The 72,089-nt window shown below is 44.2% G+C and overlaps 1 protein-coding gene across 1 annotated transcript; it reads right to left on the bottom strand.

Moving 5' to 3' along the window:
- Positions 1 to 27,227: 27,227 nt before the first annotated feature.
- On the bottom strand, positions 27,228 to 62,730 carry LOC140070481 (uncharacterized). Its single transcript, XM_072117047.1, has 11 exons — positions 62,442 to 62,730; positions 49,571 to 49,705; positions 46,129 to 46,253; positions 45,779 to 45,847; positions 45,566 to 45,679; positions 45,324 to 45,436; positions 45,193 to 45,248; positions 44,986 to 45,038; positions 35,261 to 35,388; positions 33,615 to 33,790; positions 27,228 to 30,160 (listed from the first exon to the last, which is right to left on the bottom strand). Exons 1-11 carry the CDS (start codon positions 62,715 to 62,717, stop codon positions 30,155 to 30,157), a joined length of 1,251 nt encoding a protein of 416 aa, XP_071973148.1. The 5' UTR covers positions 62,718 to 62,730; the 3' UTR covers positions 27,228 to 30,154.
- Between the last annotated feature and the right edge of the window lie 9,359 nt (positions 62,731 to 72,089).

Raw genomic sequence — 72,089 nt, 5'->3', positions numbered from 1 at the left:
AGTCCAGCAGGCGGTAACAGCTCCATACGCGCAGGCGGTTCAAAGACTATGACGTCAACTGCTTGCCAACGTCATAGTCTGTGCAATGCCGGTGGCGCTCGGACCTGTCACCGCCAGCCGGACTACATCAGCAGAGATTTGGGGGTGCGTCGGAAGGGTGAGTACATGTTTTTATTTTTTGTGCTGGGCAGGGGACTGGCTGACTATATACAGGTGGGCAGGCTGGCTGTATACAGAGGGGGGAAAGCTGGCTGTATACAGGGGGAGCAGGCTGTTTACAGGGGGATGGGCTGTATACAGGCGGGCAGGCTGGCTATATAGAGGGGGCAAGCAGACTGTATACAGGGGGAGCAGGCGGTATACAGGGGGCAGGCTGGCTGTATACAGAAGGGGGAAGGCTGGCTGTATACAGAGGGGAGCAGGCTGGCTGTATACAGGGGGGCAGGCTGTATACAGGGGGAAGCTGGCTGTATACAGAGGGGAGAAGGCTGGCTGTATACAGAGTGAGGCAGGCTGGGTCTATACAGAGATGGCAGGCTGGCTGTATACAGAGTGGGGCAGGCTTGCTGTATACAGAGGGGGCAGACTGGCTGTATACTGGTAGGGAACGGCTGTCAATATACAAGTGGGCTGGATGTATACTGGGGGGATTGGCTGGCTATGTACTTGGGGGCAGGGCCGGTTCTAGACAAAGTGGGGCCCTGGGCAAAACTAAAAGTGGGGCCCCAAAATATAACTATTTTATGACTAGTCACAGTCAATAAGAGGCTCCCTTTAGTATGGTAAAACAAACTGTAATTTTGAAGAATTTTATAGGAGATAGATCATATTTAGATTGATGGGCAGCGCAGTGGTTAGCACTACAGCCTTGCAGCGCTGGTCAACATCTGCAAAGAGTTTGTATGTTCTCTCTGTGTCTGCGTGGGTTTCCTCTGGGTCCTCCAGGTTTTCTCCCACACTCCAAAAAATTACTGGTAGATTGATTAGACTGTGAGGCCCAATGGGGACAGGGACCGATATTTTCTGAAAGCAGACACTTGCCCCATTTGCAAAATTGCATCAAAGAGTTTATAGACATAGGCGCCTTCATGCAATTTTGAATCAAACTGAAACATTTTATAAAAAATATTTAAAAATTGACTTTGATGGCAAGAAATTTGTTCCAAACAGAAAATATTTACCTTCACATCTCCTAAATGTAATAGATGGACATGTGTAGAGTTCACAAATGTCCCATATTGATATGTTCACATAAATGAAATCCACATAAAATAACTAAAACTTTAATAACTAAATATCTGCTTTTCAGCTACAAATTTTAACCGGTTAAGGACCAGGCCCTTTCCCGTTTTTTCATTTCCATTCTTCACTCCCCACCTTCAAAAATCTATAACTTTTTTATTTTTACACGTAAAAAGCTATGTGATGGCTCGTTTTTTGCGTAACAAATTGCACTTCATATTGAACGCATTGAATATTCCATGCCATGTACTGGGAAGCAGGAAAAAAATTCCAAATGCAGTGAAAATGGTGAAAAAACGCATTTGTGTCGTATTCTTGTGGGCTTGGATATTACGGCTTTCACTTCACGCCACAAATGACGCATCTAATGTATTCTTTGGGTCAGTACGATTACAGGGATACCAAATTTGTACAGGTTTTATAATGTTTTCATACATTTACAAAATTTAAAACCTCATGAACAAAAATATTTTTTTATTTTGCCGTCTTCTTGTGCTTATAACTTTTCCATACTTCGTTGTATGGAGTTGAGGGTGGTGTCATCTTTTGCAAATTTTGATGATGTTTTCAATGATATTATTTTTAGGACTGTACGACCTTTTGATCACTTTTTATAGAATTTTTAATTTTTTTTTAAATGACAAAAAAGTGCCAGTTTTGACTTTGGACGCGATTTTCCGTTACGGGGTTAAACACAGTGAAAAAACGTTATTATTATTTTGATAGATCAGGCATTTTCGGATGCGGCGATACCTAATGTGTTTATGATTTTTACTGTTTATTTATATTTATATCAGTTCTAGGGAAAGGGGGGTGATTTGAATTTTTAGGTTTTTTTATTATAATTTTTTTTTTTTAACTTTTTTTAATTTTTATTTTTACTATTTTTCAGACTCCCTAGGGTACTTTAACCCTAGGTTGTCTGATCGATCCTACCATATACTGCCATACTACAGTATGAATACACGGCGGGCAGTCGCGAACCGGTTAAGACAGTCACAACCTGCAAAATATAGCAATAAAACAGAATAAAAAGTAAAAGCGCCATAAAATCTATAGAATTATAAACCTATATAATTATATAAACCTATAAAGCAGACAACCAGACGATGCATTTGGCAATTAACATTCAAAATTTCCTCTCAAATATATAAAATCCAGAATAGTTATATAAAGAAAATATAATTTCCTAAAACAGTAAGGCTACATTCACACTGCTGTTGCCCGCCCGTACCGTAGCGGGCAACGGCAGTGCACGGGGAGAGGAGGAGGTGAGCGCAGCTCCAAAGGAAGTTATGGCGCACGGCGCCGTACTATGGACAAAAATAGGACAGGTCCTATCTTTTTCTGGGGTACGGAGCAGTACGGTGCCACACGTGTGCTGCACCATACCGCTCCCGTAGGGCGCCGTGCGCCCATTGCCGTCTATGGGGGACGTATATCGGCCGTATATACGTCGGCCGTATATATATGTCCCCATACGTCAGTGTGAATGTAGCCTAAGACGTGAGGAAATCATATAGGCCCCACATGTGTATATTCACCAAAATATGCAGCAAAGGGAACTGCAGAAAATTGCACTGAGCGTCACACAGATCTATCATTGTATGTTCCCCTACATAATGGTAACACAAATAAATAACTATATATCCATAAACCAAGCTAATGAGATAATAAAAGTCACTATTAGATGTGCACCATTGTATTATCCACACAATAACAGAACCCTCCGTGATGCATAAGAATGAGAGTGAGAACGTCATAACATAGATGTAAGTAATGGAGGATGGAGTGAAATAAAAACTTTATTCCAGAACATGTGGGTGTATTTGGTGTTACATATAGCTTTATTAACACGTTCTGGCCGCGGTGTAGTCACATTAGGAGAAGAGGATCAAATGTTCATCGTTTCAGTCAATTTTCCCAACAAAAAAAACTATCACAAAATAAAAAGAATAAGAGAGAGGGTGTTCTTAGATATTTCTGCATAGAGAAGGGTTAAAAACTTGAATATTAGTTGATATTATCCCTTCTCAAAATGTAGTAACATATAAAGTGAATATTTCCATTATATGTGAGGTGCAGCAGCTCCTGTGTGCAGCAAATTCTCCCTGTACCCTGATGGCTAAGAATCTGGAGGGGCTACACTTCAGGGGGCTGTATCTCTGGCTCTGTGACACATAGAACATCACTTCTTTATTGCTATGAAAGAAGAGTCTCCTCTTTTATATGAATCTAAATTTGTGTTTCTAAGTGTTAGGAAAACGGAGATAATAACTGTTAAACTGCCATTGGGAGTGATTTTTATATATGAAAATGGCACCTCACTTTAAACCTGAATATCTATGGATCCAGGGCACCTAGAAACACAATTCAAGATTCATTTGAAAGAAGAGATTCTCCCCTTTCCCCTTTCAGGGGGCCCTGGGCAATTGCCCCATTTGCCTATCCATAGCACCGGCCCTGCTGGGGGGCTGGGTGGCTTTATACTGAGGAGGCTGGCTGGCTGTATACTGGGGGGACTGGCTGGCTATACACTGAGGGTCTGGCTGGCTATATACTGGGGGACTGGCTGGCTATATACAGGGGACTGACTGGTGGCAGCAGTAGTAATAGTAGTTATATTCTCGTACATAGGGAGCAGTATTATAGTAACTATATTCCCGTACCTAGGAGGAAGTATTATAATAGTTATATTCTTGTACATAGGGGGCAGAATTATAGTAATGATATTCTTGTATATAGGGGGCAGTATTATAGTAGTTATATTCTTGTACATAGGGGGCAGTATTATAGTAGTTATATTCTTGTACATAGGGGGCAGAATTATAGTAATTATATTCTTGTACATAGGGAGCAGTATTATAGTAGTTATATTCTTGTACATAGGGGGCAGTATTATAGTAGTTATATTCTTGTACATAGGGGGCAGAATTATAGTAATTATATTCTTGTACATAGGGAGCAGTATTATAGTAGTAATATTCTTGTACATAGGGGCAGTATGATAGTAGTTATATTCTTGTACATAGGGGGCAGTATTATAGTAGTTATATTCTTGTACGTAGGGAAGAGTATTATAGTGATATATTCTTGTACATAGAGGGCAGTATTATAGTAGTTATATTCTTGTACATAGGGGGAAGTATTATAGTAGTTATATTCTTGTACATAGGGGGCAGTATTATAGTAGTTATATTCTTGTACATAGGGAGTAGTATTATAGTAGTTATATTTTTGTACATAGGGAGCAGTATTATAGAAGTTATATTCTTGTGCATAGGGGGCAGTATTAGAGTAGTTATATTCTTGTACATAGGGAGCAGTATTATAGTAGTTATATTCTTGTACATAGGGGGCATTATTATAGTAGTTATATTCTTGTACATAGGGAGTAGTATTATAGTAGTTATATTCTTGTACATAGGGAGCAGTATTATAGTAGTTATATTCTTGTACATAGGGGGCAGTATTATAGTAGTTATATTCTTGTACATAGGGAGCAGTATTATAGTAGTTATATTCTTGTACATAGGGGGCATTATTATAGTACCGTATATGCCGGCGTATAAGACGACTGGGCGTATAAGACGACCCCCAACTTCTGCCCTAAAAATATAGAATTTGGTATATACTCACTGTATAAGACTACCCCTCTCCCAAATGAAAAAAAGTCTGCTTAAAACTTTGCAAAACAAACAAGAGAGCAAGTGCCTGGTGATCATAACTGTAAGCTGCGATATTAATGAAGATCCGACATGCTTCTGTAAGTGCCGCCTGTGACCCCCAGCTCTGTGACGCCGACCGCTGTGACAGGGCGGCTGCATTAGCATACAGCGCGCCCCCCCGTCAGCGCGTACTAAGCCTCTTCTAATGACTGTGAGAGGCGGACTGCCGCGCTTGCGCGGCAGTCCCAGGAAGCGGCTCTCTGCGCGCTGACGGGGGAAAAAAACACCTCACACAGTGCGGCCCCCGTATATCCGGCGTATAAGACGACCCCCCACTGTAGCCATTATTTTAAGGGGTTAAAAAGTAGTCTTATACGCCAGTATATACAGTAGTTATATTCTTGTACATAGGGAGTAGTATTATAGTAGTTATATTCTTGTACATAGGGAGCAGTATTGTAGTAGCTATATTCTTGTACATAGGGGGCAGTATTATTGTAGTTATATTCTTGTACATAGGGGCTGTATTATAGTAGTTATTTGCAGGGGATCCAGCATCCAGTAAAGTGGAAACGAAGTCTGTCACATTCCTAGTCCTTAGTCATACCTATACTGCAAAACCTCCTTTGAGGAAATATATGGGGAATTGACAGCGTACATGGACATGTATCGTGCAGCTACCCGCTATTCAGACCACAGGTGATGGTATTATAAGAAAAAAAAACTGTTGTAATATACAAATGCAGTAAAAATATAATAAATCCTGTTTGAAATTAAGTCCTTTGGGATATCGAGTATCCAGATTAAGAATCCAAAAGGCTTCTCTCGCAAGGAGAGCCTTCTTCCAATCTCTGCCTCTGATGGGGCGGGCCACTGATTCAATGCCTACAACTGTCATGCCGCTATTAGTGCCTGCATGTACATCTTTAAAATGTTTAGATATGCCAGATGGATTTCGTGTGCTGGAGATAGTCCTAGGTTTAGCGCCCGTAATGTGTTCACTAATCCTATCCTTTAGCTTGCGTACAGTTCACCCTACATATTGCAGGGAGCATTTTGTGCATTGAACTAAGTACACTACTGTCAGGATCAGTGGATCCTCTGGACCACCGCGGGAGATGGAACTAGCCGACACCTGGGACCGGAGCCCAAGCGGCACCTGGTTTTCACCAGAGCCCGCCGCAAAGCGGGTTGGACTTGCTGCGGCAGGATACCACTAGGTCGTTCCACAGGTGCGACCAGCCCGCGGTGGCAGCCGAGGTCGAGGTACCTTAGCGGATGACAGTCTCGTAGTCAGGTCCAGGCACAGGGTCAGGGCAGGCGGCAGAGATGCAAGGTCAAGTCCAAGGTCAGCAACGGGAGGTCCAGGCAGGTGGGAACGGGAACAGAGGCACACGGAACACAGCAACACGGAGGAACTCGGGTAACACAGGACACAGGAGCGGGAACACACAGGAATACACGGGAACGCAGGAATACACAGGAACGCAGGAATAATCGCTTGGAAGCTTTCTCTAAGGCTATGAGGCACAAAGATCCGGCAAGGGTAACAGGAAGAGGCAGGCTTATGAAGAATTGGGCAATATGGCCAGCACCAATTAATGGCGCGCTGGCCCTTTAAATTTGGAGAAGGTGCCGCGCGCGCGCCCTAGCAGTCGGGGACGCGGGCGCACAGCGGAGGGGAGCGAGCCAGGAGCCGGGACGGGTGATATGCGCTGGCGGCGCGCTGGCGGGGGCAGGGCAGCACGGGTGAGCCCGCGACATCCCACATCGCGGGACCACCCGTGACAACTACGTGAGTTGATTCACAGTTAATATAAATTTTATTGTAAAAAACCCTACTCGGACGTTTTTTTGCCCATAAATTTACAAATATTGCAGCGGGCCCCACTGCAACAATAACTACCTTTATTCTGGAGCCATAAATTTTTGGGTTTCGTGTCTGTATATACATTTGGGGATAGCATATCACCCAGTGTTCTGGCTTTAGTTAACACACATCCTACACCTTTCTGTTAAGATTTGTTTCAGAATAGGCTCATGGTATAGAATTGGTAGATGTTTTTTTATAATTGAAATGATAGTATTAAATTGGGCACTGTATTAGGTACTAAAAATAACTCCCATTTTTTCATGTTTATTTGCCAACTTGGGCTGAATGTAGGCTGAGCGGGGTTTCTTATGATGGCTCTTTTAGAAGAAGTCTTAGTATAACCTATGGACAATAACCTTTGGGTAATAACATGGCACTCCTGTTTGTAACTATTGTCAGTAGTACATGACCTTTTAGCTCCGATAAATTCTCAGATGGGAAGATTTTTTATTGTATGTGAGGCATAGCAGCTAGAAGCATGGAACAAAGTATTGTCCGAAGTCTTTTTACTAAAAACAGAAGTACAGACTCTTTTATTAGTGGTGTCACCCATTAGTAGAATATCTAAAAAAGAAATTTGTCTTGGCTGATATTCGTATGTAAAGTTCAAATTGTAAGGGTTGACATTTATATACTCCACAAACTGACTGACTGTCTCCTGGTCCGAATTCCAGACCAGGAGACAGTCTTCTATATATCTGCCATACCAAAATATATTTTCCATAAACGGATTTTGTGGATTAAACAAATAATGTTCCTCCCAAAGGGCCATATATAGGGTAGCTAGAGATGGTGAAAAACCCAGCTTTTGAAAGTAAAAGTTGGAATTGAAAGTGGAAAAATCATTAGATAGCAAAAATTATAACACAGTTAGTATATAATTCTGTAAAGAAACGTCATAATTGCTATATTTGTATAAATGGTATTGTAATGCAGTACTAGCCAAACTGTGAGGTATCTATGTATAAAGTGCGGTTTCATCGCACTTTAACCAACCTGATGAGTTGGTCCACTCCAGATCGTGCATGTCATTCAACACCGACTTAGAATCCTGCAAAAACCCTTGTAAGTGGAAGACTAGTGGTTGTAACAATTTGTCCAGCCATATACCGTATATACTCGTGTATAAGCCGAGTTTTTCAGCACAAAAAATGTGCTGAAAAACGTCCCCTCGGCTTATACACGAGTCATACAGTCATAAAAAAATCTTTAAAAAATAATAAACTTATATACTCACCCTCCGGTGGCCCCGACCTGCAGCGCTGCTCCCCCGATGTCATCGCGGGTCCTCTTCTGGCTTCGGCGCCCGTCTTCTGTCTTCACTAAGTTCGTGCCGGGTGCCGCCATGTTTTTCCTCCAGGCGGCGCCTAGTATGAAGTCAGTAGCGCCGTCCAGGGGAGAACAATGGCGGCGCCCGGCACGAAGTTAGTGAAGACTGAAGACGGGCGCCGAAGCCAGAAGAGGACCCGCGATGACATCGGGGGAGCAGCGCTGCAGGTATATAAGTTTATTATTTTCTTTTAATGCTGGGCTGGCTGTATACTACTGGGGGCAGTGCTGTATACTACTGGGGACTGGCTGTATACTACTGGGGGCAAGCTGTATACTACTGGGGGCAGGCTGTATACTACTGGGGACTGGCTGTATACTACTGGGGGCAGTGCTGTATACTACTGGGGGCAGTGCTGTATACTACTGGGGACTGGCTGTATACTACTGGGGCAGTGCTGTATACTACTGGGGGCTGCTGTATACTACTGGGGGCAGGCTGTATACTACTGGGGGCAGGCTGTATACATACTGGGGGGTCTGTGACTAATGCATTTCCCACCCTCGGCTTATACTCGAGTCAATAGGTTTTCCCAGTTTTTGATGGTAAAATTAGGGGTCTCGGCTTATACTTGGGTCGGCTTATACTCGAGTATTTACGGTACCTAGTCTTTCGTTTAGGGAACCTATACTGGACACAATGGGGCTTATTTACTAAGGGGCCGAATCACCGTTTTTCCCTGAATTGCCCCGGGTTTTTGGTGCACGAAATCGGATTGTGTCACATTGGCGCCGGCTTGCACGTGACGGAATTCGGGGGGCGTGGCCATCGGAAAACCCAACGGATTTGGAAAAACGCGGTATTTAAAAAAGAATTTGTGTCACTTGACACGCACTTAAATGCACTGAAGAAAAGAAGGTGAACTCCGGCCGACCTCGGCGCAGCAGCTACACCTGGTGGACATTGGGCGCACGGACCTTAGTGAATCCCAGCAAACCCGAATCCTCGTCGGAGAACGCGCCGCTGGATCGCGACTGGACCGGGTAAGTAAATGACCCCCAATTGTGTTTCATCATGAGTTGCAGTTATATCATGGGACCAGAGATACAGTGTAATTTCTAAGCAAAGTCATCATGTTGTGTTACGGCTGCTGTGTACTTGTCGTGTCCACTCAGGTTAATTTCATCCCTTGTGTCAGCATTGTCCAGTCTCTATAGATGTTGACACTTTTCTGTCCTTTGGGGATCATTGGCAGATGATTTATTGCTTGCTGCCGCGTTATCTGTGATTCTGACCCTCATAACAGGAAGTGTCCAGCTGAGCTCATTATAAAGGTATAAAGATACAGCGATGCCAATAATGCAACCTACAGCACAAACAGGGCCATCTGTAAGCGCTGATAACAGGATGTGCACTGTCCTGGTGGGCACAGCACATGATAGTTACCATGGCAACTGCTATTATTTGGGGGGAAATTTTGTCTCACTTTAGTAAGAAATGAAGACATAAAATGTGATTAAACCAGTAGTTCTGCAATGTTCTGCAGGTCCCAAACTGTACATGAACGGCCAATACTGTACCGCCTACAGTCATGAACTTTTTACCTCATTTTCCACATATCCTGGATAAAAACACATTAATTCTGCAGTATAATATGCAATTAAATCTTAACCCTTTATTGGCCTTTTTTGTGTTTCCATTTATCACTCCCCATCTTCAAAACCATAAGTTTTTTTATTTTTCTGTGTACAGAGCTGTATGAGAGCTTGTTATCTGGGTAACATTGTACTTTTACTGTGTGTGACAAATGACACCCCCTTTATTATGATGTGGGTCAGTTATTCCTTCCTTCTAAAATAAACCTTAAAAATCATGTTCAATGAATCTGAAGGGCCTTTGGGGTTAATGCCAGAGCTCCTCTATGCTGGAGCCATACAGAGCTATTCTGACTCACTAGCATAATTTCAAAGGTTGATTTCAGAATGAAGGAACCATGGATAACAAATATAATATAAGAAGATTACCACAGTTACCCATCCTTCAGTACCAGAAGACATGTGGACAGATTATCTTCCACCATGTGAGCCACAGTCTGCCTCCTGGTACTATGTGCCTTATCTGTCACGGGCACCCCCGCGATCCGTGGTATAGTGGTATGGTTCACCCATGCCTCTCTCCGCTGCCCCGGTCCCGCTCCAGTGCACTCACCTGTCCTGGCTCCAGCTCCCGTCCGGACTAGGTCGCACGCGCGGCCCCGCTCCCAAGGGCGCGCACGCGGCAGTGTCTCCAGATTTAAAGGGCCAGCGCGCAGGTGATTGGCGCTGATCACTTCCTGTTCTGTATTTAACCCTATGACTCCCATAATTCCCTGCCAAATCTTTTTGTGTATTCCATGGTGAAAGCTCCCCTGCGATATTCCTGCGTTCCTGTCTGTTCCTGCGTTCCTGTGTTTCCTGCGTTACCTGAGTCCCTCCGTGTTGCCGTGTTACCTGAGTTTCTCCGTGTTGCTGTGTTCCTGTGTCCCGTGTGCCTGTCCTCCCGTTCCCTCCTGCCTGGACCTCCCGTTGCTGATCCCGGATTCGGACTTGACCTTGCATCTCTGCCGCCTGCCCTGACCTTCTGCTTGGACCTGACCACGAGACTGTCTTCCGCTAAGGTACCTTGACCTTGGCTGCCACCGCGGGCTAATCGCACCTGTGGAACGACCTGGTGGTACCCTGCCACAGCAAGTCCATCCCGCTTTGCGGCGTGCTCTGGTGAAAACCAGGTGCCACTTAGACTCCGGTCCCAGTTGTCGGCTAGTACCATCTCCCACAGTGGTCCAGAGGATCCACTGATCCTGACATTATCCATTGGTAGTGGAGGTTGAGGGGAATTGAACATGGCATTCCACATTGCGCCATGCTAACTTTCCCTCCAGAGGTGGTGCTGGTGCTGCTGCTGCTTTGTAAACTTCCTCCTACTGCTGCCACTGAGCTCTCAATTTCAGATGGGAACTCCGCCAGTTGTGCCTGCACCAAAGTGCTCCTGTAATCCCTCATTTTAGTCTCATGCTATATGTCATAGACTGAAGAGCTTTTTCTCCCTGGCAAAAGATGGGGATGGTAAAGATGGTAGAACTGAAAATGGCAAAGCTTCTAAAATCATCTGGCCATTGTCGCACACCACCTTGCCAGGCTTAAAGGGATATTCCAAGACTCAACATAATTGATATACAAATGGGTCCTCAAAATATAAGCTATAAGCTTATAAGCCTAGCAGAAAAATGCTCCTGGCATACACTATAATGAAGAATTAAAATGCTACTGGCCCTTTAATCAGTCCGTTAATTTCCACCACGCAGAAAAGATGGATAGGACAGAAGATGGCCGCTGGTTACATGTCCACATCACATGTCGTGCACCTGCCTGGGCAACAGAGCAAGAAACAGAGCAAGAAAAACTGTTAGATCATCACTGGGAGCAGAGCGTAAGAGGGAGGAGGAGTTACTGAGAACTAAAGGATCTTGGTGGATCTGGGATCCAGTGGCAGCCATCTTGGTGATAACTTTAGAGAGGCCATAAAATTTTGTGAATCATAAAATCAAACCAATAAAGTTTAGTTACATTCATTTATATCATCATGGGTTTTTGTATCAGACATTCATATTCCCGGATTACCCCTTTAACTGGTTCGCGAACCTCCCGCCGTGTATTCACGGCAGCGGTCGGGTCCCACTGCATGGAGAGGGCTCACTGGCTGAGCCCTCTCCATAGCCGGTAAGTATTTGCTGCATATTGCAGCAAAGACTTACTGGTAACACAGTACTGGTAACACTGTAAGTTGCACCGATCGCAGGTGTTATCACAGCTATGGCTGCCGACAAAGCATGGGCACCGTCATCTTGCCTAGGATCGTCGCTCCCCGTGACGTCATCGGGGAGTGGCGATCCGTCTCCATGGTAGCCTCGGGTCTTCCAAAGACCCGAGGCTATTTCGCTTTAACCCCTTCATTACAATGTGCTGATAGCACATTGTAATGAATGAGGAGGAAAATCCCCATATACTGCCATACTGTAATATGGCAGTATATGATAGGATCGATCAGACAGCCTAGGGTTAAAGTAACCTAGGGAGTCTGAAAAATAGTAAAAAGAAAAAGAAAAAAAAGTTTAAAAAAAAAATTATAATAAGAAAACCTAAAAATCCAAATCACCCCCCTTTAGCTAGAACTGACATAAATATAAATAAAGAGTAAAAATCATAAACACATTAGAATTAGACACGTCTGAAAATGCCCGATCTATCAAAATATAATAACGGTTTTTCAGTGCGTTTAACCGCGTAACGGAAAATAGCGCCCAAGGTCGAAAATGGCACTTTTTTGCCATTTTGAAAAATATTAAAAAATCGATAAAAAGTGATCAAAAGGTCGTACTGTCATAAAAATGATATAATTGAAAATATTATCAAATGTCGCAAAAAATGACACCGCCCACAGCTCCGTACAACAAAGTATAAAAAAGTTATTAGCGCCAGAAGATGGCAAAATCAAAAAAATAATTTTTGTACAGGTTTTAATTTTTGTAAATGTATGAAAACATTATAAAACCTATACAAATTTGGTATCCCCTTAATCGTACAACCCAAAGAATAAAGTAGACATGTCATTTGGGGCGCTCAGTGAAAGACGTAATATCTAAGCCCACAAGAAAATGGCGCAAATGCGTTTTTTTCACCATTTTCATTGCATTTGGAATTTTTTTCCCGCTTCCGAGTACATGGCATGCAATATTTAATACCATCACTATGAAGTGCAATTTGTTACGCAGAAAACAAGCCGTCACACAGCTCTTTACTTGCAAAAATAAAAAAGTTATAGATTTTTGAAGGTGGGGAGTGAAAAATGGACATGAAAAAACAGGAAAGGGCCAGGTCCTTAAATGGTTAAGGTTCAGTGGCAGCAACCACTCATTTCACTGCTTCTGCATCCAATTCCACAGCTCTCGTGCGATGTGTGGTCTTTCCCCAAGACAATTAAGTTTTAGCATGGCCTGATGCCATTTCCCCATGGCTTTTCTTAAAGTGGTACTGTGGGTGCTGTGCTGACTGGATGAGGAAGCAGAAGAGAAGTAAGCGGAGGAGGAGGCAACTGGAGGTAAGGAGTGATGCCAGGCAATCCTAAGTGGGGGCACAATGTGAGTCAGAGTGCCCCCTGCTTTGGGATCAGCCACCACTATATTAACCCAGTGGGCAGTTATGGAGATGTAACATTCCACTTTTATGAACCATGTATTAGTGGGCACTATTCTCACTGACCACACTTTTCAGATTCATGTATTGTGTGCTATTGTCACTGACCCCTCTTTTCTGATCCACATATCAGAGTGCTATTCTCCCTGACCACACTATCTGAACCACAAATTAGTGTGTGCTTTTCTCACTGACCACACTTTTCTTAACCACATATTAGTGTGCTATTCTCAGTGACCACACTTTTCTGATCCACGTATCAGTGTGCCTTAATCTCACTGGACTTTTCTGAACTATGTATAAAAGCACAATATTTTCTGACAACAGGACTTTTCAGAACCACATATTAAAGTGCAATATTCTATGACAGGAGCAACTTTGCAAACAATGTATGATTGATGATTTATAGAGAAAAGGGGATTTATAGAGACTATACAGAGAACGGATTTTCAAGATCTTGCTGGATGATGTAGTAAATGCCAATAATCAGGTCTGGTCTTTGCAAGTATTGTTGTATAATCCTGTATAATCAGTATGAATATCCTTGCATTGAGGCAATTCTTCACAGTGCCCTTATCAGGGTAATTATTTTAGATTTCTTCCCCTTCCTTAATAATAGGAACTTATATATGCAACATCCCCCACCGGGGCCTAGCCTTTTTCTCGGGGCCTGGAGTCAGCCGGGGCCCGCAGTACCTGAGTGGCTGGCGGTTGCGGCCTAGGCACGCTAGTGTCACGGTGCTTGGTATGGGGAACCGGAGGGCTGTCCTACAGCCTGGCAGGTCTCCAGTAGGGTGGTGTTGGCAAGAAATGATGAGGGAGAGGCGGCTATAGCGGATCTCCCTGGGGCAACCCTTTGGTGTCTAGAGTATGAGTCTCTGTGTAGTGGACAGGGTGCCTGTGATGGTGACAGCCGTAGTAGCAGGGACCAGACGGAGGCAGAGGTTGAACAAAAACAACTTACAGTTCTTTATTGGAACCGACAGGAACCGCAGCAACGGTAATAGGATGCTTCAGCTTTATCCTGGATTGCTTCAGGTATCACCCTTAAAGGTAGGATGATACCCCTTTTCCTCACTAACTAGCTATTAGCTTCACTCTTCAGGCAGGGGCTAGGCTCACCTGCTCTTGGCCTGGTGTGCTGACTGCACAGACTCCTCTGAGTCTCTAATCTGAGAGAGTGAACTCTCTCCTCACACTGCCCTCTCTTCTGAGAGAGAACTAACTTCTCTTCTTCTGCTTCTAGAAGTTTCCTGACAGGGTCTTGTAACTCCCCTGGTCAGGTGGTGGCTACTCCTCCAATTACATCTCAGCTCACATCTCAGCTCACAGAGACAAAGTATAACACCTGTGATAGGCTGACACATATGACATCACATAAAATAATTAACTCCTGCCTTGCCAGACAGGATCTACTACTGCAGTGTTCCCCTGTGTCCTATAAGGACTATGTAGTGTGATGTAGTGACATGCTGTGGGGCTGTGTAGACCCTACAAAGGCTGCAAGCTACATGGTGGGACGTATTCGCAACCCTCCTCTGCCTTGCATCGGCGAGGGTGTTGCATATACATCTATACATCTTAGTGCCCTCTCCAGGGCAATTTCTGCTGTTTCACAAGTCTGCGGCTAGCTAAATAACCTTATTATAAGAACAAGCTCTCCCTAGCTCCCTCTTGTGTGTATTGGTGTCTGGACACGTGACCCTGCTCTTATACTGCAGAGTCACTTTTCCTGCCCAGCCAATCACAGGCATGCCTACAGATACATGTCTGGGGTTCCTAATGGGGCTGTATGCAATGGATGTTTTCCTAAACAATGACGTGTTTGGGGTCCGAGTTTGTGGGTGCCAAAGTTCTGAAATTTGCTTTCAGAGACCCTGAAACAGACGTATAATAGTGGAGCCCATCAGAGCAGATGCAGAATGCAGATAATGTTAAAACACAGAACATTAATCCCACCAGCTAGCATGGTGGGGCATCCCGAAAAATCCTGAACTGTCTTGTTAAATCCAGAAATGTGTTTAGTCCGGAATTTTATTAATCCTTCCTGTAACTTTTTTCAGTTTCAGTTAATATAGCATAAACTTAAAGATATCTTTAAAATCTTTCATCTTTAATATTTTATGCAATATTGTGTCCCATGTTCTCCTGAAAAGTCTCACTAGATGGCACCACATGTCTCGAGTCTACAGCCACATATGAGCAATAATTCCAGATACACAAAATTCATTCCAAAGGCACTTAATATGTAAAAAAAATCAAAGAATTATGCACATCTCATACACATACGAACTTATCTTTGTTTAAGTTCTAATGTTACAACTTATTAGTAACTGCTAATTAAAAAAAGAAAACAATTCAAGGTATCAACTATGACACAACAGTCTTGTTTCCTTCAGTGTCCTCTAATTCTTACATTAAAGCGCAACTGTATGAAGCGATTAGGGGACATTTATCGTAGGGTGGCACTCTGTGCACCCCTCTGGGTGCCAGCTACCTGATATATCTGGTGACAGGCTGTGCTCGCATAAAATTCTACACCAGGTACTGTGATCATTTGAGGGCTTATATGCCAGAAAACTTGTGTACTAGCCCTGATAAATGTTCCCCATATTTTTCAATTCAGAAATCAATGATGCATATGATAAAACTTAACTTTGTGATTTAATTTTACATAAAGAAATGTCCCTTTTTTGCACTTATCTGCAAAAAAGTCCATACAGACTAAAAAGAGAAGGCTAAAGTTTTACTGTTTGCAAATCTATTTCACTTTATCTTACTTTCATTAAAGGATAACTCCGAAGTCGTAATGATTTTTTACCAAACTGTCACATGAGATTCCTCCTCTAAAAACAGAGAGATGCCCATATCATGTTGCTCGCCCTTCTCTCTGCATATATAATTGTTATACTGTTAACTGTTCCCATAATAAATTATTATATATTATACATATACACATTATAAATAATATGACTGACTAAAATGGAAATGGTGAAATGACTGAATGGTGTAGGTGGCTCAATGACCTCATTGCACTGCCTTGTCAGTAAGAGTGAAAAGTGCAGAGAAAGCCACCCTGCTGCTATGCTCTGAGTAGGCGGAATTTCAGTGGTACGACAAAATAATCAAAAATGACACTTAAGTATTTTGGCACTTAGTAAGAATACAATTATTTATTAAATAGACATGCTGGGACAGCTGAGATATTTTTTTTAAAATGTAACTTAAAAAACCCAAACAGAGGAATGGCCGAAATGTGTCGCTTACTTTTGCCTTTCCAAATTTAAAGCACATTTTCTGTTCTGATTGTCAAAAATCTTCTCCTCAGGAGCAGTGAAATGGGTTGAGGCTTGCTACCTGCGATCTGCTCTGAAAATTTAGGCTACCCACACTTCCCATGGTGCTTTGTGTTATATCATTACTAAAATAGCAGTAAACCAGTGAGATTCCTTCAAGTAAATCCACTGAAAACAGCATATTGTATGTATAAGACGTATACACACCAAATTTTATTTATCTATGATTTTCCTAAATGGTTGATGCAAATGATAGTCAGTATAATAAAAGTCATCACTAGAGATGAGCGAGCACTAAAATGCTCGGGTGCTCGTTATTCGAGACAAACATTTCCCGATGCTCGAATAACGAGCCCCATTGAAGTCAATGGGAGACTCGAGCATTTTTCAAGGGGACCAAGGCCAAACACCTGGAAACCTCAGAAAATGATGGAAACACCACGGAAATGGACAGGAAACAGCAGGCGCAGCATGCATGGATGCCTCTGAGGCTGCTTAATCGCACAATTATGCCAAAATTATGGGTAACAGCATGGCGATGACAGAGTGACCGAATTAGGCTAGATAGCATCTAAAACATCCAATAATTGACCCTGACACTATAGAAGATGGCATGCAGAGGCAGCGGCAGCAGCGGCAGGCTAGAGAGTGGCATGGCGACATACCCCAAATGGACTCAGGCTTCAAACCAATGGGTGGCAGAGAGGAACCAAAGGAGGTGAGCAAGAAGCGCTGAAATGATTTCCTATGTGAACAAAAGGGTGAGGGTATATTTAGTCGATAACAGAGCATGTTGGCGACATAGTGACCAAGTTCCATGACGTATCTGGTGAAACACCCAAAAAATGAGTCTGACACAGCTTGTTTGATAAGGGGACGACATGTAGAGGCAGCCATGGAGACGACTTCCATGATTAAGAGCGACAGTATGGGCCATCCATATTGCGCTGCTATGATTGAAACTTCAGGTCTCCAGCATGGCGGCGACAGATGGGCCGAGTTCCATTATGTATCTGGTGAAACACCTGAAAATTCTGCCTGACACAGCTCGTTTGATAAGGGGATGATCTGCTGTATATCCTCTCGTGCTCCAGCGTCTGGGGTATAGACAGTTGAAAGTTGCACATGGAGACATTCGTGGACGCTGTGGAGGATCGTGGAGGCGAAATGGACAGGAAACAGCAGGGGCAGTATGCATGGATGCCACTGAGGCTGCCTAATCTTGGGATGGAGCTGGCGGTCCGCTGCCAGGCAAGCTTTCGCCTGTCCAAGCCCCTGTCTCTCGGCTCCTCCCCACCCAAAATGGGCCTGGGGGCCAGAAGCGTTTACTTTGAAAAAATTACAATTTTCAAAGTAGGCGGGGGCTACAAACAGCACTTCTAAGAACCTTTTGTATAAGATCAAGTGTAGTACTGTTCTTATAAGTAATTGGCTTGGTTATGGTGGGTGAGGGGAATGTAAACAGATGCGCAAGAAGCGCTGAAATAATATCGGTAAATGATAAAAGTTTGCCAGTATATTTTGTGGATAACACAGCAGGGTGGCGACAAAGTTAACAAGTTTGATGTGGAAGCCATGAAAACAACCCAAAATTCTGCCCGACACAACTCGTTTGCTAAGGGGACGATGTATCGAGGCAGCTATATGGACGACTTTGGGAGGCAGCTATGGAGATGATGTGTGGAGGTAGCAATGGAGAAAACGTGTGGAGGCAGCTATAAAGACGATGTGTTGCTATGGAGACAATTAAATTTGGATAGTGCCTGTATGTGGCAGTCCAAAAATGTTTTCATACCAGAGCTGCAGGTAGGTGGTACTCCAGAAAAATTAAATAGATTGAGTGCCTGGAAGTGGCAGTCCAAAAAAGTTTTCAAACCAGAGGACCGGGTGGGTGGCCCTCCAGAAAAATTAAATACATAGAGTACTATACCTAGAGCCAGTTGGCCCTGGCAAAAAATAGCCAGTTTCCTCTGCTTTAGTGTACAAAGAGGAGCAGAAGGAGGAAAATGAGGAGGAGGAGTGCATACATTATTCAGGTTGAGCTTCTTTCACCTGGTGGAGAATGGAAATCCTGAGAAATCCAGGCTTTATTCATCTTGATAAGCGTCAGCCTGTCAGCGCTATCAGTCGACAGGCGTGTACGCTTATCGATGATGATGCCACCAGCTGCACTGAAAACCCGCTCAGACAACACGCTAGTGGCAGGGCAGGCAAGAACCTCCAAGGCGAACAGCGCCAGTTCGTGCCACATGTCCAGCTTTTAACCCAGTAGTTGTAGGGAGCTGTGTGATCATTTAGGACGATGGTATGGTCAGCTACGTACTCCCTCACCATCTTTCTGTAAAGATCAGCCCTACTCTGCAGAGACTGGGGACAGGTGACAGTGTCTTGCTGGGGCAACATAAAACTGGCAAAGGCCTTGTAAAGCGTACCCCTGCCAGTGCTGGACAAGCTGCCTGCTCACCTACTCTCCCTCGCTACTTGTCCCGCAAAAGTTCGCCCTCTGCCGCCAGCGCTGTCAGAAGGGAAATACTGTTTCAGCTTGTGCACCAGGGCCTGCTGGTATTCATGCATTCTCACACTCCTTTCCTCTCCAGGGATGAGAGTGGAAAGATTTTGCTTGTACCGTGGGTCCAGGAGAGTGAATACCCCGTAATCGGTGCTGGAATAAATTCTTTGAATGCGAGGGTCACGGGGTAGGCAGCTTAGCATGAAATCTGCCATATGCGTCAGAGTCCCAACGCGCAAGAATTCACTACCCTCACTGGCCTCACTGTCCATTTCCTCCTCCTCCAACTCCTCCAACTCTTCTCCTGCCCATATACACTGAACAGTGAAGGACTGAGCAATGCTCCCCTCTTCTGTCTCGCCAACATTCTCCTCCTCTTCCTCCTCATCCTCTGTGCATCTGTGCTGGACTTCCTGAAATGCGCACAGATGCGGCTCACCTTCGTGAGCAAATCAGACAGATTGGGGTATGTCTTGAGGAACCGCTGAACTATGAGATTTAACCCATGGCCCACGCATGGCACATGTGTCAGTCTGCCGAGTTGCAGAGTCCCCACCAGGTTTCGGCCGTTGTCACACACAACCATGCCTGGCTTCAGGTTCAGCGGTGCCAGCCACAGATCAGTCTGCGCCGTGATGCCCTGTAATAGCTCTTGGGCGGTGTCCCTTTTATCGCCTAGGCTCAGCAGTTTGAGCACCGCCTGTTGTCGCTTAGTGACAGCACAGCTGCTGTGCCTAGAGCTACAGACTGATGGAGCCATGCCCATGGATAGTATTTCGGAGGAGGAGGTATAGTAGGCCTGAGAGACCAGGACCAAGGGAGGGCCCTCAATCCTCGGCGTCGGCAGTATATGACCAGCCCCAGGGTCAGACTCGGTCCCAGCCTCCACCAAGTTAACCCAATGTGCCGTCAGCGATACATAGCGGCCCTGCCCGGCAGCACTCGTCCACGTGTCCATGGTCAGGTGGACCTTGTCAAAAACGGCGTTGGTCAGGGCACGGATGATGTTGTCTGACACGTGGCTGGGACGGCACATCGGGAAAAGTAGTGGCGGATGGGGACCGAATACCGAGGGGCGGCCGCCGCCATGAGGTTGCGAAAGGCCTCGGTCTCTACCAGCCTATAGGGCAGCATCTCCAGGCTAAGTAGTTTGGAGATGTGGACGTTGAGGGCTTGGGCGTGTGGGTGGGTTGCACTGTACTTCCTCTTGCGCTCCAACGTCTGGGGTATGGAGAGCTGAACGCTGCGCATGGAGACATTGGTGGATGCTGTGGAGGATCGTGGAGGCGAAGGTGTGGTTTTCGCACAGGAGTTGTTTGGGCTGGGGTCCTGGGCAGGGGGCCGACTAGCAGAGGCAGCAGGTGACACAGGGGAAGGAGCAGTGGTGTGCCCGGCCGGAGGTGAACGTCCTTGGTTCCATTGAGTGGGGTGTTAAGCATTCATATGCCTGCGCATACTGGTGGTGGTTAAGCTGGTAGTGGTGGAACCCCTGCTGATCCTGGTGTGGCACAGGTTGCACACAACAGTCCGTCGGTCATCCGGTGTTTCTTTAAAGAACCTCCAGACTTCCGAAAATCTAGCCCTCGCCACGGGAGCTTCACTACGTGAAACATTTGGAGCTGATGCACCAGCTCTGTCTGTCCCCACCGCTGCCTCTTCCAACTGGTTCTCGTCGAAGACTCGCCTCCGTCTCAGAAGCACTGTGTTCACCCGGCCTATCAACCCAGCTTGGGTCTGTCACCTCATCATCTTCCGATCCCTCAGTCTGCTCCTCCCTCGGACTTCCTTCCCTGACAAAAACTTCACCACTGTCTGACAACCGTGTCTCCTCATCGTCCGACACCTCTTTACACACTTCTTCCACTACGTCAACAATGTCATCATCACCCACAGACTGCGACCGGTGGAAAACCCGGGCATCGGAAAAGAGCTCAGCAGCAACCGGACAAGTGGCTTGTGACTCTGGGAAGGGTCCAGAAAACAGTTCCTCAGAGTATGCCGGTTCAAATGCCAAATTTTCCTGGGAGGGGGCAGACTGGGGGAAGGAGGCTGAGGTGGAGGAGCTGGAGGAGTGCTGATTTCGGTGACATGGGTGGACTGCGTGGAAGACTGACTGACTGGTGAACAAATGGCTAGAAGCATTGTCCACAATCCATGACATCACCTGTTCGCACTGTTCTGGCCTCAACAGTGCTCTACCACGAGTCCCAGTAACTTGAGACATGAACCTAGGGAGTGTAGCTCTGCGGCGTCCCCCTGCTCCCTCATCAGCAGGTCGTGTCTCACCCTGCCCAGGACCACGGCCTCTGACCCCTGCAGTAGTTGGACGCCCACGCCCTCGTCCTCTACCCCTAGCCCTCGGGTTCAACATTTTCAAAATTAAAGTGTAAACTGTAAAATTTTTTTGTGTTTTTTTGTGTTTTTTTAACAAAACAATGCTATCCTATTGCTATGGCTAGTTTCTAGCCTACACTGACAGCACACAACAGGATTTTGTGCTGTGCCTGTTTTGAAAAAAAAAAAAAGAAAAGAAAAAGCAGACTGTGCCTAATTCAATCAAACCCCTAATAAATTGTCCCTCTTAGGTGTTTGAGATGGATATGTGTGTCACTAAGAGCTAAACAGAACGTTCATAAGACTCCCTGCAAATTCGTCACAATATGGTTCTAGCTGCACTACTAGTGCCAGCAAGGCCAGCCACAAGCAAATCAACAAAATATATATATATAACGCTTTTGTAGCCCTAAGAAGGCCTGTTGGGTTCTCGTATGGCTAGTTTCTAGCTTACACTGACAGCACACAACTGGATTTTGTGCTGTGCCTGATGACTTTTAGTTATAAAAAAAAATAGAAAAGTAAAAAAAAAAAGAAAAAGCAGACTGTGCCTAATTCAATCAAACCCCTAATAAATTGTCCCACTTAGGTGTTTGAGATGGATATGTGTGTCACTAAGAGCTAAATATAACGTTCGCAAGTCTCCCTGCAAATTCGTCACAATATGGTACTAGCTGCACTACTAGTGCCAGCAAGGCCAGCCACAAGCAAATCAACAAAATATATAACGCTATTGTAGCCCTAAGAAAGCCGGTTGGGTTCTTGTATGCCTAGTTTCTAACCTACACTGACAGCACACAACTGGATTTTAAGTCACTTTAAGTTTTGAAAAAAAAAAAAATCGTCAGACTGTGCCTAATTCAATCAAACCCCTAATAAATTGTCCCACTTAGGTGTTTGAGATGGATATGTGTGTCACTAAGAGCTCAATATAACGTTCGCAAGTCTCCCTGCAAATTCGTCACAATATGGTACTAGCTGCACTACTAGTGCCAGCAAGGCCAGCCACAAGCAAACAAAAAAAAAATATATAACGCTATTCTAGCCCTAACAAGGGCTGTTGGGTTCTTGTAGAATCACTCCTGCCTAACAGTAAGCTAATATAACAGCCTAACGTATCCCTGCAGCAGCAGCAGCTCTCTCCCTAACGGCATCCAGACAGAGAATGATGCGAGCAGCGCGGGCAGGGGCTAGTCTATTCCAGGGTCACCTGATCAGGCCAGCCAACCACTGCTATCGACGTGTAAGGGTACCACGTCATGCTGGGTGGAGTGCAGAGTCTCCTGGCTTGTGATTGGCTCTGTTTCTGGCCGCCAAAAATCAAAACGGCGGGAGCTGCCATTTTCGTCCGAGCAACAAGCAGTTACGAACCAGCATCAAGCTCGGACGAGTGTGTTCGCTCATCTCTAGTCATCACCCATTAGAGCATAAATCGAATTTTATTGAACAAACCTCCCAATCATAACAGTATTTTCTTAAAAATTAAAATAACTTAAAATGCACAGTTCCAAAATTTTATGCACAGAAGAGTTTCAAAACATTTTATAAGTTGTAAAGAACTGAATATAGTCATTTGTTAAATTTGCAGCATTAGGAGGTCACATTCACTGAAATGGAAAGCTATTTTACTCCAAAACATCCTAACAGGCTAAGTTACATGTTAACATAGGACCCTTCTTTAATATCACTTTCATAATTCTTACATCCATTGAACTTGTGAGTTTTTGGAGAGTTACTGCTTGAATTTCTTTGTATGATGTCAGATTAGCTTCTCAGAGCTGCTGTTTTGATGTGAACTGCCTCCCACCCTCATAGATCTTTTGCTTGATGATACTCCAAAGGTTCTCTATACAGTTGAGGTCAGGGGAAGATAGTGGGCACACCATGAGATTCTCTCCTTTTATGCGCATAGCAGCCAATGACACAAAGGTGTCTTTGCAGCATGAGATGGTGCATTGTCATGCATGAAGATGATTTTTAATAATAATAATGTCACAGGTGCCCCTGCGACTCTTGTCTCGGGTCACAGGTGCACCGGTGAGCCTCTGCGTGCCCCTTCGTGCCCTCTGCAGTCTCGCTTACCTCTCCGCGCTCCAGCGGCATCTCACGTGGGTCAGCGTGTGCATCCTCACCTCCTAGGGCGTGCATGCGCGTCGGCTCTGTAAAATTTAAAGGGCCAGTGTGCCGCTAATTGCCTATCACCAGCCACTGACCTGTTAAATAACCAACCTCTTCCTGTGGACCCTGCTGGATCTTCGTTAGAGAAAGCCTTAGAGAAAGCTAGTGCCCTATGTCCTCTGCGTTTATAGTGATTTCCCATTGTGACCTTGATTACATTCCTGACTTCGCTCCTGTGCTGCCTGTCCTGACCTTCTGCTTCGTCCCCAACTCTGATCCCGTCCTACCTGTCCTGACCTCTTGCCTGTCAACAATTCCGTCTCTGCCTCACGATTCTGCACCTCGCCTTGGCCACCAGCGTGGATAAAGTCGTGCCATTCTTGCTGTCTCATGGCTCTCCATGTCTTCTGCAGACTCCTCTAAGCCGCTGATGGGTCTTCCCGCTTCTTACATGGGCTATGTCAATATCTTCTCAGAGAAGCAGAGATTCTACCACCACACCGTCCCTGTGACTGCCCCATTGAGCTGCTGCCAGGTACATCTCCTCCACAAGGTAGGGTGTACCCATTGTCTGTGCTATTTCAGCCTACATCAAGGATAATTTGCAGAAGGGATTCATCCGCAAGTCTTCTTCTCCTGCCAGTGCTGGATTCTTCTTTGTGGCCAAGATTACCAGTCATCGATTACCGTGGTCTCAATAAAGTTACCGTGAAAACAGCTATCCACTACCTCTGATCACTGAACTTTTTGATTGTTTACCTGGTGCCAAGATTTTCACCAAGCTGGATCTGCAGGGAGCATTTAATCTCACCAAGAAGAATGCCAATCCTAGACTCTGGCCTCCGGCGGCTAAAGAAGCTTTCTCTAAGCTGAAGTTCTCACACAGCCTAATACGGAGAAGCCATTCCAGCTGGAATTTGATGCCTCCTCAGTAGGAGTTGGAGCGGTGCTCACCCAGAACGGGCCAAAAGGCCAAAGTCTCACCTGTGGGTTCTTTTCCAAGACTTTCTCCACTGCAGAGAGAAATTACTCCATTGGAGACCGAGAACTACTGGCCATAAAACTTGCTCTAGAAGAGTTGTGCTTTCTTGAGTGAGCTCACTATCCAGCCTGCATATATACAGATCACACAAACCTCCTATATCTGCAGACTGCTCAGCACCTCAACCTACGACAAGCTTTCTGGTCACTCTTCTCCCGTTTTAATTTCTTGATCTAGTTCCGTCCGGGAGAGAAGAACATCAAGGCCGATGCCCCCTCTTCTACCTCTGATGTTATTGAGGAAGAACCGGCTCCTCGGCATGTCATTCCTCCTGAGCAACTGGTTGTTGCCGCTCCAGTCGACCTTCGGCAGCTTTGGAAGGCAGCTTCCGACCTGCTCTTCGGAAAAGGATATTGACTTGGGCATATTGCTCTCGTGTGGCTGGGCACCCTGGAAAGCTCTGTCACTCTCATGTCCCATTTCTACTGGTGAACAGATCTTGTCAAAGATGTATGGGACTTTGTGGGCTCCTGCACTTCCTGTGCCCGAAACAAGCCATCTCACCTGAAACAAGCTAGTCTTCTACTGCCGTTACCAACACCCAGCTGCTCGTGGACTCATGTGGCCATGGACTTCCTCTGGGAATACCATCATCTAGGTGGTAACAGATCTATTCTCCAAGATATCCCACTTTGTGCCTCTGTCAGGTCTGCCATCGGCTCCACGTCTTGCCAGCTTGTTCTTCCTAAACATCTTTCAGCTTCATGGGCTTCCTCAACACATCGTCTCGAACCGAAGGGTCCAGTTTGTTTCCAGGTTCTGGCGTTCCTTGTGCAGCCAAATGCAAGTGAAGCTAGACTTCTTATATGCATATCCTCCACAGACTAACGAGCAAGTGGAGAGGGTCAACAGGACTCTGGTACTGCACTTTGTCTCTGCCCATAAGGACGATTGGTCTTCCCTCTTACCTTGGGCAGAATTCTCAAATAGTTCTCTGGATTCTGAATCTGCCAGTGCCACTCCCTTCTTTGTTGTCTATGGACGACATCCACGACATCCAGTGCCTTCTGATGTTCTGAAGAATTGGTTCAAGACCTCAAGTCCATCTGGGAGCAAACGCGGCAGTCTCTACTTCGGGCGTCCACCCGCACCACCACCCAGGCCAACAAGAGAGGCAGGTCTCCTCCAGTCTTCTCTCTATGTGATAAAGTGTGGCTGTCTTCTGGATACATCTGGCTGAAGATTCCCAGCTACAATCTTGGTCCTCGCTATCTGGGTCTATTTGATCTGCTGAAGCGCATCAACCCCGTGGCCTATAAGCTTTGTCTTCCTCCCACCATGCACATCCTGAATTCCTTCCACATCTCCCTTTTTAAACCTGTCATCCTGAACCGCTTCTCCAGGCAAGTGCCGCCTAAAAGAGGTCCTGAGTATGAAGTCGGACAGAGGGAAGCAGTTCTTTCTTGTTGACTGGAAGTGGTTCGAGCCGTATGAGAGGTCTTGGGAGCCAGAAGACAACATTATGGACCATGGTGTTTTTCCGAGTTTCTTTTAGGCCAAGAAAAGGGGTTGGCCGAAAGGGGGGGGGGGTACTGTCACGGATGCCCCTGCAATCCATGTATCGGGTCGCAGTCGCACTCGTGTGCCTCTGTAAATTTAAAGGGCCAGTGTGTTGCTAATTGGCGATAGCCAGCCACTGACCTGTTAAATAGCCAGCCTCTTCCTGTGACCCCTGATGGATCTTCATGCCTTGTGCCTTAGAGATTCCCTATGCCCTCTCCCCTATGTCCTCTGCATTTATAATGCTTTTTCATTGTGACACGATTTCGTTCTTGACTTCACTCCTGTGCTGCGTGTCCTGACCTTCTGCTACATCCCCGACTCACATTCTGCTCCTCGCCTTGGCCACCACTGCGGACAAAGTCGTGCCTGTGGAGTAACCTGATGGTACCTGATGGAAGAAAGTGGCAACTCATTTGGGGAATCAGTTACTTCTGGAATAGGTATACTGGTTTGGTTTTAATCCCGCACCATGTCATTAGTCTGCTGGAAAGTCATGCTTGGTGTTAAGGGAACTGCCTTACAAGTTAGCTAAAAGAGGCATGCTTTTACTTATCCCATCCTGGAAAGCTATTTGCGTATTATGAAAAAAACCTATAACATTTGTAAATGTTTAACTAGCCCTATGTGTCACAATAAAAGTGCTGCACAATAAGGTAGCACACAAAAAAATAAGTTATGGCCCTTAAACAACTACTTCAAATAATTCCACAAAAAATCCCGGTCACTACGGCGGTTTCTCCGAATCCGATGGGTTTTCCGACTGCCACGCCCCCGATTTCCGTTGCGTGCATGCCGCCGGCGATGCGCCACAATCCGATCGCGTGCGCCAAAATCCCGGGGCAATTCAGGGAAAATAGGCGCAAAACGGTAAAATTTGGGTAACCCGACTTAAAGACGCGATTCGGGCCCTTAGTAAATGACCCCTTTTGTGTTGCAAGATGGTGAAAAATTGGACGCTATTATACATTAAGAGAATCATAGTCGGGAATAATCATTTACATATTTTGATAGATTGGGACTTTTGGGATGCAGCAATACCGAACATGTATAGGACTTTTGTCAGGAACCTGGCTGCTCACTGACTGGATCTGACTAAGGTTCAGGAAGGGATCCTGGCGGGTCTCACTGGACCGTGCTCTGACAGCTTGAGTGATATAGCTGCCACCACTCGTCATATATAGGCTGACAAGATATATTATGCACCAATATTAGATTACAGTAACAGCTTAAGCAATCAATGTAGGTAACGTCTCCTCAGAGTGATGGAATCGTTAGAACACAAGAAGGCTCTTATTAAATGGACCTTTAATATCAAAAAGACAGTGCTTACAAATAAAAAAGGGTTATTATACAAAAAGGGTGACACGTTAAACAGACATAAACATACAATGCAAAAAATAACAGTTTGGTAAAAGAAAAAGGGATAAAGAAATCAGAACTTAATACATTAAGTGACGCTGCAAAGTGGTATTCCAGGAATAAGCATCATTCACATAATTCAATACACATGAGTCAGTAAAATATAAGCTAATATGTAATTAGTTGCTATTTGCAATTTTGCTTCCCTTAGCAGAAAAATGCTGCTGGCATACAATATAATGAAGAAATAAAATGCTACTGGTCCTTTAATCAGTCCGTTGATTTCCTTTGCACATAGCAGACACAGGACAGAAGATGGCCGCTGGTCACATGTCCACATCACATGTCCTGCACCTTCCTAGGCAGGTCATGTGATCACCACTAAGCTTGACTGCAGTCGGTTGGTTGCAGTGCATCCAGTATGGCCAGTGTTGTGGTGATATGTACGGATGGCAGTTACACACATAATTACTATGGTAACAGAGCAGGACAGTCTGTTAGATCATCACTAGGAGCAGAGCATTAGAGGGAGGAGGAGATACTGAGAACTAAAGGATAATGGGACTTGTAGTTTCCAGTGGCAGCCATCTTGGGGATAACTCTTCATACTTTAGAGAGGCCATAACATTTTGTGAATCATAAAATCAAACTATTTAAGCTCCAGCCTCTGACTAATAACATTGGGGCACATTTACTTACCCTGTCCTGCGAGTTCCTCGAAAGTGCACTGTCCGGCGATAATGCACTGTGCTGCGATTCACTAAGATTGTGCGCCCGATATCCTACACGTGTCGCTTCCCCGCTGAGGTCCGCCGGAGTTCACCTTCTTCTGCGTGGTGCATGTTAGTGCATTGTCTTGCGACACAAATTGAAAGTTAAATCCCGCGCTCAGTCCGAATCAGTTGGATCATCCGACGGCACAGCCCCCAATTTGTGTCGCATGGAAGCAATCCGATCGCCTGCGACAGAATTCCAGCACAAACCCCTGTTAAATACCTGTCACAAGTGCGGAAAACCCTAAAATGTCAAAAACTCAGTTTTGTCATATTCATTTATTTATAGAATCATGGGATTTTGTATTCCCAGAATACCCCTTTAAGTCTTGTGCATGGGGAAGCAGAAAAGCCTGATCAAACTGTTCCCCTGGGACTCCCAAAGAATGACAATTTTCATATTGAGACTTTCATCTAAACAGATCCTAAGATTCCCTGACCACCCCCTTGCTTGTGATGACACTGGGAGGCCTGGCACAGGATAATTGCCTTTTATTACTATGAGATGTAAATAAACCTCGTATGCCTCACCTGTACCTCTGTCATTGCTATTTGGCACTTTCCAGTTAGACCGGCTGTTTGGATTTGCTGAAGCACCTGTGACAGGTGGGTCAGGTGATCCTCCCGGGTCTGACTGAACACAGCGATGTCATCCAGGTAAGCAAACCCTTCAAACTCCTTAAGCAGCTGGTTAACCAAGCGCTGGAAAGTGGCAGGTGCATTTTTCATACCAAAGGGCATCACTACATATTCGTAGAGTCCGAATGGAGTGATAAAGGCAGACCTCTCCTGAGCCTCTTTGAACATGGGGACATTGATTAAACTGAAAAATGGATTATGCCACATATTCCTTTGATGTATAAATCCAGATGGGGACTTATACCTGTGACCTTTACTGAGTAGGACAAAACCTATGGTTGAAGTAGCGAAAGGATGTAGAAGGGCTTTTCTGCCCCCTACATTAATTTTATGAGGGGGTCTGGGTGACCGCTGCTTGTGTCATATTACCCTTGCCTGGGCCTGTGTTTATATAAGAATGGGAAGTATGCAAATACATTTTTCAAGGTTTTAAATAGAAAAAAAGCCTCCTTTTGATAACTTGAAAGGCAGCCCCCTTATCACCAAGTATGACCTATAAGAAGTCTAAAAACATGATTTGGGATTAAGCCAAACCAGTATATCTATTCCATAAGGAACAGACTCCCAACTGTAGACAGCACTGTTTCCACCTGGTTGGGTCTCCTCAGTACAGTGTAGGGAACTGGTTTGGCTGTGAGAGGCTATTGACTAAGGTCAGAAGGTAAGAGTTCTCCTTGCTAATTAAGGCACCCTTACAGGCGTGTGGAGACTTACGGCCATAGATTCTCCACCGGGGAATTCTGGGAAGTATGCAAATACGTTTTCCAAGGTGTTAAATGGGAAATGGAGGTATTTACAGGCTTAATACTCGCAATCGGTGTCAGCACCGACTGTGGGTGTTACCGGTGGATGTTTGCTACCATATGCAGCAAATGCCCACCTTGTGTAGAGAGGGCTCGGCCCGTGAGCCATCTGCATACACCCACAGCCAGCATATGACGTAATAGTGCGTTACATGTCGGTAAGGAGTTAAAGGGTGCCAGCACCTACAACTGCTGAACTGCATTCAACTTCAGTTCAGCTCTGTAGTTTGGTTTTGATAGTTTTGGTTTGTTTTGGTTTAGTAAATCTCACACATACATGAAGTGATTTTGTCAGAACAAACTTTCTTGCGGGCAATCAGTCTAGCACTGCAGTTTTCTGATGATATGCAGAAAATCCATTTCCACTAAATATGACTTTTACGTCTGCACCATGCTGCAATTCTAGAAAATAATATTCTTCATTAATTAATTGTTTACAGAAAATAAGCAAATGATTGTCATAAAATGTATTATGACCAGATGTGGTGCAGGATTCATACCTGTGGAGGAAACAAGAATGAATCAGTCAAGCATACCTCGAAATACACACAGAGAAGAGGAAAAAAGAAATGAGTGGAGAAATGGAGAACATGAGATTCAGAGAAAGAAGAGAAAAAGAGAAGTGAATGTGAGGAAGAAAAAGAAGATAAGAAAAATGGAAAGAGGAGAAGCAGAAAAGAAAAAAGGAAAGGCTCAGTTCACACTAGCATTCAAATCTCCACTAAAGGGGTATTCCAGGAATAAGCATAATTCATATACAAATGGGTAGTCAAAATATAAGCTAATGTGTAATTAGTTGTTATTTTAAATGTTGCTCCCCTTACCAGATAATGCTGGTGACATAGACTGTAATGAAGAATTAAAATGCGACTGGCCCTTTAATCAGTCTGTTAATTTCCTCTGCGTGGTCCGTTGCGGAGTAGACACAGGAGACAAGATGGCTGCTAGTCACATGTCCACATCACATGTCTTGCACCTGCCTGGCCAGGTCATGTGATCACCACTACGTTTGGCTGTAGTCGGTTGGTTGCAGTGCAGTGCAGCCAGTGCAGTGATGTGTTTACTGTGAAGGTATCTGATTGTTTATTGCACTTTTTTTGATGCATGCTTCTACATTTATTAACTACTGTGATGTGATGTACACTTTATTGTATTGTATCATGTTTGTATCAATATAACAAGCACTTTGTATATACCGTATATACCCAAGTATAAGCCGTGGCCCCTAATTTTACCACAAAAACCTGGTAAAACCTGTATTTTTTTTACTCGAGTATAAGCCGAGTTTGGGTTTTCAGCACATTTTTTGTGCTGTAAAACTAGGCTTATACTCAGTATGTATGGTACTTCTCTGCACTTTATATGGTTAACATTGGGCGGCCTGTTTGAGGTCATGTGACTTTTTGTATAAATATCTAACCTATTCAATGTACACATTGCTTGAAAATGGCACTTATCATTATGGAATAAAGACACCACCTTTTCACCTTGAAGAATGTAGAAGATCCAAGGTAAAGAGGATTGGATTCCGCTCTCTCCAGACCGTTGGATGCAGAAAAAAGAAAAACGGACTTTCTTCTGGCGCAACCCAATTGTGGTTTAAAGCATCTGTGATGCCGTTTATTGAACAAAAGGTTAATGTTTAAAACATTACAATAAAAAGGTATAAAAGACAACGCGTTTCGCGTCCTAACTGGACGCTTCTTCAGGTCTAAATGGTGTTGTAGAGGTTAGGGGTTCTTATAAGTATGTCTTAAAGGAAGTGATGTCATAGGACTTAATGACATATCCAATCAATTGATGCGTCTCTCATCAATAGAACGTATCAATAGGTACATATTTAAAAACAACAATTCATCGTAAAATACAAATAAATAAATAAATAACACATTACATGCATATAACCATCATATTGTGTATCTTAAATGTATCAAATTTACGGGTGTATCAAATGAAGACAGAGATATAGATGGATCCGGAAGTGCAGGATCATGATAGGAGAAGATAGATGGAACGCAAAATACCGGAAGAGAATGGGCACAGTGATACGCAAGATAGCGATCATTGATTTGTGTTCTCCAATCCTGACAGATCTGATGGCCGTAATGGAATAAAAAGGTTCTGTTTAGATGGAGTGTCATGTGGATAGTGGAGGACCTCATTGTAAGATGATCATCTTGAAGGGAGGCTGTTTTTATATAACCGCCTCATTAATTTCATTGAGGCCATCTGGACTTAGGGTATGCATTTTGTATATCCAATAAATTTCTCTTCTACAGAGAGTCTGGTATCGATTATGGATATTGTCTGGAACAAAGTCAATTGGACAAATTTTCATTAATTTTTCATTTTTTTGGTGTTTACATAAGAAGTGTTTTGATAGGCAAAGGATAGGTTTAAGGAAACCTTTTTTAATATTACCTCGATGCCCAGTTATACGATCATGAAGTTTTTGTACTGTCCTGCCTATGTATTGTAAACCACAAGGGCATTCAATCATATAGATTACATAACTTGTTTGGCATGTCATTTCTGTTTTAATCTGAAACCTCTCTTGGGTGGTATTAGATGTAAAATAGGTAGCATCATGATTGATATTTGGGCAGCACAGACATAGTTTGTGGCCGCATCTTTTTATCATCGGTACAGTGCTTGCGGTATTTGTTATCTTCATGTTCTTGTGTTGTTTGATCTGGCTGGGGGCCAGAACATTTTTTAAAGTGGAGGCTCGTCGATATGTCATTATGGGCTGGGTGGGAATAATGGTTTTGAGAATTTGATCTTTTTGTAGGATATGCCAATGTTTCTTCAGTATATTAGATATTTCTCTGAAATTGTCATTGTATCTGGTTATGAAATTTAGTGAGTATTCTTTTTTCTTAGTGTCCTTTTTGGCACTGGGAGTAGGAACTGTCGCAGCTGAAGGATTTTTTGATAGGCATTCTTGCTGGGTTAACCCACTTGTTTTCTGATAAGCTTGTTTTAAAATTCTTAGTGGGTAGCCTTTCTCTAAAAATCTTTTTTTCAAGACAGCGGCTTGTTCTCTAAAGACGTCAGGGTCTGTGCAATTTTTTCTGATTCTTTTGTACTGACTATAGGGAATATTGTTTTTCCACTTTTCGTAGTGGGCGCTTTCATAGTTCAGATAGCTGTTAGTGTCTACCTTTTTAAAGAATGTGGAGGTGGAGATCGAATTATTCTTGCTATACAGTGTGAGGTCCAAAAAGGTAATTGAGGTTTCCTGGTGTTCTGCGGAGAAGGATATTCCCCAACTGTCACCTTCTATCTACCTGTGCTGAAGTGCTGCTTTTTCCTAGTAGATAGATAGATAGAGACAAAGGGAAAAAAGCAGCAGACCAGATTGTAGTAAAAAAATACCTTAGTGCATTTATTCCATGTGAAAGAGCAACGTTTCGGCTCCAAACAGTGAGCCTTTGTCAAGCCAGTGAGGCTCACTGTTTGGAGCTGAAATGTTGCTCTTTCACATGGAATAAATCCACTAAGGTATTTTTTCACTGCTATTTATCCACTACAATCTGGTGTGCTGCCTTTTTTCCTTTGTCTTTATAACTGAAGGACCTGATGCTCGGCCCTCTTAGGCGTGCACCCGCTTTTTTTTTTTGTTTACCCATTGTCTGTTTTGATGCTGCTTGGATCTTTTCTTACTGTAGATAGATAGATAAATAGATAGATAGACTTGAGATATAGATCTATCATTTGTCATAATACACATTAAAAACAGACAGTCCAGTTTATTTATCATCCAGAAATTCTGACTATAGTGTGAACCGAGGAGAAAAAGAAAAGGAAGACAAGCAAAAAAGAATGTAGGAGAAGGCAGAGAGGAGTAGTGTCTTGCTTATTTATTTTAAAATATAAATGTTTATACATCAGCCAATAAAAAACAAACTACAGAACAGGGTGGAGTTTATATCCCCCTTTAAATCCTCTTACCCCATAGAAGAATTCAACAAGGCCCCAACCTTTAACACCCGTGCCCATCCTGAAAGTGGCAATGCATTCGTGAGTGATTCCGACAGTTGGCTTCATTGTAGAGTTTAAGGATGGATTGTAAATAAGGGGGCTGTTTTTGGAGTCAAGATTCACAGAAACATCAAATGTTTGACCTCCTAGGATAAAATAATGTTATGAATGAGACAATAGAAAAACTGTGGTATTACTCTTTAACCGGTTAAGGACCGGGCCCTTTCCTGTTTTTTCATGTCCATTTTTCACTCCCCACCTTCAAAAATCTATAACTTTTTTTATTTTTACACGTAAAGAGCTGTGTGATGGCTTGTTTTCTGCGTAACAAATTGCACTTCATAATGATGGTATTAAATATTCCATGCCATGTACTCGGAAGCGGGAAAAAAATTCCAAATGCAATGAAAATGGTGAAAAAACGCATTTGCGCCATTTTCTTGTGGGCTTGGATATTACGTCTTTCACTGAGCGCCCCAAATGACATGTCTACTTTATTCTTTGGGTCGGTATGATTAAGGGGATACCAAATTTGTATAGGTTTTATAATGTTTTCATACATTTACAAAAATTAAAACCTCCTGTACAAAAAATTTTTTTTTGATTTTGCCAACTTCTGGCGCTAATAACTTTTTTATACTTTGGTGTACGGAGCTGTGGGTGGTTTCATTTTTTGCGAAATTTGATAATATTTTTAATGATATAATTTTTAGGACTGTGCGACCTTTTGATCACTTTTTATAGATTTTTTTCGATTTTTCAAAATGGCAAAAAAGTGCCATTTTCGACTTTGGGCGCTATTTTCCGTTACGGGGTTAAACGCATTGAAAAACCGTTATCATATTTTGATAGATCGGGCATTTTCGGACGCGTCGATACCTAATGTGTTTATGATTTTTACTCTTTATTTATATTTATGTCAGTTCTAGGTAAAGGGGGGTGATTTGAAATTTTAGGTTTTTTTATTATAATTTTTTTTTTTTAACTTTTTTTTATTTTTATTTATACTATTTTTCAGACTCCCTAGGGTACTTTAACCCTAGGTTGTCTGATCGATCCTATCATATACTGCCATACTACAGTATGGCAGTATATGGGGATTTTCTTCCTCATTCATTACAATGTGCTATCAGCACATTGTAATGAAGGGGTTAAAACGAAATAGCCTCGGGTCTTCGGAAGACCCGAGGCTACCATGGAGACGGGTGATGTCATGGGGAGCGGCGATCCCAGGTAAGATGGCGGCGCCCATGCGCCGCTATCTGTTTGAGGTTGCCGGCAGCTTTGCCGGCAGCCCACGCTGTGAAAACACCCGTGATCGGTGCTAGCACCGATCGCGGGTGTTACTGGTAAGCCTTTGCTGCAATATGCAGCAAAGACTTACCGGCTATGGAGAGGGCTCAGCCCGTGAGCCCTCTCCATGCAGCGCGACGCGACCGCCGCCGTGAATACATGGCGGGCGGTCGCGAACCGGTTAAATGATGCCTACACAAAGATTACCTAGCTGGCGGTTCCCCTTGGTATTCCACATTTTCTATTTATCCATGACCACTACTCAAACATTGTGGCTCATTACTATAGTGTATGCGGACACTAGCTGGTATGGCAAAACTTACCAGCAGTGAAACTGATATCATAATTCTCCTTAATGTCACGGTCATCTGCCAGGTTAGAAAGGTGAGAATCAGACCATTCAACCCCTGCCTTCTTACCATCGGGAAAGAACACATAACCTACAATGAAACTGAGACAAAAGTATCAACTGTAGAGCATAATGAATCACAACATGCGGTAGTACTAAGACCACAGGGAAAAACACACGGGGATGTAAAGATCAGTGTGCCAAAGGTGTTAAGAAACTCTGGGACCCAGACTCACAGAAGTGTTATGTTTCTATGAGTTTTCTCTCTCTACGAGAACATCTGACAATCTATGTTAACCCAATGGGTGTTTAGAAGTATGTATGTTATGTTTTTATAGATTTTATATGTGAATTATATATACAGGAAGTCCCCGGGTTACATACAAGATAGGTTCTGTAGGTTTGTTCTTAAGTTGAATTTGTATGTAAGTCGGAACTGTATATTTTAGAATTGTAGCTCCAGACAAATTTTTGTTTGGTTTCTGTGACAATTGGATTTAAAAATGTTGGATTGTCATAAGAATCAGGAATAACAATAAACCTTCATTACAGACACCTTTGATAACTGTTACAACTAGAGATGAGCGAGCACTAAAATGCTCGGGTACTCGTTATTCAAGACGAACTTTTCCCGATGCTCGAGTGCTCGTCTCGAATAACGAACCCCATTGAAGTCAATGGGAGACTCGAGCATTTTTCAAGGGGACCAAGGCTCTGCACAGGGAAGCTTGGCCAAACACCTGGGAACCTCAGAAAAGGATGGAAACACCACGGAAATGGACAGGAAACAGCAGGGGCAGCATGCATGGATGCCTCTGAGGCTGCTTAATCGCACTATTATGCCAAAATTATGGGCAACAGCATGGCCATGACAGAGTGACCGAATGAGGCTAGATAGCATCTAAAACATCCAATAAGTGACTCTGACACTATAGAAGACGGCAAGCAGAGGCAGCGGCAGGCTAGAGAGTGGCATGACGAAATACCCCAAATGGACTCAGGCTTCAAACAAATTTAAAAAATTCCTTTTGGCGAGGATAACGTGTAGCACTGTATGTATCAGTAATTTGCCTGGTTAAGGCGGCAGAGAGGAACCAAAGGAGGTGAGCAAGAGGCGCTAAATTATTTCCTATGTGATCAAAAGGTTGACGGTATATTTAGTCGATAACACAGCATGGTGGTGACATAGTGACCAAGTTCCATAACGTATCTGGTGAAACACCCGAAAAATGAGCCTGACACAGCTCGTTTGATAAGGGGACGACATGTGGAGGCAGCCATGGAGACGACTTCCATGATTAAGAGCGACAGTATGGGGCATCCATATTGCGCTGCTATGATTGCAACTTCAGGTCTCCAGCATGGCGGCGACAGATGCGCCGAGCTCCATTATGTATCTGGTGAAACACCTGAAAATTCTGCCTGACACAGCTCGTTTGATAAGGGGATGATGTGCTGTATTTCCTCTCGCACTCCAGCGTCTGGGGTATAGACAGTTGAAAGTTGCGCATGGAGACATTGGTGAACGCTGTGGAGGATCGTGGAGGCGAAATGGACAGGAAACAGTAGGGGCAGTATGCATGGATGCCTCTGAGGCTGCCTAATCTTGGGATGGAGCTGGCGGTCTGCTGCCAGGCGAGCTTTCGCCTGTCCAAGCCCATGTCTCTTGGCTCCTCCCCACCCAAAATGGGCCTGGGGGCCAGAAGCGTTTACTTTGAAAAAATTATAATTTTCAAAGCAGGCGGGGTTGTTTGAATATTTCATCTAGGAATAATGGAATAGCATAGCGGTTCTATTTTTAATAGTTTTTTCGGAAATGCTTCCATGATTAAGAGCGACAGTATGGGGCATCCATATTGCGCTGCTGTGATTGGAAGTTCAGGTCTCCAGCACGGCGGCGACAGATGGGATGAGTTCCATTATGTATCTGGTGAAACACCCGAAAATTCTGCCTGACACAGCTCGTTTGATAAGGGGACGATGTATGGAGGCAGTAAAGTAGTAGTAGATTAAAGGTGCTGCAGTTAAAACTATGTTAGTTGGATCTTGGGATGGAGCTGGCGGTCCGCTGCCAGGCGAGCTTTCTCCTGTCGAAGCCCCTGCCTCTTGGCTTCTCCCCACCCAAAATGGGCCTGGGGGCCAGAAGCGTTTACTTTGAAAAAATTATCATTTTCAAAGCAGGCAGGGGCTACAAATAGCACTTCTAAGAACCTTTTGTATAAGATCAAGTGTAGTACTGTTCTTATAAGTAATTGGCTTGGTTATGGCGGTTATTCATGTTGAGCTTCTTTCACCTGGTGGAGAATGGTAATCCTGAGAAATCCAGGCTTTATTCATCTTGATGAGCTTCAGCCTGTCAGCGCTGTCAGTCGACAGGCGTGTACGCTTATCTGTGATGATGCCACCAGCTGCACTAAAAACCCGCTCAGACAACACGCTAGCGGCAGGGCAGGCAAGAACCTCCAAGGCGTACAGCGCCAGTTCGTGCCACATGTCCAGCTTTGAAACCCAGTAGTTGTAGGGAGCTGTGTGATCATTTAGGACGATGGTATGGTCAGCTACGTACTCCCTCACCATCTTTCTGTAAAGATCAGCCCTACTCTGCCGAGACTGGGGACAGGTGACAGTGTCTTGCTGGGGTGACATAAAACTGGCAAAGACCTTGTAAAGCGTACCCCTGCCAGTGCTGGACAAGCTGCCTGCTCGCCTACTCTCCCTCGCTACTTGTCCCGCAGAAGTACGCCCACTGCCGCTCGCGCTGTCAGAAGGGAAATACTGTTTCAGCTTGTGCACCAGGGCCTGCTGGTATTCATGCATTCTCACACTCCTTTCCTCTCCAGGGATGAGAGTGGAAAGATTTTGCTTGTACTGTGGGTCAAGGAGAGTGAATACCCAGTAATCGGTGCTGGAATAAATTCTTTGAACGCGAGGGTCACGGGATAGGCAGCTTAGCATGAAATCTGCCATATGCGCCAGAGTCCCAACGCGCAAGAATTCACTCCCCTCACTGGCCTGACTGTCCATTTCCTCCTCCTCCAACAGTGAAGGACTGAGTAATGCTCCCCTCTTCTGTCTCGCCAACATTCTCCTCCTCTTCCTCCTCATCCTCCTCCACCTCCTCAGATATGCGCTGAGAAACAGACCTGAGGGTGCTTTGCCAATCAACAATGGAATCTTCTTCCCCCGTCCCTTGTTACGAGCGCAAAGCTTCCGACTTCATGCTGACCAGAGAGTTTTTCAACAGGCCAAGCAGCGGGATGGTGAGGCTGATGATGGCGGCATCGCCGCTGACCATCTGTGTTGACTCCTCAAAGTTACTCAGCACCTGACAAATATCAGACATCCACGTCCCCTCCTCATTATAGACTTGAGGAAGCTGACTGACCTGACTACCAGTTCTGGTGGAAGTTGACATATGGCAGTCTACAATCGCTCTGCACTGCTGGTAAACTTTGGATAACATGGTGAATGTTGAATTCCACCTCGTGGGCATGTCGCACAACAGTCGGTGAGCTTGCAGTTGGAGGCGGCGCTGCGCTGCCCTGAGAGTGGCAGCATCTGTGCTGGACTTCCTGAAATGCGCACAGATGGGGCGCACCTTTGTGAGCAAATCAGACAGATTGGGGTATGTCTTGAGGAACCGCTGAACTATGAGATTTAACACATGGGCCAGGCATGGCACATGTGTCAGTCTGCCGAGTTGCAGTGTCCCCACCAGGTTACGGCCATTGTCACACACAACCATGCCTGGCTTCAGGTTCAGCGGTGCCAGCCACAGATCAGTCTGCGCCGTGATGCCCTGTAGAAGCTCTTGGGCGGTGTGCCTTTTATCGCCTAGGCTCAGCAGTTTGAGCACCGACTGCTGTCGCTTAGCGCCGGCACTGCTGCTGTGCCTAGAGCTACCGACGGATGGCGCCATGCACACGGATGGTAATTCGGAGGAGGAGGTGGAGGAGGGGTGGGAGGAGGAAGAGGAGGCATAGTAGGCCGGAGAGACCTGGACCAAGGTAGGCCCCACAATCCTCGGCGTCGGCAGTATATGACCAGCCCCAGGGTCAGACTTGGTCCCAGCCTCCACCAAGTTAACCCAATGTGCCGTCAGCGATATATAGTGGCCCTGCCCAGCAGCACTCGTCCATGTGTCCATGGTCAGGTGGACATTGTCAGAAACGGCGTTGGTCAGGGCACAGATGATGTCGTCTGACACGTGCTGGTGCAGGGCTGGGACGGCACATCGGGAAAAGTAGTGACGGCTGGGGACCGAATACCGAGTGGCGGCCGCCGCCATGAGGTTGTGAAAGGCCTCGGTCTCTACCAGCCTATAGGGCAGCATCTCCAGGCTGAGTAATTTGGAGATGTGGACGTTGAGGTCTTGGGCGTGTGGGTGGGTTGCACTGTATTTCCTCTTGCGCTCCAGCGTCTGGGGTATAGACAGCTGAACGCTGTGCATGGAGACATTGGTGGATGCTGTGGAGGATCGTGGAGGCGAAGGTGTGGTTTTCGCACGGGAGGTGTTTGGGCCGGGATCCTGGGCAGGGGGCTGAATAGCAGAGGCAGCAGATGACACAGGGGAAGGAGCAGTGGTGTGCCCGGCCCGAGGTGAACGGCCTTGGTTCCATTGAGTGCGCATACTAGTGGTGGTTAAGCTGGTAGTGGTGGAACCCCTGCTGATCCTGGTGTGGCACAGGTTGCACACCACAGTCTGTCGGTCATCCAGTGTTTCTTTAAAGAACCTCCAGACTTCCGAAATCTAGCCCTCGCCACGGGAGCTTGACTACGTGAAACATTTGGCGCTGATGCACCAGCTCTGGCCCTGCCTCTCTGTCTGGCCCCACCACTGCCTCTTCCAACCTGTTCTCGTCGAGGACTCGCCTCAGTCTCAGAAGCACTGTGTTCACCCGGCCTATCAACCCAGCTTGGGTCTGTCACCTCATCATCCTCCGATCCCTCAGTCTGCTCCCCCCTCGGACTTCCTGTCCTGACAACAACTTCACCACTGTCTGACAACCGTGTCTCCTCATCGTCCGACAACTCTTTACACACTTCTTCCACTACGTCAACAATGTCATCATCAAACACAGACTGCGACCGGTGGAAAACCTGGGCATCAGGAAAGAGCTCAGCGGCAACCGGACAAGTGGTTTGTGACTCTGGGAAGGGTCCAGAAAACAGTTCCTCAGAGTATGCCGGTTCAAATGCCAAATTTTCCTGGGAGGGGGCAGACTGGGGGGAAGGAGGCTGAGGTGGAGGAGCTGGAGAAGTGCTGATTTCGGTGACATGGGTGGACTGCGTGGAAGACTGACTGACTGGTGGACAATTGGCTAGAAGCATTGTCCGCAATCCACGACATCACCTGTTCGCACTGTTCTGGCCTCAACAGTGCTCTACCACGAGTCCCAGTAACTTAAGACATGAACCTAGGGAGTGTAGCTCTGCGGCGTTCCCCTGCTCCCTCATCAGCAGGTGGTGTCTCACCCCGCCCAGGACCACGGCCTCTGACCCCTGCAGTAGTTGGACGCCCCCGCCCTCGTCCTCTACCCCTACCCCTAGCCCTCGGGTTCGACCATTTCAAAATTAAAGTGTAATCTGTAGATTTTTTTTGTGGGTTTTTTTGTGGGTTTTTTTGTGTTTTTTTTATTTTTGGTGTTTTTTGTGGGTTTTTTTGTGTTTTTATTTTTTTTATTTTAACAAAACGATCAGAAGAAATCACACAGCAACCACAAAAAAAAATAAAATAAAATATATAACGCTATTGTAGCCCTAAGAAGGCCTGTTGGGTTCTTGTATGGCTAGTTTCTAACCTACACTGACAGCACACAACAGGATTTTGTGCGGTGCCTGTGATGACTTTTAGTTTTGAAAAAAAAATAAAAGTAAAAAAAAAATCTGCAGACTGTGCCTAATTCAATCAAACCCCTAATAAATTGTCCCACTTAGGTGTGAATATCTTCATCCATCTCATCCTGAAGAGCAGGGATGTGTTGTTTCCATTTACTCAATGCCCGTAGTGGGGTATGCTCAACTCTCTTTGATATCAGATGTGTGTACACTCTTGGCCCTTGCGTTTTATATATACCTATAACTGGGTACTTAGATATGGGGGAGGTTTCATTAGGGAATTATGCTGACAGGGTATGCCGTAGCTAAGGGTATCGGTTAAACCAGCGTCTGTCCAAGGAATATTTTCCCTGTAGGTCACTGAAGGAGGCTTGCACCCCGTCTGTGTAAATATCTGATAACAGGCTAGCACCCAGTCTGTGTAAATATCTGATAACAGGCTAGCACCCCGTCTGTGTAAATATCTGATAACAGGCTAGCACCCTGTCTGTGTAAATATCTGATAACAGGCGGATACCTGCATCCTGCCATCCTTGTGTCCCCTCCATTTCCTCCAGCTGAGGTAGTGCTGCAAATGGGTATATCAGCTATTATATCATTGAAGTGTGTGATGGATTTAGCTGCTTTCCATACTAGCAGCGCCGTTCTATATAGCGGCAGAATGGGGCACGTGAAGTGAGGGGAAACTTCTAGTAAGAACCATAAGAACTGTCGTTGTAAGAAGTGACTTAAATGCTGCACTGAATTAGAAAGTCGGTTGCCCATTACCCAAAGAGATATGTATTGCAGTTGCCCTGCTACGTAGTATAGGTAGGAGTCTGGGAGAGCCATGCCAGTCTGCGTTTTGGGGCATTGCAGGGTGGCTAGGCTGAGTTTGGACCTGGAGTTCCCCCACACAAATCTGCCTGTACAGAAGTGCAGTTTTTTAAATAATTTTAAAGATAGCACTTAGGGAGTACTATCATTTTAACAAGGTTTATTTTTCCTGCAGTCGAAAGTGGAAGAGACTTCCAGGTTTTAAGTTTCGTTCTGACGAATGTCAATATTGAGTCAGTAATCTGCGACAGTGAATGTTGGTGGAGTTTAGAAATAAGTATACCTAGATACTTAAGGGAGGTGGCCACCTTCAATCCTGACATGTGTGTGGGACCTTGTCACGGTGAAAGACCCAGTGGCATTTAATCCAGTTCACCTAGAGGCCTGAGTAAGAGCTGAATTTTTCTATAATGTGAATGGCTCTCGGTAGGGAGGAGTAGGGGTTAAAGAGGAACAATATCATGTCATCTAAATACAGTCCCACTCTGTCCTCCCTGGGGCCTATGGATATGCCAGTGTATGTATTATCCCTACAAAGCTTTGTTGCAAGGATCTCAATCACCAATGCAAAGAGCAGCGACGAGAGAGGACAACTTGGACCCGCCGGATATTATCCATGGTGGATCTGCTGGGCATAAATCCTGATTGGTCCGGGTGTATGAGAGATAAAATTACTTTGTTCACCCTTGTTGCTAGAAGTGGCTTATAATGCGTGTTCAGCAAGGCGATATACCTGTAAGAACCATAGTCTGGGCGGTCTTTTTCAGGTTAAAGGAGTAAAACTACAGCCTCCAACAGGGAATCGGGAAGCGAACCCCTCTCAGAAGGCTGCATTATACATCTGTACAGGTTAGGAAGTAGCAATTCCTTGTACCTATCACAGACTTCTTTGGAAAGGCCATCTGGAAAGGCACCTGTGTTTCCTCTAGTGACTTATTAACTGTGGAAGAGTAAAGATCAGTGTAGAATTGTGTAAACCTATATACTATAGCAGGCCCGGCGCCAGCACCCGGCTAACCCGGGTAAGTGCCGGGGGCCCAGGGTACTGGAGGGGCCCACTCAGGCCTGCATCTGTGAGGTGAGGGGGGAGAGACATAACAAGGGCCAGAGAAGGGGGAGAACATGGAGGGCTGTGTGTATACAGGAGGTGGAGGGGGTGAGGCAGTGTGTATACAGGGGGAGGGGGGCAGTGTGTATACAGGTAGATGGGGGGGGCAGTGTGTATACAGGAGGAGGGGGGCAGTGTGTATACAGGGGGGGCAGTGTGTATACAGGAGGGGGGAAGTGTGTATACAGGAGGGGGGGCAGTGTATATAAAGGGGGAGGGGGGCCGTGTGTATACAGGGGGAGGGGGCAGTGTGTATACAGGAGGAGGGGGGGCAGTGTGTATACAGGGGTAGGGGGGCAGTGTGTATACAGGGGGAGGGGGGGCAGTGTGTATACAGGGGGAGGGGGGGCAGTGTGTATACAGGAGGAGGGGGGCAGTGTGTATTATACAGGGGGAGGGGGGCAGTGTGTATTATACAGGGGGAGGGGGGCAGTGTGTATTCAGGAGGAGGGGGGCAGTGTGTATACAGGGGGAGGGGGGCAGTGTGTATACAGGAGGGGGAGATGTGTACATGGGGATGAGGGGCAGTGTCCACGCGGCGGAGGGGGGGGCAATGTGACTACTGGAAGGCAGCCCATAATGGGGCCCACTAGAGCTCTGTCGCCCAGGGGCCCACTAAAACCTGGAGCCGGCCCTGTACAATAGATCTCTGTGTTTTTAATGTTCCTCCCGTCAGTGACCGCAGGCATAGGATAGGAAGAGCTTTTTTGACTGTGTGTCCAATAGCTTGGCCGATTGACTTACTAATTCAAATGCTTTCTGCTTGTAGAAAAATAATGGAGTTAGCTTTTTCAGTAAGGGCCGTAAAATATAATTGCCCTCACATTATGGGTTTAATAATATAATACCTGCTTGGCCAAGGTTGCTATGGATGTGACAATACCAATTTTGTGTGTGTGTGTGTGTGTGTGTGGGGGGGGGGGGGGGTATTTTATTTTTTAGCATAAAATATAATTATATATAGGGAAATGGATGATTTTTGTACATGTTTATTTTTTATTTATTTATTTTTTAAAAACTTTAACTTTTTTTTACTGTCTCGCTAGTAGACTTACACTGGGGATACCTTGACCCCTCATATAATACAATGCAATACTTCTCTACTGCACTGTATTGTGTATGTCAGTGTTTTACTGACAGTTTGCCGATTAGACCCAGTCTTGAATTGGCACTCACAGAGGTCTTTATTTGACCTCCAGCTGCCATGGAAACCCCCTGGAACCACACAATCTTGAAGCAGGGGATAGGGGGAGTGACAGAGGGAACCGTGTTTCCCCTGTCTCTCACCTTAGCTCCCGCAATGGTGCATGAAGGAGTAATCTATCTGTAACAAGGACAGGGCTGTGTGTAACAGCCGGTCCGCTGCTGCAGATCGCGCTGGCACACTGGCAGTGCCAGTGCGATCAGCAGGACGATATAGATTGTCCTAATGCAGCAACATCCTGCTAATTAGGATGATCTATATCGCCCCATGGCGTTAAGCACTTAATATCAATACCTTACCAAGCTAGAAAATGTAGCTGTAAAAAAGTACAAAATAGTAACAAGATCTAAAGTAATTTAGGACTAAGATGAATATATAAATAAAGCTTACAAAATCCAAACAAATAAATGCTCACAATAAAGGGAACCACTACCTGAGATACACGCTGAGCCAGAGGGATGACAGACATTTTTTGTAGATAGACTTTCCATTGTGTTTCCATTGCTTTTATGTTATAGAACTGTTAACGTAATATCAATACAATGAAAACAGTAAATCTGAATGGAAATACAATGTAAACACAGCGTGTGAACGCAACCTTGAAAGTGTTAATTTCTAGTGTATTCTCGGTGAGAAATTGATGTGCCCGGATTGTATTTTTGCCAAACGTTATAAATTTTATTGCCATTTAGGACATTTACAATGTGATTGATGATCTGCCATCAATACTTACTGCCTGGTGGCTTTGGGGAGACTGACTATGTTGAGGTGCACAGACATCCCACTCTAGAAAATAGGGAAAAACACTATTTCAGTCAATTTCCCCTACATTTCACTATTGTTGGGATTTTTTTCTTTCTGGTGATTTACATTGCAGTGTGGAACCACAGCAGCTCCGTCCATCAATACCCTACCTCCAAGGAAATGTGATCACACTTACCTCAAAATGCATTAAAAACATTACATATCTGTGGAAATCTGCCCAGTTTCTGATGCCTGCAGAAGAGAATGAGCTGTGTCATGACATAATCTGTAAAAACTCTATACACAGGATGATTGTGATGGATATACCGTAAGAATGACTGCGGATCCCACTTAAGTGCATCTGTTGCTCTACACCTCTAGTTGACACCTCAGCCTGGACACTCCCCCACTGTTCATAGCGACAATGCTCATTTTTAGACCTGCATAGACACAATAAGGAACCGAAAACAGCAATAAATGCCAACAATCCTACAGTTTTTGTGCCAACATCACCCTAAAGTTGGAATTCAATGACAATAATTTTAGTTACATTCCTCCATGCATCTTACTTTTTTACTGTGGATAAAAATTCCAAAGTTAGTGGTTCCAATGCCATTGCATCTGCAGCTGTGCCAGGATGGAAGTCATGATCAAAGTCAAACACCTTGGTGGTGGCTGTCCACCTGTGGAGGAGACACCAATGCATTGAAACATTACTATAACCACAGGATATGATGTGTATATGAACTGTTTTCAACAGTTACGACAAATATTTCACGCACAACAATGTAAACTTTACGTGCAGGTTCTCACCACCAACTTCACTGTCACCATGTCGGAAAGGTCCCTTCCTGAAAATGACATTAGAAGGGAAAGTATCATCAGAAAATTATTTATTATTAAAGCAGGCATTTTAGGGGGAAATGTGATGTTGAGATGTGAATATATATTAAAAATCATTATCATATGGCAGGATCTGCAATGTCATCTAATTATTATCAGGAGGCAAGGTCATAAAATATAATAAAATACATTATTTACAACACTAGGTGTCGTACTTGGTTTTCCTGTTTTTCCACATATCTGAGTGTCCTTGACTGCCATATAAGAGTGCCAAGAAAGTGACATCTACCTCAAGAGACCATCAAAAGAAATCCTCCATTTCTGGTATGGCTGCACGCATGTCATTGTAAGACCCCCTGCACTCCAGCTATCATTTGCCTCTGCTGGCATTATGGTGGTGGGGTGTTCAGGATGCTACAGGAAAAAAAAAGTTACAGATGGTCACGGTTCCTGCAACAAACAATGTAGATACAATGCCATATTTTTACATTTTAGAGTAAATGCAAAAAGTATACTTTTAAAATATGTAGTAAAGTTTGTGGTGGTGTAGGGCAAGGTGACAGAGACAGTTAGACTACACCCCCTTCCCAGCTTTCCCTGCCTGATTGCTTCGTCTTTCCTAGGCTGCAGAGGACTACAAGTCAACAATCTCTTCCAAAATGCAAAACATGAAGACAGAGACAAGACGATACAGAAACAGAAACAGAAGAAAAGTCTCCAGACCCAGTTCACAACAAAAAGGGCAAATGTAGTACGAAATTGCAAGTCAGAAGGAAATATACCAGAACACAGCGTACAGGAAAAACAGGATACCAAGAGCTCACTATAACTGGGTATATAGAGGACACAAAGTACTGACCTGAAGAGCTTATAATAGAATTATGGTTCAGGTCGGGAACTTGATTGGAGAGAAATACTTGTCAATCATCGCAGGATAATTACTGAAGCACCAGAGCAGCAGGAGACTTACAATCATGGTAGCCAGAAAGCATAAACCACTGTTCACACTGGCAATATCAAAGTGAAACACTATGACACAAACAGCGGGTCCTTTGCTGTCCTTTCAGATAGAGGATAACCCCAGCAAAGTTTATGAAAAACAAAAATAATCCCCAAAAAATTGCTTCTGAAATTTCCTTGAAAATCCAGAAAACGCTCTTTTATTTTAAATGATATATAAACATGTCACAAAAAAACTGTCACAAAATCATTGTGGTAAGTGAAAGTGTTCAAAATATAACTATACAAAGCAACAAATGTCACATACAAAAAGTGGGGCTGAGTCTTAAAGGAAAACTACATTTATTTTTCATCTTCATTTACCATTCATGCTGCTGGGTAGCTCCCACCAGAATGAATACAGACATAGGCTTAGAGGGACCTTTGCTCCGCTACTTAAAGGGAACCTGTCACCACATTTGCACATATATAGCCAGTGACAGGTTCTTATAGAGCTCTAATAACTGACACCCTTCTTTTAGCTAAAAATTGTTTCGCTTACATCCACATAAATCACCTTTTATCTTATATTACCTGGTATCAAAGGGGGGGGGTGTCCTTCTCATCTGGCCCCTCCCATCTAATACTCCCCATGCCTTATGCCTCCTTACTGGTAACAGTTCATGTCATGTGACCAGAGTGACATCATCTCAGGTCCTTTAGCCTCTTAATAATAGCAAAATGTACCCATGTATGTATCTGACCGCATGAAGTTACAGCAGCCTCCATGGACTTTTAATCCTTTCCATCCTTCCTGGAGGCTGCTGTGAGTCCATGTAATCACAGACACGGTGTACAGTTTGCTATTCTTAGAAGGCTTAAGGACCTGCAATGATGTCACCCTGGTCAAATGTCATGAATGTAACACAAGGCACCATGTAAAAAAATTGACACAATTATTTACTAAAGGTTTACTAATTATTTACTAAGGGTCCATGGACCACACTTTCGGTGGATTTTGGAAATTTTCGGGATTTGCGCCGCTGAGACAGCTATTAAGAAGGGGATTGTGTTGCACGCAATCGGATTTTGGTGTATAGGTGCCGTCTTTCATGCAACAGAAATGGGGGGGCAGCCATCGGACAATCTGACTGATTCAGACTGAGCGCGGGAATTAATATTCAAATTCTGTTGTAACCAATACACTTAAATACAACAGGAAGAAGATGGTGAACTCCGGCGGACCTGAGTGGGGAAGCGACACATCGGGCGCACAATCTTTGTGAATCGCCGCACAGTTGGCCAGGTAAGTAAATGTGCCCCAATATTTCCCATCTGTACATAGAGCTTTATATGTCTGTAGTTGAATATTTGCAGACGGTCCCTAAGTACAAAGAGGCAGAGCAGGGATTTGAAGAGACATAGAGCTGTCAGTCACTGCCAGCCTGAGAGAGAGAAGAGTCACAGATAGCAAAAGTTAATGAAGTAAGAAAAAACGGATACAGCTCGCCAAGTCTGGATGATGGCGTGGGGCAGAGAAATGAGAGATCTTGCAAGGAGCAGGAGGCACTGAGTTGCATCAGGTGAGATATCCAGCATGGGAAAAAAAGGAAGAGGTTGCTCCAGCAAGTGAGGTAAAATCAAATAGTTTATTCCATATAGATGTTTAAAAACATGAGAAAAAAGTGCACATGAATCAAAAAAAGTTGACGCGTTTTGGACAGACAACCATCCTTAGTCGTGGGTTACGACTAAGGACGGTTGTCCGTCCGAAACACGTCAACCTTTTTTGATTCATGTGCACTTTTTTCTCATGTTTTTAAACATCTATATGGAATAAACTATTTGATTTTACCTCACTTACTGGAGCAACCTCTTCCTTTTTTTCCCATGCTGAAGAGTCACAGATACCAGACATGAGTCACAAAAGCTAATTTGCATATCTGAAAAACATCTGTAATTAAGGTACAGAGCCCCACTGGCAGTTAATTTTAGGTGATGTGGGGAGGACACTTTATCAGCGGGCTTTGCTAGTCAGGGTGGTCAAAATCTGGTGACAGGTTCTCTTTAAGTCAGAAAAAATAATTTCAATCTTTAGTTAATGAAGCACATGTGCTTCTTGTTGACAGCTGAAAATCGGCTCACCATCATCGTCCCCTCACAACAACAAAACAAAGATTAAAATAAAACGTTTATAAAAATAAAGAACTTTACCTTCAAAATCAAGCATGATAATCTGCTTATATTTGCTCCTGCAGCATGGCCTTCTTTTTTCAAAAATCAACAATTTAAATTATGCAAATGAGACCTTCAGACTCATTAGCATCATTTCAAAAGTTGATCTAAGAAGGATGGCATTGATATAATTGATTAACAATTATAAGAATATTGCCACAGTACTTGGATCTATGAGTAAGTGTCCCTGGTTTATCATGCTTGATTTTGATGATAGATTTCCTTTAAACCACCGCCCTTTCCCTTGAACAAAAGTAAAAATAAATAATGCTTGAAACGGGTTTACATGACCTATTTATGCCTGCGTGTTTTATAGGTGGAAGAATTTGCAAACTCAGAAATGTATTAAATACTAATTTTCCCCACTGTACCTATATCATAACTTCTGCAGTAAGACAACAGAACCTATCCAGATCGCCATTCATTGCTTAAGCTGGGAGTTGTAGTAACGCAATGACTGAAGAACTTCAAATATTAATTGTACAGCTTAACTTCAAATATTTATTCTACAGCTTAGTTTAAATATGCAGAAATATTACAAACCATTATAGTATTACCTCAAAATCCCCAACTCCATCCAACCTCATAAACAGCCAAACTTCACATCTGTTTTCTGATCTCCTGGCAATGCGAGTGATGATAAAACTTTTATCAACTTTTGTAAAGGCGGTAAAGTAAACAGAATCTATAGCCTGTAAGGGAAGGAACAATATTGTAAATATATATGTATATATAGGCGATATAGAGATTTTTTTGTCAAACATAAGGGGAGCAGTATATAAGGCATATTCTTGCTTTTAAGAGACCCTAGTATAGTAAAAGTACGCTTTGACATAGGATGCAGTATTATAGTGAATATATTATTTACAGAGGTGTATAGGCCCAGCCACAGAGAGGATTTCTAAACTGCAAATTCACCTTTAAAAGGGTTTGCCCATGAAAGAAAGTTCTCAAATTTGAACCTCCTAGTGATGTTTACACAATAAAGATAATTTTTAACTCCTTACTTTACAATTTTACTCAGTTTTATTGCTTTTTTAGATTCTATCACTCAGTGTGGCTTACCTGTGTATAATGCAGGGTGTGGCAATTCATGATTTCTGGCGCCCGTTCATGAATATGGCGCTCCCTGAACCGGCCAGACAGAGTGCACCACTTTTTTTCTGGTCCATCTTTATCATGGGGCGTGTGACACACTTCTGTCAGACTTGCATATTAAATCTGGCACACAGTCTGACTGAGCACCGAAACGCCCCCTAATTTTTGCTGCATGAAGACTAGTGCAGCTGCACCACAAAACAGTTGCGTGCGGCACATGTGTTGCAGACACTTTTTAAATACCTGTGCAAGCAGTTTGCACTAGAAAGAACATGCAAAGTCCACCGGAAAACTGGTACAAAGCCCTTAGTGAATGTGCACCGTTATGATCGATCTAGTTCTGTGAGGTGACAATGTGGTAAGATTATCAGAATCCAGGTTTATATACACTTTCATTTAGCTTCTGAACATTGTGCTAGTAACTGACACATAGCAAAAGAGATGAGACAAATCTGAGATTAGATGATGAGATCGATGAGATGCATATAACATTCTCAGCTCTACTACATCTCAGCTACACACACACACTGTCAGATATGATGTGCCTCCCTCCCCTCCCCTAGATAACGACCTTATCTACCTATATCTTGTAGCTCTCCTCGCAATGTGGCTTGCTGGCAGGAATTCTCTGTGTGAACTCGGCTTGGAATGCATGGGTGGGGGCTGGAGGCATAGAACAGCTCAGTGCAGCGTCGGACAGGAGAACAATATGTCTTCCCAACCCTAAAGTCAGAAGATCCATAATCGGGTCCAGGAGAAACAGAAATTGTGTACACTAAGACTGATAGAGACAGGTTGGAATTATACCTGTGAAATGCTGTATTTTTGTTAATAACAGTGAATTAGAGAATATGTTATTATGTTATCCTGAGTATATTTAAGAATCTTATTTTTGTGGTAATACCCCTGTAAGATGCGGACCCTAAGCCACATTAACACATTAACCAACATTTTTTAAAAGAAGTGCAACCGATTCATGAAATGTGGCGCACATTCTTAATGAATTTAGGGCCCCCTGCACTGCTTCGGCAGAGTGGCGCACAGTCCAAGTCTACACCGGAATGCCCCTTTATGTGCAGAAATATGTGTTGCGTCGGGCATAGTACAGCTGAGACACTTCTTAAATACATGTTTGTGTTGCCGCGGGCATAGTGCAGCTGAGACACTGCTTAAATACATGTACAAGCAGCTTGGACGTTCTTTCTAGTGCAAAGTCTGCCATAAAACTGGCACAAAGGCTTTAATAAATGTGGGCCATTGCGCTTGAAATGTGTTTACAATCCAATAACATTGTGTTTACATTGTGTTTACATTGTATTTACGCTAAATGCACTGTTAATGTAAACTAAACATAATCAATGGGGCAGATTTATAAAAATTGTCCTAAGGTTAGACAGTCCAGAGTTAGATTAGACAGTCTTATTCTGCACCAGATTCATATAAGTCTGGCTTACTTTACGCCAGAAAGTTAGTATACAATTCTGTTGGGTCAGCAGTATTTCTAGTGCACAGACTTTTTTGGCACAAAGCTATGCCCCCTTTTTCTTAGGTCACGCCCCTTTTGTCGAGCTAGTTGTTGGAGAGACATAAAACGGTCTGAAAACCCTTTATAAATGTGGTGCAGATACTTATTTAGTGCAAACCATGATGGAATTCTGTCGTAGACAGATTAATAAATCTCCCATAATGTTAACACATTGTACACAGATTTTAAATGCAATTCAATGCCTAAGACCTTCAGAGATGATAAATGCATGCCAAAACTGAGGTTTTCTGGAGAAGAAGTATTTGAGCCGCTGCTGAACTAATATGGGTGACTTAAATAAATTCTCATGCTTTTTGGCTACATCATTCTCATGATATTGTCTTATTATTTACTTGGGAAAAAATTTTATGCAAAGAAAAATAAAATTATGACACTATAACAGGGATCTAATGTGGAGCCCAGAGCAATAAATCTTCTTGAAGAAGGAGCTCCATGTCTCATATATCGCTATAGGTCCCATCCTCTGCATTGCTGTCGCTCTGTGAAACAGGACACTGCATGTTTCTTGATTCACTGACCGACCAAGGCTTATCATTAAAGATGAGCGAACATGCTCGTCCGAGCTTGATGCTCGGTCGAGCATTAGGGTACTCGAAACTGCTCGTTGCTCGGACGAATACTTCGCCCGCTCGAGAAAATGGCAGCTCCCGCCGTTTTGCTTTTTGGCGGCCAGAAACAGAGCCAATCACAAGCCAGGAGACTCTGCACTCCACCCAGCATGACGTGGTACCCTTACACGTCGATAGCAGTGGTTGGCTGGCCAGATCAGGTGACCCTGGGATAGACTAGCCGCTGCCCGCGCTGCTCGGATCATTCTGTGTCTGGATGCCGCTAGGGAGAGAGCTGCTGCTGGTCAGGGAAAGCGTTAGGGTGTTCTATTAGCTTACTGTTAGGCAGGAGTGATTCTCAAAGAACCCAACAGCCCTTCTTAGGGCTACAATAACGTTCTACTTTTTTTATTTTAATTTGCATCTAGTACCATTTTGTGAGGAATTAGCAGGGGGACTTGCTACCGTTGTGTTTAGCTCTTAGTGGCACACATATCCATAGCAAAGACCGAAGTGGGAAAATTTAGTAGGGGTTGGATTTCAATTAGGCACTAACTCAGTGTCATCTCATCTGGCATAGTAGTGTGCTTTGATACTTGGCTAGAAAATAGCCATAGGAGAATACAAAGAGCTTACTTACGCCTACAGTAGCGTTCTATATATTTGATTTCTGGTTGATCTGCTGGTGGCTGTACTTTCTGCAGTGCATGTACTAGCCAATTCTGAGCAATTTGTAGTGAGACTTGCGACCGCTGTGTTCTGCGCTTAGTGACGCACATATCCATAGCAAAGACCGAAGTGGGAAAATTTAGTAGGGGTTGGATTTCAATTAGGCACTAACTCAGTGTCATCTCATCTGGCATAGTAGTGTGCTTTGATACTTGGCTTGAAAATAGCCATAGGAGAATACAAAGAGCTTACTTACGCCTACAGTAGCGTTCTATATATTTGATTTCTGGTTGATCTGCTGGTGGCTGTACTTTCTGCAGTGCATGTACTAGCCAATTCTGAGCAATTTGTAGTGAGACTTGCGACCGCTGTGTTCTGCGCTTAGTGACGCACATATCCATAGCAAAGACCGAAGTGGGAAAATTTAGTAGGGGTTGGATTTCAATTAGGCACTAACTCAGTGTCATCTCATCTGGCATAGTAGTGTGCTTTGATACTTGGCTAGAAAATAGCCATAGGAGAATACAAAGAGCTTACTTACGCCTACAGTAGCGTTCTATATATTTGATTTCTGGTTGATCTGCTGGTGGCTGTACTTTCTGCAGTGCATGTACTAGCCAATTCTGAGCAATTTGTAGTGAGACTTGCGACCGCTGTGTTCTGCGCTTAGTGACGCACATATCCATAGCAAAGACCGAAGTGGGAAAATTTAGTAGGGGTTGGATTTCAATTAGGCACTAACTCAGTGTCATCTCATCTGGCATAGTAGTGTGCTTTGATACTTGGCTAGAAAATAGCCATAGCAATAGGATAGCATTGTTTGGTTTTAAAAACTCAAAAAAAAACAAAAACCACAAAAAAAAACAAAAACCACAAAAAAAAACAAAAAACACAAAAAAAAACAAAAAAAAGTTAAAAAAAAAATAAAGTTATAACTCTCATTTTAAAAATGTTTAACCCGAGGGCTAGGGGTAGAGGACGAGGGCGGGGACGTGGGCGTCCAACTACTGCAGGGGTCAGAGGCCGTGGTCCTGGGCGGGGTGAGACACCACCTGCTGATGAGGGAGCAGGGGAACGCCGCAGAGCTACACTCCCTAGGTTCATGTCTGAAGTTACTGGGACTCGTGGTAGAGCACTGTTGAGGCCAGAACAGTGCGAACAGGTGATGTCGTGGATTGCTGACAATGCTTCGAGCAATTTGTCCACCACCAGTCAGTCTTCCACGCAGTCCACCCATGTCACCGAAATCGCCACTCCTCCAGCTCCTGCACCTCAGCCTCCTCCCCCCCAGTCTGCCCCCTCTCAGGAAAATTTGGCATTTGAACCGGCATACTCTGAGGAACTGTTTTCTGGACCCTTCCCACAGTCACAAACCACTTGTCCGGTTGCTGCTGAGCAATTTTCCGATGCCCAGGTTTTCCACCAGTCACAGTCTGTGGGTGATGATGACCTTCTTGACGTAGTGGAAGTGTGTAAAGAGGTGTCCGACGATGAGGAGACACGGTTGTCAGACAGTGGGGAAGTTGTTGTCAGGGCAGGAAGTCCGAGGGGGGAGCAGACTGAGGGATCGGAGGATGATGAGGTGACAGACCCAAGCTGGGTTGAGAGGCCGGGTGAACACAGTGCTTCTGAGACGGAGGAGAGTCCTCGACCAGAACAGGTTGGAAGAGGCAGTGGTGGGGCCAGACGGAGAGGCAGGGCCAGAGCTGGTGCATCAGCGCCAAATGTGTCAACTAGTGAAGCTCCCGTGGCGAGGGCTCTTGCGGCGAGGGCTAGATCTTCAGAAGTCTGGAGGTTCTTTAAGGAAACACCGGATGACCGACGGACTGTGGTGTGCAACATTTGCCAAACCAGGCTCAGCAGGGGTTCCACCACTACTAGCTTAACTACCACCAGTATGCGCAGGCATATGAATGCTAAACACCCCACTCAGTGGCAACAAGCCCGTTCACCTCCGGCCGTGCACACCACTGCTCCTTCCCCTGTGTCAGCTGCTAGTCAGCCCCCTGCCCAGGACCCTGCCACAAAAATCCCATCGTCGCCTCCACGATCCTCCACAGCATCCACCAGCGTTCAGCTCTCCATACCCCAGACGCTGGAGCGGAAACGCAAATATAGTGCAACCCACCCGCACGCCCAAGCCCTTAATGTGCACATCTCCAGATTGCTTAGCCTGGAGATGCTGCCCTATAGGCTAGTAGAGACCGAGGCCTTTCGCAACCTCATGGCGGCGGCCGCCCCTCGGTATTCGGTCCCCAGCCGCCACTACTTTTCCCGATGTGCCGTCCCAGCCCTGCACCAGCACGTGTCAGACAACATCATCCGTGCCCTGACCAACGCCGTTTCTGACAAGGTCCACCTGACCACGGACACGTGGACGAGTGCTGCCGGGCAGGGCCACTATATATCGCTGACGGCACATTGGGTTAACTTGGTGGAGGCTGGGACCGAGTCTGACCCTGGGGCTGCTCATATACTGCCGACGCCGAGGATTGCGGGGCCTACCTCGGTCCAGGTGTTTCAGGCCTACTATGCCTCCTCCTCCTCCCACCCCTCCTCCACCTCCTCCTCCGAACTACCATCCGTGGGCACGGCGCCATCAGTCGGTAGCTCTAGGCACAGCAGCAGTGCCGTCGCTAAGCGACAGCAGGCGGTGCTCAAACTGCTGAGCCTAGGCGACAAAAGGCACACCGCCCAAGACCTATTACAGGGCATCACGGCGCAGACTGATCTGTGGCTGGCACCGCTGAACCTCAAGCCGGGAATGGTTGTGTGTGACAACGGCCGTAACCTGGTGGCGGCTCTGCAACTCGGCAGACTGACACATGTGCCATGCCTGGCCCATGTGTTAAATCTGATAGTTCAGCGTTTCCTCAAGACATACCCCAATCTGTCTGATTTGCTCACGAAGGTGCGCCGCATCTGTGCGCATTTCAGGAAGTCCAGCCCAGATGCTGCCACTCTCAGGGCAGCGCAGCGCCGCCTCCAACTGCCCGCTCACCGACTGTTGTGCGACGTGCCCACGAGGTGGAATTCAACACTGACCATGTTATCCAGAGTTTACCAGCAGCGCAGAGCGATTGTAGACTGCCAGATGTCAACTTCCACCAGAACTGGTAGTCAGGTCAGTCAGCTTCCTCAAGTCTACAATGAGGAGTGGACGTGGATGTCTGATATCTGTCAGGTGCTGAGTAACTTTGAGGAGTCAACACAGATGGTCAGTGGCGATGCCGCCATCATCAGCCTCACCATCCCGCTGCTTGGCCTGTTGAAAAACTCTCTGGTCAGCATGAAGTCGGAAGCTTTGCGCTCGTCACAAGAGACGGGGGAAGAATATTCCCTTGTTGATAGCCAAAGCACCCTCAGGACTGTTTCTCAGCGCATATCGGAGGAGGTGGAGGTGGAGGAGGATGAGGAGGAAGAGGAGGAGAATGTTGGCGAGACACAAGAGGGGACCATTGTTGAGTCCTTCACTGTCCAGCGTGTATGGGCAGAAGAAGAGGAGTTGGAGGAGTTGGAGGAGGAGGAAATGGACAGTCAGGCCAGTGAGGGGAGTGAATTCTTACGCGTTGGTACTCTGGCGCATATGGCAGATTTCATGCTAGGCTGCCTATCCCGTGACCCTCGCGTTCAAAGAATTTATTCCAGCACCGATTACTGGGTGTTCACTCTCCTGGACCCACGGTACAAGCAAAATCTTCCCACTCTCATCCCTGCAGAGGAAAGGAGTGTGAGAATGCATGAATACCAGCAGGCCCTGGTGCACGAGCTGAAACAGTATTTCCCTTCTGACAGCGCTAGCGGCAGAGTGCGTAGTTCTGCGGGACAAGTAGCGAGGGAGAGTAGGCGAGCAGGCAGCTTGTCCAGCACTGGCAAGGGTACGCTTTACAAGGCTTTTGCCAGCTTTATGTCACCCCAGCAAGACACTGTCACCTGTCCCCAGTCTCGGCAGAGTAGGGCTGATCTTTACAGAAAGATGGTGAGGGAGTACGTAGCTGACCATACCATCGTCCTAAATGATCACACAGCTCCCTACAACTACTGGGTTTCAAAGCTGGACATGTGGCACGAACTGGCGCTGTACGCCTTGGAGGTTCTTGCCTGCCCTGCCGCTAGCGTCTTGTCCGAGCGGGTTTTCAGTGCAGCTGGTGGCATCATCACCGATAAGCGTACACGCCTGTCGACTGACAGCGCTGACAGGCTGACGCTTATTAAAATGAATAAAGGCTGGATTTCTCAGAATTTCCAATCTCCACCAGGTGAAGGAAGCTCAACCTGAATAATTGATCCACTCCTCCTCCTCCTCATTTTCCTCCTTCTCCTCCTCTTTGTACAGTAAAGCAGAGGAAAATGGCTATTTTTTGACAGGGCCCACTGGCTCTTGCTATAGTACTTCATGCATTTAATTTTTCTGGAGGGCCACCTACCCGGTCCTCAGTTTGAAACAATTTTTGTGAGTGCCACATACAGGCACTCAATCTATTCCATTTTACTGGAGGGCCACCTACCTGCTCCTCTGGTTTGAAAAATTTTTGGGACTGCCACATACAGGCACTCAATCTATTCCATTTTACTGCAGGGCCACCTACCTGCTCCTCTGGTTTGAAAAATTTTTGGGACTGCCACATATAGGCACTCAATCTATTCCATTTTACTGGAGGGCCACCTACCTGCTCCTCTGGTTTGAAAAATTTTTGGGACTGCCACATACAGGCACTCAATCTATTCCATTTTACTGCAGGGCCACCTACCTGCTCCTCTGGTTTGAAACATTTTTGGGACTGCCACATACAGGCACTCAATCTATTCCATTTTACTGGAGGGCCACCTACCTGCTCCTCTGGTTTGAAAAATTTTTGGGACTGCCACATACAGGCACTCAATCTATTCCATTTTTCTGGAGGGCCACCTACCCGGTCCTCTGTTTTAAAAAATTTTTGGGACTGCCACATACAGGCACTCAATCTATTCCATTTTACTGGAGGGCCACCTACCTGCTCCTCTGGTTTGAAAAATTTTTGGGACTGCCACATACAGGCACTCAATCTATTCCATTTTACTGGAGGGCCACCTACCTGCTCCTCTGGTTTGAAAAATGTTTGGGACTGCCACATACAGGCACTATCCAAATTAAATTGTCTCCATAGCAGCCTCCACACGTTGTCTCCATTGCTACCTCCAAAAGTCGTCCATATAGCTGCCTCCATACATCGTCCCTTTATCAAACGAGGTGTGTCAGGCAGAAATTTGGGTTGTTTTCATGGATTCCACATCAAAGTTGTTAACTTTGTCGCCACCCTGCTGTGTTATCCACAAAATATACTGGCAAACTTTTACCATTTAGGGATATTATTTCAGCGCTTCTTGCGCATCTGTTTACATTCCCCTCACCCGGCATATCCTAAACTTATAAGAACGCTACTACACTTGATCTTATACAAAAGGTTCTTAGAAGTGCTGTTTGGGGAGTAGCCTAGAGACAGGGGCTTGGATTGGCGAAAGCTCGCCTGGCAGCGGAGCGCCAGCTCCATGCGCATCATGCGCTTCTTGCGCATCTGTTTACATTCCCCTCACCCGCCATATCCCAAACTTATAAGAACGCTACTACACTTAACTTGGTGCAGGCTGGGACCGAGTCTGACCCTGGGGCTGGTCATATACTGCCGACGCAGAGAATTGCGGGGCCTACCTCGGTCCAGGTCTCAAAGGCCTACTATACCTCCTCCCACCCCTCCTCCACCTCCTCCTCCTCCGAATTACCATCCGTGGGCATGGCGCCATCAGTCGGTAGCTCTAGGCACAGCAGCAGTGCCGTCGCTAAGCGACAGCAGGCGGTGCTGAAACTGCTGAGCCTAGGCGATAAAAGGCACACCGCCCAAGAGCTATTACAGGGCATTCCACATCAAAGTTGTTAACTTTGTCGCCACCCTGCTGTGTAATCCACAAAATATACTTGCAAACTTTTACCATTTAGGGATATTATTTCAGCGCTTCTTGCGCATCTGTTTACATTCCCCTCACCCGCCATATCCTAAACTTATAAGAACGCTACTACACTTGATCTTATACAAAAGGTTCTTAGAAGTGCTGTTTGGGGAGTAGCCTAGAGACAGGGGCTTGGATTGGCGAAAGCTCGCCTGGCTGCAGAGCGCCAGCTCCATCCCAAGATCCAACTAACATAGTTGCAGCACCTTTAATCTACTACTAGTTCACTGCCTCCATAATAATAATAATAATAATCTTTATTTATATAGCGTCATCATATTCTGTAGCGCTTTACAAATCATAGGAAACAAATACAAATGTAATGTAACAGAGCACAACATTTGTATGGAACAACAGGAGTGAGGTCCCTGCTCGCCAGAGCTTACGGTTTATGAAGATGATGGGGTAACACGAGGTAAAAGAATATTTAATGGTCAAGCCATTCTTCTTAGGGAATAGAAAAAAATATAATAAATGGAATTGCTGTCGCTTGAACCACTCAGCCGTCATCTTATATACCAGGTCCAGGGTGAATGGGACTGCAGAGAAGTCTGGTGCCTGTTGGTTGCTGGATAACAGATGGGAGGACGACACAGGACGGGTTAGTAGAAGAGTTAAAACTTCATGCAGTTAATGAGTGTTATAGGCTTGCCTAAAGAAATGGGTTTTAAGAGCACGTTTGAAACTTTGGAGGTTAGGTATTAGTCTGATAGTCCGGGGCAGAGCATTCCATAGAATTGGTGCAGCTCTAGAGAAGTCTTGGAGACGCGAGTGGGAGGTCCGCACTAGGGTAGAGGTTAATCTAAGATCACTGGCGGATCTAAGAGCACGGGTTGGGCGATAGACTGAGATAAGAGAGGAGAGGTAGGGGGGTGCAGCATTATACAGAGCTTTATGGATGAGGGTTATTATTATTTTAAACTGTATTCGAAAGGAGACTGGCAGCCAGTGCAGCGACTGGCATGAACTGTAAGCATACATGGTCCCCTTATCAAACGAGCTGTGTCAGGCAGAATTTTGGGTTGTTTTCATGGCTTCCATGTTAACTTTGTCGCCACCCTGCTGTGTAATCCACAAAATATACTGGCAAACTTTTATCATGTACCGATATTATTTGAGCGCTTCTTGCTCACCTCCTTTGGTTCCTCTCTGACACCCATTGGTTTGAAGCCTGAGTCCAATTAGGGTATGTCGCCATGCCACTCTCTAGCCTGCTGCCGCTGCCTCTGCATGCCGTCCCCTATAGTGTCAGGGTCAATTATTGGATGTTTTAGATGCTATCTAGCTTCATTCTGTCACTCTGTCATGGCCGTGCTGTTGCCCATAATTTTGGCATAATGGTGCGATTAGGCAGCCTCAGAGGCATCCATGCATGCTGCCCCTGCTGTTTCCTGTCCATTTCCGTGGTGTTTCCATCCTTTTCTGAGGTTCCCAGGTGTTTGGCCAAGCTTCCCTGTGCAGAGCCTTGGTCCCCTTGAAAAATGCTCGAGTCTCCCATTGACTTCAATGGGGTTCGTTATTCGAGACGAGCACTCGAGCATCGGGAAAAGTTCGTCTCGAATAACGAGTACCCGAGCATTTTAGTGTTCGCTCATCTCTACTTATCATCCATAAACTCACGAGGCTTTCAATTATTTCTTCTGCTGCTATTTCTGGCACATGAAGTTTTGAAAACCATATTCACTTGTACAGAAAATGATAACTGGTCTATGAAATGGAACTTTGAAACATTGAAAATCTTCAGCAAATTTTCTATGTCTCTACTTGGCCTTGCTCATCAAGGAAGCCGAGTGAGACTACATACAGGTAGGATAGGGCATAGGCTAGTTTCACACAACAGTGACTGACTGTATACAGCCATACTAAATGCAAGTTTTACTGGATCCTGCATCCATTCCATTGTAATAATCCAAACTTTTTTAGAGCTGTGGACCGGACTATGGACTGTTTTTTATCCACAGGGAGTAAACAATGAAGCTTGCTATACAATGACAGCAAGGAGAGATCTAGAAAACCATGAGGAATTGATACAATAAGTATATTGGAAAATTGTATAACTTTTCATCATACAAAACACAACAATAAGCTGGAACAGGACAACCCTTGTAAGCCTTGGGAGATATTAGACTGTTTTACTACAATGAGCATGTCTTACCCGATCCCTTGCTTTCTCCCTCCTCCCTCTGCCTATGTAAGAGGAGTGAGACTTTCTCTGCCCATTGAGGCTGCAATGGATTATTAGCATAATTAATAAAGTTGATTTTAAAAGGAAGGACACTACAGATAACAAATATAAGAAGATTACCACAGTCACAGTCCCCGGTTTTATTATTAAACTAACCTTTAAGTCTGTATTAAGGTGTTACTGCACTTTCTGTAGTCACCCCAAATAAATTTGACTTCACCATGCACTTTCAAAAACTGGAGCGGCAGGAAAAGTATGCACAATAATACAAAGTGAGCTTCAGATGGCACAAATACCTTATTTCAGATTTTTAAGCCAGATTTTGAGAGCAAATGTCCTGAATTATGTTTTTAGCTGACTGCCTTGTATCTCTACAGCCCTTTTCTTTCTTTCTGTGTTTTGCTCCTTATTCTCAGAGGGCAGCACTGAATTTTTCCTTCATTCAAACATTAACTTGTACTATCTTTACAGCATATACAGTTAACCCATAGAACCCTAAACAACACAAAGAGCAACTAAACAAGAATAAGAACCAACCTGCTGATGTTGTATTGTATTTGTATTGAGTTTTTTTCAAAATAGCTGTTTTTATTGAAAAGTAGTAAAACAAAAAACCTATAAATATTTGGTATGTTATGTCCAGTTATGTATATTGTATGATGAGATTTTGATTTAATAAATTTTGTCCTTTCCCTCTAGAAAGGGTTAATAAAAACAAATATTTTCTTTGCAAAAATCAATCCTCATGTTCCTCATAGCATCAGCAGAAAAATTAGAAAGTTCTGCATTTTCCCATCATACTCATGGGATTATATCAATTTCCCCAAGAAGTTTTCAGTAAATAAGAGTAAAAAGGTTTATTGTTCACTTCTAGTAAAGAACAACCCGCCTATGGTCATGTAATGTCACACAGGAACATTAAAATCACTCACACAGCTCTCTCTTGTAACAAGTTGGATACATGTGTCCCTTACACAACATGGACAGCAAGTAGAGAAAACCATGCATTCAGAAAGTATGTTGGAAAACTGTACAACTGTATAACAAACTTCTGCTGGATTCCAACTTGTTAGCAACAAGGCAGACAGAATTTCACTGATGTCAGAGACCCTCTATGCAGAGTAACAGGAGCTGAAAGTGGACTACACATTACACACAAACAATGCTGATAGGAAAGCTGTTAGTTTATGAGCCACATAATTTTCGGAAACAGAGTTAATCCTCACGCATACTTACTTTGGACAACTGATTATGTCAAAAAGGGAAGGTCATATTTAATTATGGACCATAGAATCCAAATGAGCATAAATTAAATATGTTCCCATATCCATATCCAGTGGAAAATCCCACATTTTTGTAAATCAACTGTAGATTACAACATTTTGGCAGATACTCACATGGGGGCTGTCAGTCAGTTTTTGTGGAGTCTCCAGGTCATGTGTGAACAGTTGCTTGGAGCTGGATACATTTAACTGATCTTCCTTTGCCTTTAGTGCTCCATATGATGTTTCTTTTTTTGGTGAGTATTGTATTATCATAAGGTACATGAACCTCTTTATGCAGAACCATGGTCCTGGTGCTGGGTAATCTCCTAAGGAGGCAGTTGGTACTCTGTCTATGTAGCATTTTACCAGGAAAAGAAATGCCACAAGGAGCAGAAGTAAGACAGCCATGCTTATCCCGGTGTTAGAGACACTGGAGAGATATGCACTTCGCTCAATACATGTAGCTATGACACTCCCACCCTTGCACAATAGTTTTTCAAAAGGAAAGAATTTATTGAAAGAGAAAGGGAAAATAGGATAAGAAACTGCTCATTTAGAAACTAAAGTAATGACATTGTAACTAAAAAAATCACAAAAAAGACACAGTTCATCATATACATAAACATATATATCATATACATCATATACTCAATAAACTCTCTCTAATCTATTCTTAGTGCAGTAGCCTGGCTTGTCTTTCAGACCAAACACTACATGGATGTGTCCAGTTTGTGCATTGGTTGCCCGTCTCCTTCCATATACAGTTTAAACCCTTATCGACAAAGCTCTGCATAATGCTGCACCTCCCTACCTCTCTTCCTCATCTCAGTCTATCGTCCAACCTGTGCTCTTCTATTTTTCAGTGATATTAGATTAATCTCTACCTAAATTCAAACATCTCACGCACGTCTAAAGGATGTCTTCCGAGCCGCACCAATTCTCTGGAATGCCCTTCCCCAGAATTTCAATTCTCTCTTTACTAATCCATCCTACGTCCTCCTCCCGTCTGTTATCCGGCAAACATCAGATATATACCAGCTCCAGGCTTCTCTGTAGTACCAATGATGTTGGACTTTGTATATAAGATGGTGGCTGATGGCTGGTTCAAGCAGCAAAATTATTTATTAAATTATTTTATTCTGTTCCCATATAAAAAGTGGCTGGACCATTATACCTCTTGTGTCACCCCCTTATTCTCATAGACTGTAAGCTCTTGCGAGAAGGGCCCTCACTCCTATTGTTCCATATGACTGTTTGTACGTACTCTGCAATATATTATTATAATTGTAGAACCAAATGTAGAGATGAAGCAGCACTCCGAAAAGTTAGGTGAAAAAAAGTGATATTTATTCCACCAGTGATGCGACGTTTCGTCTTATCATTAAAGACATTCTCAAGCATAGTGTGTCAGCGGTCAGCTGACTTAAATAGGCGGTGATGCAATCACCAACATGTGTGATAATGGATACAAACAGTGAACATTCAGAGGACTGCATATACTACAAAAATACAAAAAACGTCCTCCACAACGATGCACAGTACATGTTAGATAAACACTCAGGTGTAAAATCATTAAAAAGAATTGATTCTTATACAACCATACGATCGAGACCCGTGTTACCATAGTTACTAATGTGACAACAATAGTGTAAGAAGATAGGAGGCGGATCCATCCGTCTAAAGTGCATATTAACAAAGTGTTCAAGTGCAACATATACATTACATACACAACATTAGAACGTCTATTTACATAACACAATCTGACCGGATTATTAAAACTAATCCTCATAAGTCCGATTTATTATGTGCGGGACATGCGCACAAGTGATCTGTTTATACTTCGGCCATCTTGTTTAAGGGCAAAGCCCAAGACTCCATGCAACCATACTCTGGTGGTGGGACTAGGATGCTCTAGACGGGATGTGTACTGGGGGTCTCTGGAACGGTATCAAGTGGTCCATGGGGAGACAGGCGCCGCTGAATGCAGACATCCAGTAGAACCATGCGGTCAAAGGAATCCTGCCAGCAAGCTGTGCCCCATCCGGGATCGCTGTCACCTCTTCAGGTTCCACTGATTCCAAAGGGTCCCGATCACCCCAACGTCACCGCTTGTTGAGCTATCCCTTATGTCCACACCCGTATCCAGAGGCACTATGGAAAAGCAAAGAGAAAAGGTAAGTAATATGGACCGATAAATCAGATAACTGAAAATGTGTCAGATAGTTGTAAAACATGACATGTTGTGTGGTTTAGATCATGAAATACTCGTACATGTTCATTTTCATAGGAAGAGGGATGGGTACAGGTTCGGATCCCCTAGTGTGCCTATTTTAATTATAGAAAGACATTAAGTGGAAGTTCCCTGTTGAGACCATATGGACTTAAAGACTTAAGTCTATGGATCCATTGTACTTCCCTTCGTTTCAACAACAATTCCCTGTTCCCTCCTCTTTTTGGTGGGGGGATCCTGTCTATAATAAAAAACCGTAAATCCTCGATTTTGTGGCCGGCTTCATTAAAGTGGTATGGAACCGGGAGGTCAACTTTCTTAGTGCGGATACTCGATTTGTGGTTATTTAAACGCAATCTACACTCTGTGGTGGTTTCACCCACATAGAGGAGATTACACGGACATAGTAGTATATAGATAACATAATCACTCCTGCAAGTGAGAAATGTCATAACTTTAAATGTTTTGTTCAAAACTGGGTGGGTGAAAACTTCACCTTTTAACATCAAAGTACAATTGTCACATGACATGCAAGGGAAACACCCTCTGCGAACAGTTTTCTCTCTCTTATGTATAGAAATATCCGTTTTAGCAAGTCTATCTTTGAGGTTCTTACCCCTCTTGTAAGAGAAAAGGGGAGGTAATTGGAATTCCTGTGTGTTCTTGTAATATGTACTTAGAATACGCCAATTCTTGCGAATAATAGAGGCAATATCTAGGCTATGTGTGGTGTAAGTCGACACCATAGGGATGCGGGAGGTGGTTTTTTGAGATGTATTCTGTGACCGAAGTGTGGAACGATCCAAGGTCTGTACTTTTTCAATAGACTGTCCCACCAAAGGTTTGGGATAGCCTCTATCAACAAACTTTCTCCCCATGTTCTGTAGTTCAACTGTTCTTAGGTCATCATCATCAACTATTCTCTGAACCCTCAAGAGTTGGCTGTAAGGTAATGAGCGGACCATATTTCTAGGGTGATTACTATTATATCTCAAGAGAGTATTACAATCAGTTGGTTTAACGTGTAAAGTCGTCTTTAATCTATTGTCCACTACGTATACTTTGGTATCAAGAAATTGTAAATGTGATTCAGAAACCACCATTGTAAATTTAATATCGGGATCCACATTATTCAAAAATTCAAGAAAAAGATCAAGGGATGCACGGTCCCCAGTCCAAACAGAGAAGACATCGTCGATGTAGCGCCACCACTCCAGTACATGACTGAAGTGGTGGGACACATAGACGCATGTCTCCTCCAGATCTGCCATCACGATGTTTGCGTAGGCTGGGGCCACATTGGACCCCATCGCCGTCCCGCGAAGTTGAACATAAAATTCATCATTAAACATAAAATAGTTACATGTAAGGATGATTTCAAGTAAACCCAGTATGAACTCTTTGTTCTCGTTGCTGAAATTTGACCTGGAGAGGGCTCTAGCGACACTAGCAACACCTCGTTCATGGTTAATTGATGTATACAAACTTGTGACATCAAATGACACAAGTAGAGCTCCCGTGGGAATATCAAGGGTAGAGATTTTATTTAAGAAATCGGTTGTGTCCTTAATATAGGATTTAGCGTTGATGGCAAAGGACCGTAAGATCTTATCCAAAAAGACAGCAGCAGGGCTGAACAATGAGTCTCGTCCCGACACTATTGGTCTACCTGGTGGAAAATCTTTACATTTATGTATTTTAGGTAAACAGTATAGTAAGGGAATCTTTGGAAATTGTGGAATAAGAAAATCATGTAAATCCTGGTCAATAATATCGACTGCCAGAGCATGATCCACAAGCAGTCTGAGTCTCTTGATAAAAGTTTTTGTAGGGTCGATGTCAACTCTTCTATATACTAAGGGGTCATTTAGTTGGCTATAGACCTCATTCATGTATTTAGGGCGGTCCATAACGACGATCCCTCCACCCTTATCTGCGGGTTTAATTACGAGATCGTCGTTATGGACCAAGCCCTCCAAGGCCCTTCTTTCAGGCCCGATAAGTTCTCTCTGTATATCTCAATATCTCTTAGAACAGCAGAAATGAACGATTCAACCGCAGGTGAGGTAGTAGGGGGACAAAAATTGCTTTTCATAAACAAACCACAACCCTTTAAAGTAAAATCACAAGGTGTGAAACGTCGCATCACTGGTGGAATAAATATCACTTTTTTTCACCTAACTTTTCGGAGTGCTGCTTCATCTTTACATTTGGTTCTACTGATTGAGGGGTTATCGGACCCCTACGAAGACCTGCACCCCACGATCTTTCACACGGTGCCGCTCCAACCTTTCAATTATTATAATTGTATATGTCCCATATGATTTGTAAAGTGCTTTGTGAGTGATTTGTAAGTCACAAAATTAGGCTCAAATGGTTATGGTTTTTCTTATAGCCATTAGGTCCTTTCATTTGTGGAGGGTAAGCAAGGTTCTCGTTCTTGAAGATTGTAAGCTTTTCCAGTAAGCAGCAATGTAAGCATTAGAGGTTTAGTGGGGTCCTCTCTCCTGCAGTTTATCCGCTGTGATTGACATTGGACTATTCTCACATGTCGAGTGTAAGCTTCAATGACCAGTGGTGTCCTCCCTCTTACGGCCTGTTAGCTTTAATGGTCAGAGTCTCTCTTGTACAATGTAAGCTGTAATGGTCAGTGTCAGAGGTCGCATTAACATTAATTTAACGTTCCTAAATTCAGTATTACTCCTTGAAAACTGCCTAATGCGTTAAAAAACTTTTCACTTTATATGGGGTGAATGAGCACGGCAGGACATAGCAGAATGACTGCTGCAGACTCTGACTTACACAGACGCTGCTCAGAGGAGATGGATGAGCTGTGGAGTAGGGGCAGCTGACCTGTTGTACGTGTGTGAGCCCAAGTCGTGCAGCACCTAGACACATCTCCTCCTTGACCTGATGCTGTTTCTCTTTGGCTGGTTCAAAGTGGGCGTGCCAATGTCACTGCACAATAGTTATTGCACATCAAAGGATGGAGCTGACCCAGAGGGAAATGTGGCCACAGGTCCATACAAGACACAAAAGAATACGGCTCATGGGAAAGCTCTTATACACAATACAAAATGCAGCATAAAAATACATAAAGGTTACAAAAAATGAGAGAAACATAAACACATGTTGCAAGTCAAGAAAGCGATTTCAGTAAATACATTCATTCCATTAGGATATCTCGGTCCCAGTGCTAGGATCCAGTATGCCTCTCTTCTTAGGAACGTCTTCCTCCAATCCCCTCCACGGGTTGAGTAATTAACCCGCTCTAGACCAATGAAGGCTAGAGTAGAAAGATCCTTATTGTGTAGTTCCACAAAATGTTTCGCTGCATCGGAAGCACTGGAGTTACCATTTTTAATGCTCGTGATGTGTTGACCAATTCTGGTTTTCACTTTCTGTATAGTCCATCCTACATAAATTCTCATGCACTCTCGTGCACCGTATCATATATACTACGTGGTGTGTATGGCAATTGATAAAATTGTTTATCTTTTGTGTTTTATGTTCTTTAATCTCGAGGTGTAGCGTTGTATTGATGGGAAAACAACCTACATTGCATCGGGACACCCCACACTTATAGAAACCTCTGACAGTAAGCCAGATTTCAGTTTCTGATCTTGTGTCAATCATACTACGGGACAGTAGGTTGGCAAATGTCTGACCTCGTTTTGCCCTACATCTGTGTCCTGATTTAAAACTGGAACATATTTCTGTATAATTTTTTTATTAGCATTATATTGCAAACTGTACTAAAATGGCGTGGATGGTGTGGATAGGGTGACAACTAGTTGGAGAAAGAATAGAATTACCTGCTAATGGTTTAGTATACCTACAGGTGGTGATACAGCTACATGTAGGTGATGCAGATAGCCAAATGTCAAGGAAATGTATGTTCAAAGTAAATCAGAGATTGAATCACTCCCATTGATGTACGATACAAATTTACTGACAGATGCCTTCTCATCTTGCCATACCAGTATGATATTGTGCACATAACGACCATAAAAACAATGGGACTAAGGGTCCCGTGGCCGCATTTCCCTTGGTTTTTTCCAACGTTTTAAGGGATCTCGCTGCTGGGACAGGGACTTAGAAGGGGATTGTGTCGCATGTGATCGGATTTTGGTGTTTTGGCACCGGCTTGCATGCGAAAGAAATGGGGGGTGCGGGCCGTCGGAGGATCCGACTGATTCGGACAGAGTGTGGGATTTAACTTTAAAATTGTGTCACAAGCAATGCACTTGCATGTACCAGGAAGAAGATGGTGAACTCCGGCGGATCTGATCAGGGAGCGACACATGCAGGAAATCGGGCGCACAATGTAAGTAATTCGCGGCAGAGTTAACCCCACAAATTCATTACTGTCAGCATCGTATGAGGAAGATCAATGAGCATCAGAATCCTCTGAAAAAAAGTGTCTTTTAACCGTAATAGACCTCACAAAACATCCAACAACGTTTGAAAAATGTCAAAATTCTTTTAGGGAACAAAATTTAAGCCCTTAGATAGGTTAGATATTTGTTCCGCAGATAAAATGGAAGGTGAGAGAACAAGAACATTGTCCTGATCCATCCCGCAACTTTCAGTGTCTATTTTTTGGATTTTACGAGTTATATATCTTTTTTCTCTATAGTCCTCGTCTGCCTAGCTTGTCCCGTGTTTTGGAACATTGCGTGAAGATAATTTATTCTTAGTGTAGCGTTTCCTGGTGCTTATAGTGTTTTTGTGGGTGTTTACCTCAATATAATCATCATGTGCATCAGAGGTATCTCCCTCAGAAGAGGTAAAGTTGACTTTATTTTGACTGTCGGAAACATCCAACCCTTGTGAATCAGATCTTTTCTTCAAGATGGAATTAATGTATCTCTGGGATTTATTTCGGTGTAGTTTCCAATCATAAATTAGATTTTTGGCAAAATCCTCCACATCTCTTTCATATTTACTTTTTTTAGTAGTCATAACGTCATTCTATACTGAATCAAGGTCCTTCTGTATTTTTACTTTCATTTGCATGAATTTGGTATCGTTTGAAAAAGCCGAAATATTAGTTTCAAGGTCCCCTATTTCTTTCCTAATTTTTTGTAATTTATCTTCTTCGTATGTTACAATCAATTCCATAAGATCAGTGGAGCACTTGGTTAATATATCATTCCATTTCTCCAGGAACTCCTCATTGAATACAGTGGTTGGGATTTTATACATCCTTAAAGGGGTATTCCCATTTAATTTAATGCATTTGCCATCCATAAACATTTCTTCAATTGGATGTTATTTAAAAAAATGTTCCTGTGCGAAGATAATTTCTCATATATGTAGCCGTGTTGTTTGTTAGAAATGAGATAACTTCCTCAGTTACGACCACCTCACATTTTAGCAGCAGTGGATAGACATGCATTGTTGAGCTCTTCCTGACCACCTGGCTTCAGCGTTCATTACTACAGGACGGCTGTGGGACATGCAGTAACTCCCGGACATTTCATATACAAACACCCTTTGTGTCTTTTTGCAATCACTCCAGCAGAGGTGGCCATATCCAAGGAGTCAATCTTGTTTCTAAGGCCCCTTTCACACTTGCGTTTTTCACGAGCGTTTTCTGCGCGCGCTTTTGACGCACAGAACTTGCATTGCACTCTGACCCATTGTAATCAATGGGTCTTTTCAGACTTGCATTTTTGTTTCATGCACGGTTTTTTTAACGCGCGTTTAAATCTCGACAAATCTCGACATACTTTTGCAAGTCACGCGCGTGAAAAATGCACCATACAAGTCTATGGAGACGCATCAAAAACGCATTGCACTCTGAGACACTTGCAAGTGCAATGCGTTTTTCACGCATCAATTGCCATAGAAAAGATAGAGCTCAGCCCTGAGCATTGAAATTGCATTGAAATTGCATCGAAATTGCAATGAAAACGCGCGTGAAAAACTGAGACACTGAACAAACTCTGACTGAAAACTGATTGCACTCTGATGCAAAAGGTGCCGTTTTCACTGACCAAACCCTGATCGCACCCTGATCAAACTCTGACGTGATCTCTGCAATGCAAGTGTGAAAGGGGCCTACGGGACCATATGACTACATTTATGAGAAATTATCTTCACACAGGTAAATCTGATTGAAGAAATGTATATATGTGGCAGATTAATGAAATTGAATGTGAATGCAGAGGCGAGAATACCCCTTTAAGCCTTGTGGAATAAGTTTTTTATTTACATATGTTCTCAACGTGTTATGGTCCCACCATACACAGAGTTCTTGCTTGGATGCCTTTTCCCAATTATAAAGTGTATCTCGCCAACAAGCCGTATTAATTGCTGAACTATATCCAAAACGTTTTTGTAGTTTTTGATTGTTAGCCATGTCCAATGTGGACAAAACCTACAATTTATACAAATGAATGTAAAAATACAGAAGGACCTTGATTCAGTAGAGAATGACATTATGACTACTAAAAAAAGTAAATATGAAAATGTGGAAGCTTTTGCCAAAAATCTAATTTATGATTGGAAACTACTGCGAAATAAATCCCGGAGATAAATTAAATCAATCTTGAAGAAAAGATCTGATTCACAAGGGTCGGATGCTTCTGACAGTCAAAGGAAAGTCAACTTTACCTCTTCTGAGGGATATACCTCTGATGCACATGATGATTATATTGAGGGAAACACCCACAAAAACACTGTAAGCAACAGGAAACGCTACACTAAAAAAATCCAAAAAATAGACACTGAAAGTTGTGGGAAGGATCAGGACAATGTTCTCGTTTCACCTTCCATTTTGTCTGCGGAACAAATATCTGTCCTATTTAGGGGCTTAAATTTTGTTCCCTTAAAGAATCTTGACATTTTTCAAACATTGTTGGGTGTTAATCGTTTTGTGAGGTCTATTACGGTTAAAAGACACTTTTTTTCAGAGGATTCTGATGCTCATGCATTGCCTCATACAATGCTAACAGTAATGAATTTGTGGGGTTAACTTTTGCTGAAGAAAATGCTCTTTTATCACTTCAAGATTTAGAGCAGGGGTCTCAAACTCAATTTACCTGGGGGCCGTTGGAGGTAGATTCTGGGTAAGGCTGGGCCGCATCAAGTTTTCCACACAAAATGCGCTTACAAAATATCATTATTCAGATTCAAATGTCACGGCGTCTCCCAGTGCAAGGAAAGCCCCAAGCTGGGAGACGTGTTTTCTCTATGAACGCGTCCTGTGTACCAAGGGGTCCCAAGCTCCTACCGCACTGAGCCCAGTCAGGGACACTCCATTCCCCCCACCACCCGGTACTTGCCTCCCCGTGTCCCTCCCATCGAAGAAGATGAAGTCGCCGCTCTGACCTGCACCAAGTGCGTTCAGAGCGGCGACTTCATCTTCTTCAAGTACCGGAGGGAAGGGGATTAACCGGTTACGGGCCCTTTCCTGTTTTTTCATGTCCATTTTTCACTCCTCACCTTCAAAAAACTATAACTTTTTTATTTTTACACGTAAAGAGCTGTGTGATGGATTGTTTTCTGCGTAACAAATTGCACTTCATAGTGATGGTATTAAA

This window comes from Engystomops pustulosus, chromosome 7 (assembly GCF_040894005.1).
Source record: "Engystomops pustulosus chromosome 7, aEngPut4.maternal, whole genome shotgun sequence".
In the NCBI taxonomy this organism is placed as follows: Eukaryota; Metazoa; Chordata; class Amphibia; order Anura; family Leptodactylidae; genus Engystomops; species Engystomops pustulosus.
Note: the sequence above shows the minus strand (reverse complement) of the source record. Positions and strands in the feature narration are given on the sequence as shown.

Excerpts from the sequence above, each read along its gene's own strand:
- LOC140070481 (XM_072117047.1), bottom strand. The coding sequence starts at position 62,717 with ATGGCTGTCTTACTTCTGCTCCTTGTGGCATTTCTTTTCCTGGTAAAA. Across the intron at positions 46,254-49,570 it reads ATGGAGTTGGGGATTTTGAG|CATCCTGAACACCCCACCAC; the intron begins GTAATACTATAA and ends TTTTTCCTGTAG. Across the intron at positions 45,039-45,192 it reads TGTTTTTAATGCATTTTGAG|AGTGGGATGTCTGTGCACCT; the intron begins GTAAGTGTGATC and ends CCTATTTTCTAG.